Consider the following 72,089-nt stretch of genomic DNA (forward strand, 5'->3'; position numbering starts at 1 on the left):
AGTCTAAAGGCTAGTTACGTAAAGCCAGGGCCAAAATGCTCAAGTGACTAAAACATCACATGGCTTAGGGTGCAGTGCCCCAGAGATAGACTTATTAATCATCTATTCAGGGAGCGGATCCCCAGTGATAGACTTATTAGTCATCTATTTAGGGAGCATATCCCCAGAGATAGACTCATTAGTCATCTATGCAGGGCGCAGAACCCCATAATCATTTATTTAGAATTGCCTCCATGTATGAATAGGGTTATTGCTGCTAGGCATGCTTATTATGATTTAGTGACATGTTATTACCTGTTTATGAGCATGTTGAGTTTTCCTGCCGAGCCTCGGCTCATGGGTGATATGTGGTGCAGGTAAAGGCAAAAGAAAGTTGGACCATCCTTGAGTTGGAGAGCTTAGGTGACAATGTGTACATATGCGGCTGCTCAACCACCATGGTCAAGGGTTTAAAGAGGAACTAGGGTTAAACCCTATTTTTCCCCTTAGGTCGGCTGGTTGTAAATCTTTTACTATAATTAACCTTTAAAATATATTTTGGGATCCCAATGTATATAGTAAACATTTTAGTGAAACGTTGTATCTTTGACAAATTTTTTTAACCCTAAACCGTTAATCACATTTCGTTGCACGATTATGGCCAAATGACTCGTTTAGCGAGTTTAGCACTGTTTAAAATGCACAGCGTAACGACCCCTGGGTAGTAGGGCATTACAACGGTGAAGATAGAAGTGTACTTCACCCCGGGCTTATTCTTCTTGGACCCAGTCAGGTCGCCCTCACAATTCCCCTTTCTTTTGTTATTCCCAGCCTGGTTGTTATGGAACACAGACTGAGTCATAGCTACAACATCCATCACCAATCAAGTGGGCTGAATAGGGGTCTGACTGGTCCCTGTGACTATAGAATCTACTTCCTCTAAGTTGATCCACTCCTGAGCTCGAGCTAAGAACTCGTCCGTACTCTTCACTCCTTTCCTTTGGAGTTCCTTCCACAATTCACACCCGACAATGATTCCTAACCGCATGGCCATGAGCTTGGCACTATCATTAGCGTCCATATCTTAAGCTGTTATGTTTGTGAACTGGTTGATGTACGCCTTAAGGGATTCACCCAGTTGCTACTTTATATTGGCCAGGGAGTTGGCCTCTACTCGAACTTCTTTTGCAGCTCGAAACTGCTTTTTGAACACCGTTGATAGGAAGTGATCGAGTGCCTTTTAAACTTGTTGAGCCATAATTTTGCTGGTCTTGTCAACGTGGCTGGGAACAAGACACATCGCAGGTCGATGTCGATGGGCTCTCATCAAAGTGTTGAAGGTCCCGATGTGGTTTGATGGATCAGTTGTTCTGTCATATGTAGGCATGTTGGGCATTTTGAAGCCCATGGGATAGGGAGCTGTTGTGATATGAGAAGCAAAAGGCTTGAGCTCCTCATCAGAATCACAATCGTCCATGTTTTTCCTAGACATAATTCTCTTCATTTGTTCTTCCATCAAGGCTAGTCGTTCAAGGGTTAGATCCTTCGTCTCTAGGTTATTTGGAAATTAGTTACTTGCTCCCATCCTATCTTGCTCATTATATGGGTTATTGTCCCTCCAAGCCAGAGCTCGGTTAGGCGGAACATTCCCATTATCGTGCACGATTGACGGATCTCCCATCGTCTGAACGTAACTTAGATCATTGTAACAGGCTGACTGTCCTCTTTGCGCATTTAGATGGTCACATAGATCAGACTGAGGATTGGAACACAAGCTTTGGACCGAGCTCAACTGATTTCTTAGGCCTCTCTCGTGTATATGGGAGTGCGTATTGCGTACACTCCTGATTCTACCACCACGATGGCTCTCTGTCCAATAGCTACCATCCACAAAGCTTACTGGTCGCGGATGAGGTTGCGAGGCTTGATTGTTCCTGGGAGATTGCGGGACGTATGTATCTTCTGCAGGTACATAATTTCTCCTTTCATTCCCACGAATTGAAACATTTCTCTGTGGGCGAGGATGTGTCGGATGGCGTATAGGCGATGGACGGTGCCTTATTGGCAATGTAATTCGTCTCCCGTTAGGACACACCAGATTAGCTCGCCCATTGTCTACTCTGATTTCTCGAATTGGTGGTAACACATATTCGTTTCTTTGCACCTGAGCTACTGGTTGAGGTGTTGGTGGATTTATAGAGACCTCCGCCCTTCTCGATGCGGTCTTAACTCGCCTTGTGAGTCGCTTGTTCATTTGGTTGATTAGGCTAATTTCTGGGAGTGTGAGCCGCTTGTTCATTCTTGCGATTATTAGCAGGTGGGTTGTTTTCATGAGTTCGTTTAGAAGGCATGGAGGTCGGGGTTGTTGTTCTGATAGAACGACTCACGTTGGGTCGATTATTCCTGTGGGACTGAGATTGATGGGACCTACTTTGCCTCCTTCTGAAATTCTCGTCGGTTGCAGGGAGAGGTAATCGAGCCATTATCTCGTCTATTTGCATGTTAGCCTGGGCGAGGTGGCTCCTTAGCTGAGCATTCTCCATTTCGATGCCAGTTAGATATCTGAGATTTGGGTTCGGAGGGCGCGAAGCCGAACTTCTAGTATCGTCCTGGTTCACATGTTGTTTTCCAGGACGATGCTACACAAAGGTGCCCTCTCCAGTAGGATCATCCACACAGTAATGTCCATGATCACCAGGTCTCTCTGTTTCATTGACGCACTAGAACGAGTTTTCACCATGTTGATTGTTGTGTGGAAAATTCTCTGACAAATTTCAAGCCTAATTTGCTCTCAATGAAAACACTCATCTGTTGACGCGGTTTTTCGGAAACAGGGGATTAAGAAATTGATTATAGAGATTAAGCTTGTTAAAAAACCATAAATATAAACTCACCAAATTTTAACGTAGTTCAGTGGTTAAAATCCACCTAGTCCACGAGTCGCTCTTATTCGTGTTTAGGAACTTTGGAGGAAATCGTTTATGAAAATTTCAGCAGAGTTTTGGCATAAAAGATGTCAGTCCCTTTTATTGTCAATTTTCCTTGTATTTATAGGGAATTGTGATGGACAATATTGGGTAATTGTATAATAAATGGTAACATACAGAATTGAGTAACTTCCCAAATGAATGGATATGTAAATACCCTAATTAAGCCTATTTTCGTTTACACTGATCAATACATGTATATAACGATTATACACGCTTATTGCGCATATTGGACATTTGAGTCTGTTGGGATTCTTCCATATGCGCGTCCTTGAACCACCTTGAGCTAGATGCCCCTCTCTAACTAGATATGATTGGAGCAGGATGACTTGACTTAGATAATGGTTGGGCTTGATAAGGGCGATATGGACACTGAACACCTCGATATCTGTCATTGGTATTTCAAACGATCTAGGGGATCCTGGGCTGTCGTAGACTCAGTGACATAGCCTCGAGCTGTTTGGTCTGAAATTAGCGAAACATCTTTGAAGTCTTATAACACTTATTTATTACCTGCCACCTGTACCTCGGACAAAAAAATTGAACTCTTATTTTTAGGATACAACAAGAAGGTATTTAAAATACTATGATCTAAAAATAAAGCTTTTTATATATATAAAAAAAGTAATCAGTCAGTATCTTTTCGGTATTGTAAGCAACCAAAATGTAATTTTTTATAACTCAGAAAAACAAAAAACTTCGGGAGGGTGATTTCCTTATTTATTTTTTCAAAATATGGTATAACATGCCGACTTGACACAATATATATGTAAGTAAGTTATTTTTAGAATAAATTTACATTTTGAAGGTATTTATCTAAATTTCCCAATTAATTTTTCAGTCAACGGCAAGGTAAGAAGGACATGAAATTAATAAAGGGGCTCAAAAGTGTTGCTATTTACCAAATGGCCCATATCTGAAGTAAAGCTTCTAAGCTCTGGTCCCCCAATACTTCTCATCGCCCACAACTCAGCTCGCAGCGGCAGGAGTAGCAAAGACTCACTCTTCGTTGTAAATTGGAGTGTTTTCAAGATGTAGGGCGAGAGTTGATTATTTAGTTCTTTTCTTAGCCGAAATTCTATATGGGTTTATGATTTTGATGATAATTTTAATTAATTCGGAAGTGTAGTATATGACATTGAGTCATTGACCAAGAAAACTCATACACATATTGAACTTTACTACCACTCTGCCACTGGCTAACGAAATTTTAAGCTATTCAAAACCTCTAGCTTGGTATCTATTTATCCAAACTTTTCCCCATATACTCGTTGTAGGGAATGAAAGTAGCTGTATTTGATGCATTTGATGCTCAATAACTGTAAAAAAGATGAAGCTTTGGGTTCAAGTTCATGGAATGCGAATTTTTTGCTCTGAAAATGATTGGCCCTTGACCTGTTTTCAAGGGATGTTGTTGCCTATCTTCCACACCCGCATTCCGACTCTTAATTCACCTTCCCTTGTTTGGTTAAAATCTTGGTCCAGTGCTGCACTTAGCCTGATGGAATCCAACACCAGAAATGAATTGGCTAATGAAGCTCGAAGCTCACCGAGTCGGCCTCGTGAAGGGTTAAGCAGAGAACCTGGTAGGTTAACTGGAACAAGGCATAGTTTAGAGAGAATTGAGAAGAAGGTAAGAAAAAGACATGCAAAACTTATTAGCCATGAGAGACTCAGAAGGTTTTCTATGTTGCTGCGCACATGTGCTTCAAAAGGATCTTTGAGTCATGGCAAAGCTATTCATGGGCAGGTGATAAAATGTGGGATGGACCCGGATTCTCATGTGTGGGTTTCGTTGGTTAATGTCTATGCAAAATGTGGGGATATGATGTACGCGCGGCAAGTGCTTGCTGAAATGCCAGAGCGTGATGTTGTGTCTTGGACTGCTTTGATGCAAGGGTTTGTAGCTGAAGGGTATGGAATTGATGGTGTTCTTCTCTTATCCGAGATGAAGAAGGACGGCATAAGACCAAATGAGTTCACTTTGGCCACTTGTTTGAAAGCCTGCTCTCTTTGCTTGGATCTAGATTTCGGGAAACAGTTGCATTCTGAAGCTGTTAAAGCTGGATATGTCTCGGATTTGTTTGTAGGATCCTCACTTGTTGACCTTTACGCAAAATGTGGCGTAATGGAACTTGCAGATAGTGTGTTATTTTGCATGCCCGAGCAGAATGCTATATCGTGGAACGCACTGCTTAGTGGATACGCTGAGAAAGGAGATTCGCAAGAGGTTTTGAAACTGTTCTGCAGAATGAGGCAATTAAAAAATGTGTTGAACAATTACATTTTGTCTGCCGTTCTAAGGGGGTGTACGAAAGCGGGAAACTTAAGACAAGGCCAGGTCTTGCATTCTCTGGTCTTAAAACTTGGGTGTGAACTTGATGAATTTCTGGGTTGCAGCCTTGTTGATATGTATTCGAAATGTGGGCTAGCAACAGATGCCTTAAATGTGTTCATGAGGATTAAAAATCCTGACATAGTAGCCTGTAGTGCAATGATTACTTGCCTTGGTCAGCAAAGGCAGTGGCAAGAAGCTGCTCATCTATTTCGTCTAATGAGATGTATAGGCATCCTGGGAAATCATTTTAGCTTCTCAAGTATTCTTAGTTCTGCCACTGATATGGGAGACCTGCGGTATGGTGAAAGCATCCATGCTTGTGTTTGGAAATCTGCATTTCAATACGATCTAACAGTCAGTAATGCTCTGATCACAATGTATGCTAAAAATGGATGTGTGCAAGATGCCATTCGGATATTTGAAGCTATAAAAGATTGTGACTTAGTTTCATGGAATGCTCTTTTATCCGGATTTCATGATTATGAAAATTGCAATCTTGGACCAATAATTTTCCGCCAGATGCTTGTTGAAGGTTTCAAGCCCAACATGTACACATTTATCAGCATCTTAAGGTCTTGTTCCAGCCTCTTGGATGTAGGTCTAGGGAAACAGATTCATGCCCATTCCATCAAAAACAGTCTTCATGACAATGCTTTCATTGGAACAACTCTCATTGATATGTATGGTAAAACTAGGTGCTTGGAAGATGCAAATTTAGCTTTTAGCAGACTTACTAATAGAGACCTCTTAACTTGGACAACCATTATTACTGGCTATGCACAAACTGGTCAAGCAGAAAATGCTGTTAGTCTCTTCAATCAGATGAGAAGAGAAGGTGTAAGGCCAAATGGATTCACTCTTGCTAGCTGTTTAAGTTCTTGCGCACATATAGCCACCCTGGAACATGGGTGGCAGCTCCACGCTTTGGCATTCAAGGGTGGGCACACAGAAGATTGTTTTGTTAGTAGTGCGCTAGTTGATATGTACGCAAAATGTGGATGCATAGATTATGCTGAGACTGTCTTCGAAGGCCTGGTTTCACGGGATACAGTCTCATGGAACACCATGATATGTGGATATTCCCAACATGGGCAAGGAGGGAGAGGTCTTAAAGCGTATAGGAAAATGCTTGATGAAGGTACCATGCCAGACGAGACCACCTTTATAGGTGTGTTTTCTGCTTGCAGCCACTTAGGTTTGGTTATAGAAGGGCAAGAGCACTTTAACTCCATGATCAAAGATTTTGACATTAATCCTACAATTGAGCATTATGCTTGTATGATTGGTATCCTTGGTCGGGCTGGAAGATTCGAAGAGGTTGAAAGCCTCATCGAGAACATGAAATTAGGTCCACAAGCCATAATTTGGGAGACTGTTCTTGGGGCTTGCAAGTTGCATGGAAATTTGGAGTATGGAAAAAGAGCTGCAGAAAAGCTTTTTGAGCTCAGACCAGAAATGGATTCTACCTATATTTTGCTATCTAATATTTTTGCTACCAAAGGTCTGTGGGATGATGTCAGAAATGTCAGAAAGTTAATGGGCGGTCAGGGGGTAAAGAAGAAACCTGGGAGTAGCTGGGTTGAGGTTAATAGACAAGTTCACGTGTTTACCTCTCAAGATGGTTCCCATCCTAAAATCAAAGAAATCCATTTGAAACTAGAGGAACTGGACAAGAAGATGGAGTCGGTAGGTTATATACCACAAACAGAAAATGTGCTTCATAAGATCACAGAAAAAGAGAAAAGGGAACATCTTCAACATCATAGTGAAAGATTGGCTCTCGCGTTTGCGCTGATATACAGTAAGCCTATAAAAGCAATTCGAATTTTCAAAAATCTACGCATCTGTGGTGACTGCCACGATGTTATGAAGCTTGTCTCTAGTATTACAAATAGAGAAATAGTTGTTCGTGACACTAAGATATTTCATCATTTTAAGTCTGGCTCTTGCTCTTGTAAGGATTTTTGGTAATCCTGCCCCAAGATTGGTAGGCTCATCCGAGGTCTAAATTTTTTTGTAAAATTATATATTTGGATTCAAATTCTTCATGCTAAAGAAACCTGGCACCATTTTTTTAGATGTACCTGTCATTTTTCTCCCTCAAGTGATGCTATGCTTCATGAACAAGCACACCTGTTACTGTGGCAGGCACAGGAGAAAAAGGAGAAGAAAAGAATTCAGCTAAGCAGGTTTAATATGCCTGTTAGGCTCTTTTTTTATTCATTTTGATGCCGAGTATGTTGTCTTTTACTCAGTTCTACACGCTGCTCTTGTTAGGTGGATCTCCTTGTCATGGGCAGCAACCTCTTGATTAACATAGTTCCAAGAGCCATGAAATTGTAATGTCAATGAACTGAAACAAGAGAAAACATAGTTTTGCAGCAAGACTATGGGCTTGCATCATGCTCCATGAAGTTGTTAGCCATATGAGGACCTTTCTAGTTCTGGTACCACTGTGCATGTAGGGACTTGGTAATTGTAAATCATATTAACTATTTTCTGCTTCATAATTTAGCTTGTGGGATTCTTAACAATTCATTCTTTCTAATTTCAAATTCGAAAAGCATAGTACTTATAGCTAGTGCCTCTGTTTATATGTTTCCCCAGCAGTCTAAGACTTGGACGAGGCTGCCCACAAATCATGGAATTTCTCTCTCTCTCTCTCTCTGTTCAGTGCACGCACGCACATATATAAACATACTATATATTTATATAGTGTAAAAAAGATGAAATGAGATTGAGATGCTCTGTTATTTCTATGATTAGATATTTCATTTTTACAGTTTAAATGTCTACCATATATAAGTTTTTAAGCTTCGTTTGAGTTTGTCTTTTTTTTTTATTAATATTTTTTTAAAGTTTTTAAGCTCCAAAACTGCATTTGTAACTAAAAGCAATGTTTGTGCTTATCATGTAGTTGGATAAAGTTAATCCACACTTAGCAGATATTGGTTTGGCAGAACACAAGAGTGATTCAAAACAAAGTTTCTGTTGAGAATTTGAGAGCATCTGGAAAGCCCAGTATTATTAGGACATCAGTTTACAAGACCACTGGTGGTTTCTCTTGGACGGTATGCACCTATTATTCGTTAATCTTGTTCCTATCATTGCTTTTTATTCTATCAGTTTACATTTGTTAAATATTGTCTTTTTTCTACTGGTACAAGAAAACAAGAACTTCAGAAGAATGCTAAGACGAGAAAGCTCATTTGCAATAGCACCCAGCAGTATGCTAAAGAATATTCAGAGCAGGTAGTTAGTTTACTCTTATATTGTGGATTATGAGTCCCAGTAGTTGGAAAGAAAACCAACTTATCTTCTTCAGACATTAAAATACAATAATTAATAGGTATATTATATTATATGTATTTATGTAGAGTAACTTTCATACCTTTAGAAACTGGCATATGCGTTGTATATATAATCATTATATTGACCTAGCATGAGTTTGATCTAGTCTGATTTAATCTGTATATACACATACATGTCCTGAGGCATTCTTGTATATAGGAAAGCTATCCTTGAGTTGACTATGAGTATTTAGAATTTTATCTGTTTTTTATCTCTTTGGTATATATTTATCCTTATGTGGTGGATATTTTGCAGATTACAGGATCTACTAGCCAGTATGATAGTGTGATTCGTGCCCCTTACGAAATAGGAAAGCATGAAGGTTTAAATGGCCTTTACAGGTGACTTCATCTTCTATTTCTGGTGCTATGTATTTTTATAGCCCGATTCTAGTGCAAGGCCTAAACTCATTAGTGCAGCTAGCATTGCTCTGTCCTTCCCCATTGACCATCGAGTTAATTGTCAAGTTTGTTGAACTTGTGTAGTTATTGTCATATTTGGTCTCTGTTTGCACTGATTCTAATTGTGCAGTGCTACATGTCTTAGTAGATACTTTATGATTGTTTTAGTTTCTGTTTCAGCAATTTGCTTTTGTAGTTATAAAATTTGTTGCCATTTTTTAATTGTGATCATGGTCTTCTTTTATCTATGTATTCATCTTTAACTGACTTGGCTGTGCTACTGTTCGCCAATTTGGAGCATATCTGATTGGCATTGTGGCTGTTAAGTTGTCATTTGCAATTTGGTAGAAAAGAATGATGCAATTTGTATTTAACTGTCTATAATGGAATAGATCCTGTTGGCTTGCTTCAGTAGTATGAACCATGCATGAAAGTGCTTTTTTATTATTATTATTATTAATAGTGCTTTAATATTATTATCGCTGTTTCATTTCTGACCCAGACACAGATAGAAGATAGAAGGAATCAAATGGAAGGACATCATACATTTTTTGGGGTCGGCAATAGGCGTTCAAATCAAATGAAAATAATAGAACATCATAATGTTTTTTGATTTTGTTGTTCACTTTTTAAGTGAAACATAGAAGTTTATTCAAATTTTAGCTAAACCTTTTAGCTAGAAGTCTATTATGATGACTTTGATTTTTTAAACATTACTTTTTAACAGTTGTTCACTTCTTAAGCCAAACATGTATTTGCACCGAGTTACCTAATCTATTTTTCTATATTCAAATGTAAGAGGCCACGTTGTAAACACAGTTTCCCATTGGTTATGCGCCTACATGTGAGTTTTGTACCATGATGTTAGTAATGCTTCTTTTCTTTAACAGTCAAGAAATTAAATCTTACAGGGAAATTTTTTAGAGAAAAAGAAAGCTCTAAGGATGATTGGAAACAGAAGATCACCAAAGAGATCATTATGACTGGTGAGACCTTAAAGAAACATGCAAGCAAGGTCTCAAATCACGTACGCCAGTGGGGGTAGAAGAATCAAAAGGCCTAGTCCAAAGAAGAGTTCCAAGGCTAAGAAGCAAGAGCTTTTAGGGGCAACATATCAATTTAGCTGTTAGAGAGTTAAATGTTAAAAAGAAATTGAAGGGTATTTGTGAATTTTGGTTAGAATTTTTCTCATAGAAAACTATTTTCTTTTTCTATTTGTATTGGTGACAGTGGAACAACGAATCATAAGCAAAAGTTCGCTACTACAATTGTTGAAGTTAGACTTCACCACATTCTCTATATATGCCCGGCTGACGTTGCAACCCATGGATCAACTAGTTTTACCTTAATCCATGGTCTTCGGTTAGAGGTTGCAAATTTGTTGTCTAGTTTTCTAGAAATATCCTAATTTACGTTTGTTGGTGGGCGAATATAGTCGCACATGAATTGGTTGTGCATATTCTTAGGATGGACATAAAACTTGCTTGGATAGAAGATATCCCATCTTGTTTTGAGGATATATAAAATTTTAAGATGACATGACATTATGTTTATTATCAATAAAGTTATCATTTTTACAAATAATAATAAAGAGAAATAGCGGCAAAAGTACCAAATATTATAAGAAACTAGTGATTTGATACCAAATTTTTTTTTGTGTGGGAATAGTACTTATTGTCCACTTCTGTTGGTATCCGTGGGTATCCATTCAAATTTCGTCTTATTTTGTCCATGTGTACATTGGAGATTAATTCACCATTTAGTTTTTTAAAAACCAAAAGTTGAAATAAAAAAATATATTTTATTTAAAAACAAAATAAAAACAAACTCTGAAAATTAAAAACAAAACAAAATTTCATCAACGACTAAACTCCATGAACGACTGAAGAAGAACAAACCTAAAAAACACCCAATTTCGAAAACAAAACCCAAATAAATCCCCAAACCCAGCCACCATTTGCTACGAAAACGAAGAACTGGTTTTGCATTCCATTTTCGAAGAGAGGGAAGACGATGATTATGCCCTAAGGAATGTCGTCGTTTCGAAAACCAAACGAGTGTTCGAAAAACTTATACAAGATCTTAATTATTTTCATGTAAATCTTATATTAAACAAGTTAATATAAAACAACCTAGAACATGCTACTATAATTGAATTTAAACAGATATAACGATAAGAACACTTACATTATATGTAGCGAAATGTCTTAGTCCTTTCTTCAGTTTCTCTAACCCTTGAATCCTTTCTGTCGTAGGGTATCACAAAGAAACCGAACCGATCTTCAAATTTATTCACAATCTTCCCAAGTATCCTTACTATTACCTAGACTAGAGTGGGCAATTATCAACACATGGGATAGATACAAAGAGAAGAAGAAGAGAAGAGAATATTGAGGCTTAGAAAATGACTTATGCTGTAGAGAGAATCTAAAACCTAGAGCATCAATAATAGATCTTCTGATTTTCTGTCTGTCAGATAGTCTTTCTAAAATCTAATTTCAACTCTTACTTAACATTCATTTTATAGACTCAATTAGGTCATTTATTTTAATTAAAAAATCAATAAAATAATATATAATATCAGCCATAAGGTCGAAATTATCATGGGCTTTAGGCCCGTGAAGTTTCCCATTTAATTATAAGCCCATTGGACTTAAAATCAAGGCCTGTATTATTTTCTATTGATTAATTAATTAAATAATTATTTAAATTCTTTATCAAATTAATTATTTATAATTTGAACATTGATTTAAACTTATATATTAATTTAGACATCAATTTGTCTTAATTAATAAATCCGCCATAAAATCTCTTTTTTTTCTTCTCTAAATTGTATAATTATGTGAAACTATCCAAAATTGACCTAGTCAACTTTAATAATTCTAATTGACAATTAAATCAATTAATTGAGACTATCGAGATACTTTTATCTAAGGTACAGTAGAGACCATGGGCCTGTGAAATCAAGCTCCAATAAGTTATCATAAATTTTAACAAATAAATTCACTAACTTATTAATTTCTCATGACTCCAATAAAGATTCAAAATTGCACTCTTGAATTCATAGAATGCTCTATAGCACACGCACACACACACACACATATATATAGAGGTTATTAGTTATCATTGTTACAACCATAATTGTAACGCAATCCTTTATAGACGGTCTACAATGAGATGAGACTAAAATACCGTTTTACCCCTCATTGTATTTTATCCTTAAAACACTTAGTTCCTTATAAATGATATTTCAGTAAACTAATATTAATTACTGAAATGAGATATCTATCATTTAGCACCTTGAACCAAACTAAAAGGAAACCATCGTTTTACTTCTCCATCAGAAGTTATAGATGTTCATATCTATGATTAACACTCCCACTCAATTATTGTAATGCCCCAAATTTCCTAATAAGGTTTAGGACCTTGATTAGGAGGCCGGGAGGGCCATAATTGATTTATTATGCTATTAAATGATAATATGCATGTTTAGGTGTATTAAATATGCATGTGAACCCATTTCTGAGTAATTGGGTGATTTTCATATTTTGGCCATTTCGGGCATATTTAGCATATATGTGATATGTGTGTGGTGCTTTATTATTGTTTGGTTAAGCTAGGGTTACTCAACACAAGATGATCCTAGGAGGTAAGCTAGTGGGAAAGTCACAACAGGATTTATTCTTGACTTGGAGTGAGTCAAGAGGTATTTAGAGCATTACCGGGTTATTGGGTAATGAGAATTAATATTTGGTGATAAATTGGGAGTTAGTAAGATCAGGGGGAAATTCTGGAGGTTTTGACTATTTTTCCCCCGGGAGTGTTTTCGGGACCCCGAGCGTTAGGTTTTGTTTGAGGCTACATAAGCTTGAAGTAACCTTTTAAAAGAATAAAAGAACGTTCTGTACGTTCTCTCTCCCTCAAAGTTCTATTTTCGTCTCCCGATCGCGTTTTCGAAGGTAACTTGAGTTCTAGGACTTGGATTCAAGCAAGGATCAAGGCATAGCGATCCTAGAAAATATTAGAAGCTTATTAGCCGGAGGTTTTAGTTGGAAACAACTCAATCGGAGGTAATTCAAGTTTTAAGTTTTTAAAGTTTTTAAGCTTGAATCAGACTTTGTGTTTTGATGAGTTTTTGATTGAATTGAAGCTTGAGTTTTATGGGTTTTGGATCATGGGGATGTTTGGGAACTTTGATTTTTGAGTTTGGAGATGTTTGGATATGTTTTTGGGAGGTTTTAAAAGGTTGAAAATGGAGAAAAATGGCTGGTCCGAGGTCGGGCCACGGCCCAAGCTCGATGAAGTAGGTGGAGTGCTTTGGGAGCTCTGGGGGCCGCGACACTAGGTAAAGGGCGCTGCGGTGCTTGCCCCTGCTGGTTCTGTTTTGGCTGGGGGCCGCGGCTCAGGGAGTTAGGGTCGCGACGCTTGAGGGTATTTAAGGCCGAAATGATGTTTTAAGCTTGGGAACTCAAACCTTAGGCCTCAGGATCATTCCTACTACCCAAATTGGTGGGGTTTGATGTCTCGGAGGCTAGGTTTTGGTTCCGGGATTTTTTTTAGAACTTGAACTCATTGGATCATCATTTGTGGTTGTCACTAGGTTATCACTAGAGGCTTGGAATTGGGATCGTGTTTGTGGCTCATTTATTGGTAACATGTGCTTGGACCAAAGGTAAGAAAACTGCACCCCATATGTGACATGCATGGTTATTCTTGATGCATGTTGGATGTTTAAATGTGAACATTGATAGCATATTAAATGCTTAGCAATCTTGCTCACCTGTATATGGTTATTATTGAGACATGTTGGATGTTTAAGTGTGATGCATGTCATGCACGAGGAACATGTGATTAGGGCATGCCATGAATATTGAATATGAGATTGTTCAGAGCTTGAGCCTCTGTGTTTATGCATGATCTTAATTGTGCTAGTAATTGTTAAGTAAGCATGTTGAAGGCTCTGTATTTGGATATTAGACATATGATATATGTTTGGTAGCATTGCTTACTTGTGCATGGCCCTGATAATCCAGATTTGGCATTGGTCGTGTGTTACCGACCTGGGAGCCAGTAACGGCATAAGCGTCCTGAACGCAGAGCCAATAAAAGATTAGATCTAATCGACATCTGCATTAGATGACTTAACAAGAGCATTAATGCCGGACCGACCTCAAGTTCGATGAAAACTAAAAGTGCTTATGTGACTTACCCATCAGTCACTCATCTGTTTAAGCTAGTGACTACCCGTCAGTCACTCATCTGTTTAAGCTAGTGACTACCCATCAGTAACTCATCTATTTAAGTTAGTGACTACCCATCAGTCACTCATCTGATTAGAACCATTGCAGGAAAGCCCAGGTAACAGTTTCGTTACATGGCTATGGGCACCGAGCCCCATAGTGACTTGCTTGTCAGTCACTCATTATGGTTAACAGAACCTCAAAGTGATATTCACTCATCTGTTCAGGGCTATACGCTCTATATGATCATTCTGATCATCATTTGCATGGCTTTGGGTACTGAGCCCCCTAGTGACTTGCTTGTCGGTCACTCAATATGGTTTACCAGAATCTCAAGTGTTAAATCACTCATCTGATTAGGATTGACTTGATAGTCATCCAATCAGGAGGGTAGGATTTCTTATCCTCGATTCCCCAGCATTATATGAGATTATTTGCATGCTTGAATTAAGCTATGTTTGCTAGGCATGCCAGATATGATTTGATATCATGATATGATTGTTCATGAGCATATTGAGTTTTCTTGCTGGGCTTCGACTCACAGGTGCTATGTGGTGCAGGTAAAGGCAAAATAAAGCTGGACCATTCTTGAGTTGGAGAGCTTAGGTGACGATGTGTACATGTGCAGCTGCTCGACTGCCACAGCCGAGGTTTGAAGGAGAGGAACTAGGGTTAAACCCTGTTTTGCCGCTTAGATCGGCTGGTTGTAAATATTTGTTGTAATAAACCTTTAAATTATATTTTTGGGATCCCAATGTATATAATAAACGTTCTAGTGAAACGTTATATTTTAACCAAAATTTGTAATCCCTAAACCACTAATCATACTTACTTACACGATTTTGGCCAAATGACTCGATTAGCGAGTTTAGCACTGTTTATAAGGCACACCGTAACGGTCCCTGGAGTTTAGGGCGTTACAATTATACTATCGAGTTCCCAAGATGCAAGTATGCGCTAATCCGTAGGGTAAGCTGGTAACGAACAAGTCAAAGAACTCAAATAATACAACCAGTTAGAATACTAACCACTCATAATTGAGATTGAATTGACCTATGGTAACCTATATGATATGACTAGAATAGATAATAACGATATGTTTACTTATCCTATCTACTGTCAATATCGCTCCAGTCCGATGTAATAAATACATCTGATCTTATCTACTTTGCTAATATTTTGGAAAGAACATAACACTGCAATGTGTAAGTAGATCATATCGTAGATTGACAAGTTAGTGTAAATCCTATGCACTGACTAATCTTAGGACTAACTTATTTTGAACATATAATCATATTTATATTCCACTGTGATTACGTCACTATAAATATGATTAGTTATATACTTGAGATTTAATAGAAGTTTATATTAAACAAATAATAAAACATATGAGCAAAGTGATTGACCAAGTCAATTCTATTCTTTTATTGATAATAAAATGAGATTACAAAGAAATTGAGTTTTAATTAGGGCATAAAACCCCAACAATGAGCTAGTTCCAATTTACGGTAAATGTTTTCTTGAGTTTACTCTTTATTTAAGTAAATGGGTTTCTCGTGGCCTTTTCTTGTTTGTTGAAGTTTGGGGTAGGTTTAGTTGAATAATTGGTAAATGGGTATTCAATGTGTATGGTTGTTAATTGAATTGTTTAATGGGTTTTGTTCTGTTTTCCATTATACTTGTATTGTCAACCTTGTTGATTAGTGCCCAAAAATACACATTTATTAATTTTAATAGTCAAAATAAATTAAGTTTTAATTAATATTTTCATCGAATTAATATAATTAAAATTATAAATGAAAATATTTGATTTTAATTTAGTTTGTTTTATTTTGTAGGATTCAATTGGTATTTTTGGCACTTGGAAATAAAGAAACAAAAATTGAAGAAAGAAAGAAAATGGTGTTTGAAAGAAGAAAGTGGCCCAATTGGAAGGAGAAGCCCAGCCTGCCTGGTTTCCTCTCTCTCCAGCGCTAGGTGGTGCGCTTTAGCCAGCGCCACACGTCCTCCTACCAGCCAACCCGAGGCTGCCACGTCGCCAACCAGCTAGCCTGCTCTTCTTCAGCCTTGCGCCACCGGTCAGCCGTGTGCCCAGCAGCTTCACCCCGTGTCCAGACCCAGCCAAAGGCAGCTCCCATCCTAGCGGCCCAACAAGCCCAGCGAGACCCAGCCTCTCCTCCTGCGTTGATCAAGCCAACTTGCATTCCTCCAGCCAATCAAGCGTTGCCACATCAATATTTCAGCTGCCTTTTTGTCCCCTTTCTCACCAGCTGTGCCATGTGTCCTCCTATCATTGGCTACGGATTGGGTCAAACCCAGCTGCCATAAGAGCCACCAGCCCACTCCCCTATGCATATTGGGCCTTGCAAATTTCTATTTTGAGCTTGAAAGCTCATTCTTTTTTGTGTTTTTGAAGAAGATCAAATTGACCATTAACCAAAATAGCTAGGTTAATATTAATAATAAGATTTGATTTTTCAAAATCATATTTTATTATTAATATTTCAGATTTATTGTGTAACCCCCAATTATTGTTTAATGTCTTTTTAGTCCTCTTCTCCCTCTATAAATAGGGACTCTCATTTCACATTTTCTATGTAATTTTAGAGTAAAGAAACTATAGCAAAATTTCTACTCACTTTCTTCTTAGAATTTTGTGAGAATTATGAGCATAATGGCCTAATTTTCCTAGGAAGGTTAGGGATGATTTCATATGTTAGTGATGTTATTTTGCTACTTTGATTTACTATGTTCTTAATGTAAAATATTTGAGTTATTTATGTTCTTTCATCTCCATCTCTATTTTGTTATCTTTATTTACTTATGCTAACGGTATATAGGATTAGTCATGCTCTTTCTATGTACTTCTAATTAGTAAAAGTAATATTGATACATAATTTTATGTCTAATCTTCTATTGCATTATTGCCTTTGGGTATTTTTTCATTTTTAGATTTTTCATAAGATTAACATTATGCTTTCAAAGTAAAGAACTTTATAACTCAAATGGACTTTTGTTAGAAAATAATATGGACTTTAATGTTAGATTTTCCAAGTAAATGTTGGGATGTGAACTATTTACTTGTGTATTTTTGTAAATCAAGTAACCAAGTAACTAAACAAGCATATGGATGATTCTTGAAACCTTTCCATTTCTCAAAATCTTGATTACATCTTACCTTTATTTCACTTATCTCATTTCATCAAAAAGACAACACCAAAATCTCAAACCTCTTTTCATGTCCATCTTTTTATTTATTTCTTGTTACTAATTTTTGTGTTATTTTCTACTAATCTTTTGAGTTTAGGTTACCTCCTTGTGGATCGACCGCCCGACTATACTACAACCACCGCTTAGTGGTTGTCACGATTTGGGCATTAAACACTTGTACTTTTGCCAAATTTCTCTAGTGAAAGTGAAAGGCTTGGACTGTAAAGTAGGGTGTTTTGGCTGACCCACATGGGAATGTTTGTATTGGTTACTCTGTTTTTATTTTGACATATTAAAATAAGGTATTTAATTGATGTGCATGTTTTCCTACAATGCTGTCTCAAATTGGTAGTAGTGGTGATACCAATAAGGTCAATGATGAAGCTCCACCTCCACTTAAGAGATATTGTATTGAGGAGATTCCTAATGATGCCGAAGTGGAGGTAAATGCGAGGGTTTGGGCCAAATCAGATGACTATGTGATGAGCAAAGAAGAGATGATGGAGTTGGAGGCAAATGACTTTCAAATGTCAACTGGTGAAGATGACTCAGAAGGCTCTAAAGAGTTCATTATGCACATGCCAGATGATTGGAATCAAGATACTGAGGCTGATAATTGGAGTGAAGATTATGAGGGTGAGTATGAAAGTGACTCGAGTATAGAAATAGTTGATTTGGTAAATACTGACAGTGAGGAAGAGCAGGCCCAAAATGTCCCAGTTGGTGTGGAAGACATGACCCAAGTCCAACAACCAGCAAGCCACACTGGTCAACCAAGTAATGAGGCCCAACAAGAAATTTATATAGGCCACGTGGATGGTTTTGGGGAAGCCTATTCTGAACCAACAAATAGGCAATGTGCTGGATTTTATGAACCTGAAACTATGCAAAGTCAAGGGGTTGTTCAGTCACAAACAAAAACTTCAATTGGCATTGGTGAAGGGCCTGTTGAGACCCAAACACAAATAGAATTCGACCATAGTGAAGGGTCAAATGAGTTTGAAACAAGAACTTCTTTTGGGCAAACTGGCAAGCCTATTGAGACAGAACCACTACCTGAGTTAGGCCAAAGTGAAGGGCCTAATGAGACACAACCTGATCCAGACTTTATTGAAGAAGAGTGTAAGGCCCTGGTTACTCCAATACCATTACTGTGAACTTTAAACCGTGCTTAACTAGCTAATCGAGTCATTAGTTTATAAACGTGCATCTAGGTGTTATTAATAGGCTAAGGTGAAAAATCTCGATAAAAAGGAAATGATATATTTTATTTAAAACATAAAACTGTACATGAGCCCATAAAAGCGTTTACAAGTTATTTACAATCCAAAATGGTCATTACAGTGTAAAAATTACAACCCGCCGACTTAAGCGGAAAAAATAGGGTTAACCCCTAGTTCCTTTGAGAAACACCTTGGCCGTGGTGGTCAAGCGACTGCATATGTACACATCACCACCTAAGCTCTCCACTCAAGGCTGGGTGAGCTTTTCTTTCCCTTTACCTGCACCACATAGCACCCATGAGCCAATGCTCAGCAAGAAAACTCATTACTGCATGTATACAATATCAATTGATGATTATGATAATCATACTGGGCTTGTAGCCCTAAACAGATAAGTGAATATCACTTCAAGATTCTAGTAACCATGCTGGGGCTTGTAGCCCTAATAAAATGGTATTGAGATTCTAATAATCATGCTGGGGCGTGTAGCCTTAATCAGATAAGTGATTGATGAGTAAGTCACGAACTTAAACCAGATGAGTGACTATGGAGTCACGAACTTGAATCAGATAAGTGACTGATGAGTGAGTCACGAACTTGGGCTCCGCACCCTTAGCCACGTGACGATGCAGTCACTTGGGCCTTCTGGCCCTAGCTCTATGTAACTAGCCTTTAGACTAGACAAGCGCTTTTGTTTTCATCGAACTTAAGGTCGGTCAAGCATTTCATGCTTATGACGATAGTGCTTATGTCAATTAGATCTAATCTTTTCGGCTTGCGTTAAACACGCTAATATCGTTCTTGACTCATAAACCAATACCATACAACCAGTGCCTAGTACTAATGTCGAATTTGACTAATGAGTCACAACTTCCCAGTCAATACTGACACCATTGCCGATTCTGAATAATAAGTCAGTGCCACTCACAAGTAAGCAAGATTGCCAAGCATTTAATATGAAATCAATATCCACATTTAGAACACTCAACATGCCTCATTAATAACCATGCATGTCACATACTAGGTGAAATTTTCTTACCTCTGGTTCGAGCGAGAATCAATAATAGAACGACCCTTGAGAACGATCGATCCTTTGATCCCTTAGCAGTCACCTAGTCATAACCAAATATGGAACTCCATCAATAAAATCAACAATAGAAGGTTCTTGACCTAAACCTCACTCCCGGGACCTTGAATCGTACTCAAACGATTAGTAGATTCAATCCCGAGCCTTAGGAATTGAAACCTCGAGCCAAAAACCCTCAAAAGTGCCCAAAATAGGACCCTGGAAAAATAGGGTAGCGCTGCCCCCTGGTGCCTAGGCGCTACAAGCAGGGCTGACTTGCCCTAGACAGCTCTGTAGCGCCCTCCTTTGGGCGCTGTAGCGCTAGAACCAGGGTGATTCAACCCTGATTTTTCCCTTTTGACTTCTACACTTTCCAAACTTCATGAACTGACTCCAAACCTCAATAAAACTCACAAATGAACCAAAAAAAACCCATTCTACAAGTCCTAGGCATCAAAACCCAATCAATCTTTGCTAAAAACTTCCTTGAATTCTCACTATCAAAATAAAAAATCCCAACTGAAAATCAAATGAAAAACAGAGTATAACCAGAGTTTCCATGGCAGAATTCTTACCTCAAGCTCAATATTAAACCCTCTTCAATGGTAGAACACAATCATAAACCCTCAAGGCTTGATTCCTTAGCTTGAATCCTCAAATGGAGCTTCAAAATTCAAAGAGAAAAGAGAGGAAAAGATGATCAGGAGAAGAAGGAAGAATGCTCTGTTTTTGGTTCAATTTTTCTACAGCCTTCTAGTTGAATATAACAATTGGTCAAATGACCAAAATGCCCCTAGGTTATAATTAACGTCATCCAATTGTCGTTATTCCAAATATTCTCAAATACTAATAAATTATATCCCACTACCCTTTAATTCCCGGTAATGTATTAATCATCAAATTACCCCTGGTCATACCCCGAGCCCGGTAAATAACCCCGTTATGACCAAACCGCTAATTTGCATTCAAAGATTGTCTCATGCCGAATAGCTCGAACAAATCCACATTATAATGTGGCCTTATCCATAAATTACCAACATGCATGAAAATATACAAATATGTCATCAACGGGCCAAATTACCAAAATGCCCTTATAATGAAAAGTGGACCCACATGCATGCATTTATCATCATATAATAATATAATTCACATAAACATGCATATAATCATTTAATGGCATAATAAATCAATTATAGCCCTCCCGGCCTACTAATCTGACCATTAAACCTCATTAGGGATTTTGGGGCATTACAAAGAGTATGCCCTAGATGAGGATGAGGAGAGACATTTTGGGGATAATGTTGCACACCCTAGCAGCTGGTGGAGTTCAGTGACCGATACCTGCAACCATGAAGACATAAGAGGGTCTGATAGTGAAAATGTGTATGATGATCTGAGAAGTTTGAGCAGTGATGAAGAAGTAGGTGGGGTTAAGAGAGGAAAAAAAGAATTCCATCCAAGGACTGACTGGAAGGATTTCAAGTTTACACTTGGGTTGGAGTTTTCTGTAAGTGTCTTACTCTGTCTTGTCTGGAACAAGGTCTAATGATAACTGCTACATGCTGGAAAATACTGAAGTGTGCTCTAGAGTTACATTAGATAAGTCTGACTTATGGCATTATAGACTTGGTCATCTGAACTACAGAGATTTAAGGAGGTTGGTCAAACTTAAAGCAGTGAGAGGAGTTCCTGATTTCAAAGTTAGCAGAGAACGTGTGTGTGGTCCTTGCCAGCAAGGCAAACAAGTGAGATCTTCTCATCCTCCTATTAAGATGCTTCTCACAAATAGAGCTCTTGAGTTGTTACACATTGATTTGATGGGTCCTATGCAGACAGAGAGTCTCAATGGAAAAAGGTATGTGATGGTGTGTGTTGATGACTTCACTAGATATACCTGGGTTCAGTTCATTCGAGAGAAGTCAGATACCTTCGGAGTGTTTTCTGCCTTGTGCTTAAGGCTTCAGAATGAAAAAGTCTTAAAGATAGCTAAAGTGTTTAGACTCAGGAGCGACCATGGCAAAGAATTTGAAAATGCTTTATTCGCTGAATTTTGTGATCACATGGGCATTGCTCATGAATTTTCTGCTCCAAAAACTCCACAGCAAAATGGCGTTGTAGAACGCAAGAACAGAACTCTTCAAGAAATGGCACGAGTTATGCTGAATGCCAAAGGGATTTCTCAAAGATTTTGGGCAGAAGCTGTTAACACTGCATGCTACTTAAGTAATCGTGTGCATCTCAGAACTGGAACTACTCAAACAGCTTATGAATTGTGGAAAGGTAAAACTCCTAATCTGAATTACTTGAAGATTTTTGGCTGTACCTGCTATATTTTGAATGATAGAGACTATCTTGGAAAATTTGACTCCAAGAGTGACAAAGGTATGTTTCTTGGATATTCTCCTAATAGTCGTGCTTATCGTGTGTTTAATAAACGAACTAACACTGTCATGGAGTCTGTCAATGTTCGTTTTGATGACACAGAGGATTTGTCTGATGATCTTGACAATGATGAGGATGGTTCAATGTGATGGTGTGTGTTGTCTGTATTTTGGCAATTTCATGATTCATCTGTTAGTTTCTTAGTTCCATCTGTTTTGTGTATCTTGACAGAATTTTGGTTTATCTTCTGTTTTGCCAGTTGCATCTGGCTGTTGGACATTGTTTTAATTGACTGCTTGCTTACGTGTCTTTGTCTGAATATGACTGTATCATTAGGTTTCGGGTTTTTTCAGTGGTAGCTGAATTAATTAGTTTCTCTAACGATTTTCTGTTTGAGAGCATGGCTGGGTTTTTGAGTTAGTTAGATCTTAGGTCTATAAATATATGGGTTAATTGATTTTCTCAGCTGTGGAATATATGGTATATGTTGTTCGTAGAGTTTGTTTTTGGTTATCTTTCTGTTACAGGTTGAAGAACTGAATCTTGAGTGGTTGTTCATCCATGGCTAGCTGTGATTGTTCATCAAGCTGAGTATTGGAAGAAAGCTGGATCTGCAAGAATTCAAGTGTGAAGATTCAACTAGTTCAAGCTAAGGATGGTTGCAAGAGAGACAAGTATAGATGATTTACTTAGTAGATTGTAAATTGAGAGATACTCTGTAAAACTTGCATTTCATATCTTAGTGGATTTCTTTCTGGACTAGGTCCCAAGGATTAGCCATTACTTTGTGTAGTGGTGAACCTTGTAAAAATTTCCTTGTGTGAATTTTTACTTGTTCTTGGTTATTTCTTTAAATCTTGTTTTTAATTTGTCAAGATTATAGATTCTTAGGTAGTATATCACCATCATTTTCTAGTAAGGAGTAACTTAGGGAGACCCTAACTGAGTACTTCATAAGCATTGATAGGGAGTTCACTTTTGTGACCAATAATTCTGTGAAGATAAGGGCAATTTGTAAAGGGAAAGGTTATGGATGGACATTGTATGCTAGGGTGCAGACAAAAGACTACATAACATTCAGAGTCAATACACTGGTGGATGTACATAATTGTGGCATTATATTTGACATTAAGAAAGTGACTGCTACTTGGTTGGCCAAGCATTTCTTCGAAGACTTTAGAATGAACCCAAATATGACTTACAATAACTTCAACACCTTGACTGCAAAAACAAAGTTCTCGAACACATCCTCTTATGTATTCTACAACACCAGAAACAAGGCCAAAGAAATGTTGGAAGGTTCTGTGAAGGAGCAGTATAGAGTTTTGGATGATTATTGCAAACAACTCCTACACCACAATCCTGGGAGCACAACCATTATCAAAAGTAGCATTGTCAATGACAAGAGGTTGTTTGAGAGAGTTTATATCTGCTTCAAAGCTTGGAAGGAGGGATTCAAGGCTTGCAGACCACTTATTGGCTTGGATGGTTGTTTCCTAAGAGGATACTACAAAGGTATGTTGTTGGCTGTTGTGGGTATTGATGCAAATAATGGCATGTTTCCAATTGCATATGCTATTTGTGAGATTGAAAATACGGACACATGGAACTAGTTTTTAAAATTGTTGAAGGAGGATTTGGAGGTTATTGACACTAGGAGATATACACTGATTAGTGATAGACAAAAGGGGTTAGAAAATGCTTTAGGTTCCCTGTTTAATGGTGATGAGATAAGATGTTGTGTGAGGCATTTACATGCCAACTTTAAAAAGGAGTTTCCAGGTCTTCTTCTAAAACAAAAGTTGTTGGCTTGTGGAAAAGCCACAACACCAGAAGATTTCAAGAGGATGATGGCTGAAATGAAGGAGGTGAATGAGAAGGCATATAATTGGTTAATGAAGAAGGCCCTAACTGAATGGAGCAAGTCACACTTTAGATTGCATGTCAAATGTGACATGCTCTTGAACAATCTGTGTGAGAGTTTCAACTCTGCCATATTGGATGCAAGGGACAAGACAATCATAACTTTGTTGGAGAAAATTCGGTTCTGGTTGATGTCTAGATTATGTAAGAAAATGGAAAGTGCGACAAAGTGGTTGCAACCCGTGGGGAAGAAAATTCTAGATATCATATAGAAGAACAAGCAAGTAATCATGCATTGTTCATGTATTAGAGTAGATGCAAACATGTTTCAGGTTACTTATCTTGGTAGTGAGAGCTTCTCATGTAACCTAGCTACTCGGACATGCACTTGTAGAGCTTTTGAATTGAGTGGGGTACCATGTGGGTATGCATTGGCATGTATATGGAGTTCTAACCTGAATGTTTTTTATTTTATAATTGATGCATACAAAAAAGAAGACTTTCAAGCACAATATGCTACAGTTATTGGACCAATGACAAGTCCTGATAAGTGGCAAGATCCTGGTTTGAATCCAATTTACCCCCCAACTGAATCAAACTTGTCTGGGAGACCAAAGAAGAAAAGGAAAAATGTACCTGATGAAGATGACACCAATACAACCAAAAAAAGAATTTTTGGTCAACCAAACCATTGCAGCAATTGCAAACAAACATGCCATTCAAGAGTCACTTGCAAGAATCCAACAGTGACACAGGTATTCAATCTTCAATTATTTTTAGTTAGTTTGCTTTTCAATTATGATTTTATAAATGTTTTAGTTAATTTGCTTTTTATTTATTGATTTCAACCTGTTGTTGCCAAGAAAAGTGCAGACCACCTATAAAGAATCCACAACTTGACACTGTGAAAAGATAGAAGAGGAGAGCCAAAAAGAATGCAAGAGATGCAGCAGTAGCAACATCAACAACATCAACAACAACAACTTCATCATCTCAACCACCACCCTCTTAACAAGTCATTGCATCTCAATAGCAACACACACCTAGGAGAAGTGGAAGACCCCATGGAAGACAACCAGTAGCTGCAACTTCCTCATCCCAGCCACCACCCTCTCAGCAAGCCACTGCATCTCAAGAATAAAACACACAAAGGAGAAGAGGAAGACAAAGTGAGCCACCACCCTCTCAGCAAGCCACTGCATCTCAAGAACAAAACACACAAAGGAGAAGAGGAAGACAAATTGGACCAACAACAACATTTTCCTCATCTCAACCAACACCATCTTAGAATCTAAGTTATAGTGTGTTTGTCATCTTTTGTTGTTAAGACTATTTTGGGTCATTTATGACCTTTGTTTTCAGGCATCTTTGGCCTAATTTTGTGTACAAATATATATGGCGTGGACCTTGTGATTTGGCCAAGTATTTTGTGTAGCCTGTTCGTTTAGCAAACTGATATGACTTTTTTGTCTATGAATTATGACTTGCATCTGTCTATCAATTTGGGTGCCAATTATATTTTGTATCTGTCATATTGGGTGCCAATTATGACCTTGCATCTTGTATGAATTTTTCACATGATACCATGTAATCAAAATTATTATTTGCATTTGTAAAATTAAGCATAATGAACTTAAACTAACTTGACCAGAATTTAACCAGATGAAGCACAACTGTCAAAATGCATTCATTCATTTTAGACTTGCTGCATTACAGATTCAATGAAACTAGCACTTTGACAACTGAAACAAACTCCATTGCCTTGTATCAGGTACTTTTTTTTAACCAAAATCACAAAATGTCTAATATTTCAAACACCAGACTATTACAATTATAGATACAATGAAAACCAACTTTCCCCAACTTATACCAATCCAATCTTTCTTAAGGAGGTGACCACACTGTAAACATGACCCTCACCCATAATTGGCTTGTTCCCACGGTTTAGACTTGGTATTTCAGACTGGTCACTGATGAACAGGTCCTACCTAGTCGAGGACTAGGAAATCCCCACTAAGGAACATAAGGCAACTTGATATAGGCTTTGTGGTCGGAGGTCCTCCAAGGCACAGAGATGCCCCAGGGCCTAGCGACTGATGCAGACAACAAAGACTACCACCTGTATACCGAGATACTCTGGGACGAAATGAAGGGGATAGTTATTATAGTCGTACATGAACAAGACAGTCTCAATACCTGGATGGATACGAACATGTTGGGCATGTGTAATCTTGCTTAAATTAAGACGAATGTTTGATTGTGATTCTAGGCAAGTTGTGAATTACCCCGCACTTTATTTTGCTTAGAAGGTAAGGAAGTTAGCTAGAATTTTCTATGAAATATGTTATGAAAAGTATGAGATATTATGTTGCAAGAGCTATTGTGTTATGGAAAGTATGAACTATGGTAAGCTAAAGTGTTATGACAAGTATGAGTTACTATGTTATGTTATGAATTGTTGTATGTCTTCTTGTATGTTGTATGAAAAGCAGTAGGTTGTTAACGTGCTGAACGCAACACAACGAATGAGTTACTAAGGATAAGATGTAACTCATAGGGCGGATGCACCGCGATTATTCAAGGACCAGAGTTCCTATTTACATCATAAAGGAGGTCTTACCGGTTTCTGCTTTTGCTGGTTACCTCACGATGTGACATGGACAATAGGGGTGCCATGATCACACAATGTATGATTATGCTTATGATTATGAAGTCTTATGAATATGATATGATTATGAATTGAATATGATATGGTTATGATATGATATGCCGTGAGTTTACGATATGTATGTAGTCTTCCTTGTGTTTTGCTTGAATTGTTGTATTTTTGTTTGTACTTCTTTACTGGGCTTTTAGCTCACCACCTTACTTTACCCCTTTTAGGTAGGCAATAGGATTTCCCTTGGCATGCACAGTGATGTGGGATGTTTCGATGTCTAGGCATGTATGATGCGAGGTGTCTCATGAGTGATTAACGATCTAGATGAGCGCCAAGAAAGTTTATGAATTGATAAGTTCTGGTTTATGTTTTATTTACATCAGTGAGACTTATTATTTTATTTTCAAATACTGCATAAAGACACTATATTTTTATTTTGAACTATTAGGCTCAAATTGCATGTTTTGACAAGGCCCCACTAAACCCTTTTCTTTAAAATGGTATTTTTCCAATAAACATGAGCTGAGCGACGTTTTACAAAGTAAATAGTTAGGACGTTCTTACAATACCTACATGACTTGAGTTTGTACCACTAGCCATTTTTTATTCAATTATATTTGCCACACTTTTCTCTTTCTAAGTTTCCATAGAACCCACAAAATTTCTTGCAATTGTAACAACAGACCACTCCTTCACATTCAAATTACATCGTTTTGGTTCACATACTTAATACATTGAATGTTCCTCTTTATCACATTCAATTACATGGTTGGCATCCATGCAATCTCCCTTGTCACTCATATCATTCACTCCACCATATTTATTTCTAAAACTTCCATTCCTGTCAGAATCCTTCAACAACCGACAACCTTCCTCAATTGTAACATCAAAAAACTTTTCATCCTCAACACGCCTAGCCTCCTTCTCACATAATTGAGTTGCCTCGTCTCACATAGCTGCAACATCATCCTTCAATTCATGAAACTCTTCTGAAAGGCAAATGAATGCCTTAACAACTTCACCTAAACATTTTTTATCCATATAAGTCCACAAATTGATATGGATACCTATATGGAAAATCTTCATTAAAATAAAAAATAAAAAATAATAAATAAACATACAAGTTTTAACAAAATCCAAAAAAAGAAAAAGAAAAATAATTACAGTGTAATAAGAATATCAAAATAAAAATAACTTTGCACGAATAAAAAAAATACACCGAACAACCACATTGCCAACACACTTACTGTCGATCAAACAAAAAAAATATCAATAATAAATGAAGCATCTCTATTAGAATTTAAAAAGGGCAACACCAACATCAACAACTCAAAGCAACACTGTACCACCAATAAATGACAAGCCAACATAAAATCTATGAGAGTGTATGTATCATTACTCGATTCATAAAGCACATTATTAGTTTTTTCTTAAAAAGCGCAATATACCTACATCTAAATACCATACCAAATCAAAGTGTCCTTCTATATACATATATCTTCATCTGTTTTAATTAATTGTATTATCCATTCCAACTGACCTTTTGCAGTCACCAATAATAAAGTATACACTACAAATCAGTCTATAAATCATCAACAGTACATAACACAATTCTCTAATGACCCATAAAGCATATCAATAGATTGTAACAACCCAAATTTACTAATAAGGTTTAAGGGCCTTGATTAGTGTGTCAGGAGGGCATAACTGGATTATATGTGATTTAATGATTAAACGCATGTGATATGACTATTTGAATATCTGTGATGCATGACTATGTGTATTAGTATGTGTGTAGGCCCTGATTAGGTTAAAAGGGCATAATTGTAATTTTGGCCCATTGAGGGCATAATTGTATATGTATGTGATAAATTGATGAGACCACATTATTATGTGGATATATTTATAATATGTCACTCAAGGCGATCCTAGTGAGCGAGTTAGTGAAAAAGTCACGGCGGGGATTTATACCCGGCTCAGGGCGAGCCTGGGGGTATTTCTAGAATTTAGAGAATATATCGGAGTCTATTTTGACATTGAGGAATATAATTGGTGATTAGTTAGGTATCGGGAAGTAAGCGGTAAATATTAGAGGAATTCGAGGAATTAGCGGGAATTGGGTGTAATGACCAAAATGCCCCTAGGTTGATTTAAAGGCTTAGAAATAAAGGGAGGGTATTTTGGTCATTTGAGTTAAAAACTGGGATAAGTATAACTGCTTCTTTATGCCTTAGTGGGATGTGTAGAAAGAAATAGAAGTCTGAAGAAAAGGAAGGAAAGAAGGAAAAAGAAGTGGAAGTCTATTTTTTTTCTCTCTCTCTCGGTTTAGGATTTCTTCACCATTTCTTGGGGTCTTTTGGAGCTGAGGTTCAGAGGAGTGCTAGGTCAAGCTTAGCAATTGGGTTCTTGAGTTAAGCTTGAGGATTAGCAGAGGTTACTCATCCATTTGAGGTAAGATTTTAAGGTTTTCTTCAGTTTCTGGTTTTGCTGTTGAACTAGATTTCTAAGCTAAATTTGATGGGAATTCTAGGGAATTAAAGCTGAGGATTTGTGGAGGAGTGAGTCAAGGAGGTGTAGAGGATAGTTTAAAGCTGAGGATTTGTGGAGGAGTAAGTCAAGGAGGTGTAGAGGTTAGTTTAAGGATTTGAGTTTCTGAGTTTGAGGTCCAGCCATGGTGAATTTTGGGATTTGGAGTGCATGTGCTTAGATTTTATGTGGTTGGGTCATTTGGGATGAGTTAGACATGTTGATAAGCTTGTTTTTAAGTTTGGTTAAAGATTGGAAAAGTTTTGGTAAGGTTTGGCTCGGGAAAATTGAAGGAGGGAAAATTTCAGGGTTGCTGTTCTGTGACTAGCGCTACAGCGCTAGCCTTTGGACGTTGTAGCGCTAGGCCATGTTGTCTGGGACGCTTTTAGGTTCTGTTTGTAGCGTTGTAGCGCCCTCCAAAGAGTGCTACCCTGTTTCCAGAAAAGAGTTTTAGGGTTATTTTCAAGGGTTTTTGCCTGGGGGTTCGGGGTTTGATTCCACCACCCCGTTTGGTGGAATTAGAGGTTCCCGAGGGCTCGGGATTGGTCCCGAGGCTAGGTTTTGGACTTGAGGTTTGGTGATGATTTTGATCTATGGTTGTGACTAGGTGTGCGCTAGGGCTCAGGAGGGATCGTGCTTGAGGATTAAATCGAACAAAGCTAGCAAATCCAAAGGTAAGAAAACTGCACCCGGTTATGTGTTTGTGATGGGACTAAGTGCTCTCGATATCTGTACAATGTTATAAATGGTATTACGCCATGGGACATGTGATAAATGGCGTAAGGGTGCCGTAAATTATACTTGCGCACAGGGCGCGGCTCGGCCACTGGTAGCCGAGGACAGCTTAATATTCACTGAGCTCGGTTTAAGCGGGCCGGAGTCAGTGGGATAAATAGAGGGTGCGGCCTAAGGGAATTAACCCTAGTTATCATATGTGTAGTGATTATTGATATGAATTGATATACTTGGTATGATGAATACTTGATTATCATGAATGCTTAAACTGTTGAGTACAGGCTTATGCGATATGAGTTATCTGCTTGTCCATTGAATGATTGTGCTTAGTTATTGTGTTTTCTTGCTGGGCCTTGGCTCACGGATGCTTTATGGTGCAGGTAAAGGCAAAGACAAGTTGGACCAATCCTGAGATGGAGGGCTGCGGGGCTGAATGTACATAGCCAGTTGTTCGGCTGCCATGGCCGAGGAGTGGAACAGGACGGGATATGCTTAACTGTCTGTTTTGCCTTAGTATGGCTAATCACTGTATTTAAATCTTGAATCTTTTGTAGACAATCTTAAACTTATTACTTTTGGGATCCCATGTAAAAAGAAGATGATTATTTATAAGAAATGCAACTTTTGAGACCAAAATCTTTTAACCCTAGTTCAACTATAGTTTCAGTAACACGTTTTGAATTAAATGACTTGATTAGCAAGTCTTGCATCTTTATAAACACACAGTGTAACAATCTTGGCTATCCAGGGCGTTACATAGATACTAATAAATCATCTTGATAACTATAAAAGAGATAAATTAGCTTGATAATCTTTATCAAGTGCCTTCGTGCATTCTATCACTAATAGAGTGATTTGAGAACTCCAAAACAATGTTCAATCATAATACATAATGCTACTAAGTCATTGTATTATATTGCAAATCCAAATTAAAATATGCAAACAACAAGGATATAACAACATGAAATCATTGGTTAAGACTTTTCAAAGTCCTCGTAAGGAAGTAAAAGACTTATTTACATTATCACATCCTTGACTACTTAATCCACGGTTCATTAAAGTTGCTTTACTGACGTAGTGTTTTGTGTTATAAGATTGGCACATATGGTTTATTTCCTTTGCTGCTTATACAATTTAAAATTAATTTCATATATTCATTTGAGTTATTGCCTTTCACAACGAAAATTCATTAAAAAATGGTTTTACTTTATTTTTATTTTTTGTTTATTTGAAATGATATAGTCTTGCATTACTCAACAAAATAATTCATATAAAAAAATTGACAGCCAACCCACACAATTATCAAGCAACATAAAAGAAATAAACTTTAGTAAAATCACAAATCAAACAAATACAAACAATAAAATGAGTTTTAATTGGATATTAACTCAAAAGATTTTCTAATGTTGTGAAGCAAAGTAGTTATAATAAAATTATGAAGACTAAATTAATTTCACAACACACTCATATTAACATGACTTACTAACATTCAAAATTAATTTGACAACATAAACTATGATAATAATAATAATAATAGAATCTTCCAACTTGAATAATGCTCATGAGAATAATTATCTTCTAACCTATTGGTGTTGTTTGGTAACACTTAAAAAAATAATTTATTTAATTAATTAAAAATTTGACAATTAAACATAAAACAGTGTTTGGTAACTTTATTTTCATTTATTATTTTTAAAAAATTTAATTGAAATTCATTAAATTTTGAAAAGAATTTTTTCACTTTCAATTTTTTTTAAACTGTTTTAAACTTTTTATTTTTTTTCATCTCTTCTTCAAATCAACACCTTATTTTATATTGTTAAACAAAAAATAAAAATAAAAGTTATCAAATACATTTATTATTTTTTGTTTTTAAAAACAAAAAACAAAAATAGTTACCAAACATAGTTTTATTTTTTAAAAATAAAAAAAAATAAAAAAAAAAAAAAATTTCAATTTTTGTATTTAAAAAAATCAAAAACAAAAACTTTACCAAACACAATCAAGCAAAAAAAATTAATCTTAAAATTTATAAAAGGACAAAATTTCATCAAAAACAATGGCTAGATCATTCACATTTCCAATCAATGAGTCATCTGGACGTGTTTGGAGAAGGGAGAGGTATATTTTGCGGCATCGATAGAGGCAGCGAACAAAGGTGGCCTATTAAAGTTTTCTAATCTATGTTTTTATTATGGAGCCTTGGATTATATTTACGTGTCCAAAGGAACCAATCCCTAATAATAATACAAATATTAATATGCTTCATAGTCACCCTATGTCTATACACTTTCTACGTTCAACCAAAAAATCCTATATATATATATTTAAATTTAACTTTCATACAAATTTTTTTTTTCCATGCGCAAGTCTCTTGAACCTCTATATATGTGTAACTACTTAACACAGCACAGCACTAAAACAGTAGTATTTTGCAGCATTTGTATACCACCATATGACTTGACTTTGAATTTATCCCTTATTTACATTCTTATCACACATATATAGAGGTTAGATCATATGCATGAGCCATCCACTCCCAGCAGTGATACATATATATATATATATATATATTTATATCGTGAGAAGAGACTGTTCTATTGATATAACGTCTAAGACGCGTAGATAAAATCAATACAATAACGTGTGATGCTCAAATACTATTGTTGCATCGACTTAGAAAACAACGATGCTATTCTATTAGAAAAAACATTTGCATTACTCCCATTTAATAACACACGCGTTTGGACATAGTCGTACTATCATTCTGTGTACATGGATTGGACACTTGTCTTCTATCATTGAAAATTAGATTTAGTCATACTTATTTCGTGTACAGGTGGTCATAATCGTAAATGCATTTTATCTTTATTTTTATTTTTAAATTTGTAACTATACAGTTTATTTATAAACAATGTTTACAGACTAAATACTATTACAAATTATTGTCAGTATTTTTACAATTTTTGTAAAATTTCATATTTTTAAATTTACAATATTATGTATAATTTTTCCTTTATTATTGTTGTTGTGGTGGTTTTGGGGTTCTTATTAAAAGCCACTTGGGCATTTTAGCAAAGACTTTTCATAATCTCTTATGACTTATGGGGCATCACAATTTTGACTTGCATTTTAGCAAAGATTAGTCATCATTTCGTAACTGCTCACTTGACTAGGTATATGATTATGTAGTATTTTGCTATAAATTGAATTCCCTGAACTCATTTCTGCAGATATCAAATCATATCAACTAAGAATGCCAAAGAAATCTCTCCTTAGATATGGGTTTTCATTCATTCCTTATCTTTCATCAATTTGAAACATTATATATTCTAACTATATTATTTCTCAAGTTTATGGTTTCTAGTGTCGTTTTAGCCAATCTAAACATTAGGACAGACGGAGAAGCTTTGTTGAGTTTCAAGTCAAGTATAAGTTTTGATCCTTCCAGCCCAATCTCCTCATGGGCCGAAACTTCATCGCCATGTAACTGGACAGGAGTTGTTTGTAACAACAAACTGGGCCCAAGAGTAGTGGGCCTTAAGCTTTCTCGATTTGGGCTTTCTGGCTCCATTAGCCCACATTTTGGTAATCTCTCTTTTCTCCGGTACCTTGGCTCCAAAAGAATCAGTTCGTCGGACCGATTCCCGGCGAAATAACCCAGCTTTCCCGGCTAAGGGTTCTCAACCTGAGCTTCAATCAAATTCAAGGTGTTCTCCCATCAAAAATTTTCCAATTGAGGTCATTGGAAACCTTAGATTTGATTTCTAATCGAATCACAGGCAAAGTTCCCGATCAGCGCAGCCACCATCCGAGCAAGCTCAAAATCTTGAATCTTGGTGGAAACAATTTCTATGGCGAAATCCCCAAGTCCTTAGCCAATCTTTCTTCACTCTCCATCTTAAACCTTGGATCCAATTCTTTTAGCGGAGCCATACCCAGTGACTTGGGTCGCCTTCATAATCTCGTGGAACTCGATATCACCAGTAACAACCTCATCGGTCCTATTCCTCCATTGATATACAATCTTAGCTCTCTATCCACGCTAGCCGTAGGAAACAACGAGCTCTCTGGCGAAATCCCCCATGATATTGGCCTTAAGCTTCCGAAGTTATTAGTTTTAATCTTCTGCTTCAACAAGTTCACTGGGAAGATTCCTGACTCTCTGCATAATATTACCAACATACAACAAATTCGTACTGCTCATAATTTTCACGTCGGAACAGTACCTCCGGGGCTTGGAAATTTCCCTTTTCTTAGGACGTATAATATTGCGTTCAATCAAATTCGTAGCTCCGGCGACAATGGTCTTAATTTTGTCTCTTCGTTGACAAACAGTACGAAACTCAAGTACCTTGCAATTGATTCTAATCTCTTTGAGGGTGTTATTCCAGATACCATTGGAAACCTAAGCAAGGTTCTTTCTAAGCTCTACATGGGTGGGAATCGTATTCATGGAAAGATACCCACTTCGATTGGTCGTCTTAGGAGCTTGACTTTGCTAAATTTACGCTCCAACTCGCTCTCTGGTGAAATCCCACCTCAGATTGCTGAGCTCAAAGAACTTCAGAGTCTGAGTTTGGGGAAGAACAAGTTATCAGGTGTTATTCCAAATACTTTAGGTAATCTACGAAAACTAAATTCTGTTGATTTATCAAAAAATTCTTTGGTAGGTTATATACCGTCTAGTTTTGGAGGTTTTGAGAATCTGAATTGGATGGACTTGTCCAACAATAGACTCAATGGAACCATTCCTGGAAAGTCTCTTCTTAATCTTCCTAGCTTGAACATTTTTCTTAATCTCTCTAATAACCTTCTAAGTGGACCTTTGCCTAAAGAAATTGAGCTTTTAGAAAAGGTCACCACTATTGATGTTTCCAACAATCTTTTGTCTGGTGATGTTCCGATCTCAATCATGAGTTGTAAAAGCTTGCAGGCGTTGTTCATGGCTAACAATAGTTTCTCTGGTCCTATTCCAAGTAGTCTAGGAAAACTGAAAGGCCTTGAAGTGCTTGACTTATCTTCAAACCAGCTTTCTGGCTCCATTCCTGCTGAGCTGCAAGATTTAAAGGCACTCAAGTATTTAAACCTATCTTTTAACAACCTAGAAGGGGTAGTTCCTAGAGGAAATGTGATCACGTTATACAACTCTAGTGTCCACTTGGAAGGTAACAAAAATCTTTGCTTACAATTGGGATGCCTAAATAGTAGAGGTACACAAAGAAAAAAGTTGAAAGAAATTTTTATTGTTGCTATCCCATTAATTTTAATGTTGTGCTTAGTCGTTGGATTAATGTTGCTTTATCTTCGCAAAAGGAAAGCAAAAGCTACACAAGTTTATGATAGACCACTGAAAGAAAAACATCAAATGGTTTCGTACGAAGAACTGCGTCACACAACTGAGAATTTCAGCCAGGAGAACTTGATTGGAAGTGGAAGCTTCGGCTCAGTTTACAAAGGTTATCTTGTAGATCAAGATATGTTTATCGCAGTAAAGGTTCTTAAGAATAGCTCGTGGAAGAGTTTTGTTGCAGAATGTGAGGCACTCAGGAATGTGAGACACCGGAATCTTGTTAAATTGGTCACATCATGCTCCAGCATAGACTACAAGAACTATGATTTTCTAGCTCTTGTTTACGAGTATCTTAGTAATGGGAGCTTGGACGACTGGATTAGGGGTAAGAGAAGAAAAGTAGATGGGAGTACATTAAACATTGTTGAAAGATTGAATGTGGCCATTGATGTTGCTTGTGCTTTGGATTATTTGCACCATGATTGTGTAGTTCCAGTGGTACACTGTGACATTAAGCCAAGCAATATTCTTTTGGACGGTGATTTTGTTGCAAAGGTAGGAGATTTTGGTTTGGCTAGGTTGTTGCTGATGGAGAAGAAAGCCTCTGAAACTTCGATTAGCTCCACTCATGTTCTAAAAGGCTCGATCGGATACATACCTCCTGGTAAGTGGTACTTCTTGATATATCTTTTTCATGAGTCAATTGAATTGAACTAAGCTTAGTTACTCGGTAATCTTGATGGTCATCATATTTGTGAGCCTAATAATATCGTTAGTTTGTTCATAGACCAGCAAATGATTAAATTTACATACCATTTATGTCTCATAATATCACAAGATGTACGTTTATAGTTGTAGATACCATGAAATACTTCTTTTTCTTAAACATATGCTTGACTCTGAAATTAAACGGGCAGAGTACGGCCTAGGAGAGAGACCATCCGCAGCTGGAGATGCATACAGCTTTGGAGTAATGTTGTTTGAGCTCTTTACAGGGAAGAGTCCTACCAACGAAAGCTTTACGGAAGATCTAAACCTGCCTCAATGGGTGCAGTCATCTTTTCCACAAAAGTTTATTGAAATAATAGATTCTCAGCTTCTACAACTTGCAGAAAATCTGTATCACCAAGGTCAATATGTCAGTAGAAATTTGCAATATGACTGTCTGACCAGTCATTGAAATTGGACTTTCTTGCACTACAAAGTTTCCTAATGAGAGAATGAACATGAGAAATGCTCTTCAAAACCTCAATTCTGCTAAACACAACCTTCTTCAACGTACAACTCTGGGAACAAGTTGATAGTATCACTGTCGATCAATCTAGTATTGGTTTGTGCTTATATGTGTTTTCCATATGATTAGTACTAAATTGATAGGATTTGTAGTCCAATATCTTGTAAAAATTGTATAATACGTTTTCATGAACTGTAAGAAACTTAGATTGTTTGAGCACTTTGATTCATTTGCTTTTCAAAATCTTATGTACTAATGTTGTTCAATTGTGTCATTATATAGAGTTGAAAAGTATAACTGCATTATGAAATTTATGAAGTTAGAGGAGGAAAACTAGAATCCACTGTTGATGGTTAAAAAGACAATCTCAAACCAATTGTAGCCTTAATATGTTGTCATTAATTAATTAATAGTAAATCAATGAAAACCATGTAAATTGACAAAAAAAATCATGTAAATTTTTTTACTTTTTTTTTTGTTGAGCTATTTGACTATTCTTTCAAAACAGCAAATATAGTACTAAAAATGCACAAAATTAAATCAATCAAATTCTATTTATCTCACTATTATGCTGTCAAGTTAAAGTACTCCACCAAATATGGTGAGGTACTGTAGCAATGACAAAAATAAAAAACAATACTATTTTGCTTTTTTTTATTAGTATTTAATAATAAATATATATGTATATTATTTTATATATAAGATAAAATAATAAAGAATATATTTTTTGTGTAATTTTTGGTGTTATGGTTGGAATGGAAAAAAAATATAGTGTTAAAGATTTTTTAGTTTTAGTGTTGGTGCAACACTATATATACATAGTGTTATGGGTTAGAGATGTCTTTAGACATTTTTATTACTGTGTGAGTCTCTGAGTTCGTACAAGTACCCATTGATATATGACATTGCTTAATCGAGTCCTGATTTCACTAATAATATCCTACAAAGAACTCTAAAAATACACACACCAAGCTCAAGAGAACACAAAAAAAGTCTTCACTTTATTCTTTTAAATTTTCCATTGTAAATTTGTATATACAACACATATACTGCACACAAAAAAAAGTTCAAGCTTCAAAATTTAAAGTCGAGCCTTCTCAGCCAAACGGAGTGAAGCACCATATGAATCATATCAAATGGTTGGGCCGGCCGGTTCAACACAAAATGTCTCTTAACCTTAATCACTCTCTTGTATAATTCTAGGTACTGCTCATTTGGAACAGCTTGTAAGATCTTCTTAATGTCTGGAATCTTTGAGATTGGGATTTTAATTGAAAATTGGCTCCAATCAAGCACATCACTAAATGGCAATGAGTAACCCTCAGAGAGAATCACAGGGATACACCCTGCACTTATAGCCTCCACCACTCTTGGGCTTGCCACTTCATGTCCACTTGGGCACAAGCAATACTTGCTTTGGCCCATTAGTTTGTGATAATTTTGGGCCCCTGTGAGCATCTCTTGGACTTGGACATCATTGTCTTTGTCCTTCCAGTGTTTGAGCAAGATCTTTCTAATACCTCCATGCACCCTGCCTGCAAAGAAGGCTAGAATTGGGCGGTTGTTTGGGCCTTGGCCCGCTTTTGGTGGGCCTAGCTTTCCAACAGGGAGTTTGATTTCAGGGAGTGAGGCATCTCTATTGGGCTTAAATCCTTCTGAGGTGTTGGCATTGCACAGAACTCTGATGAAATTCTTGTAAAGTTCAGGCTTGCCACCTGAAATTTGTGGTCCCTGAATATAGGAATAAAGTAGATAATACATTATTAAGATTGAAATTTCAGTTGAACCATACATTCTTCTATGGGTAAGCACAATGATCCCATTACAAACAAAGAAAAAGGAGGTCCTTTGTTCCTCTTAATTTAATCCCTTAACCACTAATGTTTTTTTTCCCAAATAATTACCCAAAATTCATATCTTCAAATTTTTTAAATAAAATCTACATATAGTACTCCAACTAAAAATGTTTAACAAAATGCCTCCAATAAAAAACATCTCCCTTCAATGACCCTTACCCCAACAATCTCACTACTGAGCTAGCCTGAGTGGTGGTTCAACTGAAGTATATATAATATGCATTTCTCTTAAATAATTGCATGCATAATCATTAATAATTCAAGAATATCCATAGAACTCTCTATAAAGCAAAAAAGGAAATTAGAAAAACTCACCCAATCATGGCAAGAAACCATGAAATGATCAGCACCATTGCTTCTATTCCAGTAAGAATACTTATTGGCCAGAACACCAACGTAATCATTCACCAGTCTATGTAGACGATCTCGTTTGTAGTCATCTTCAGTAATTCTTGGCTTGTAAACGTAGTGAATGATGTTGGCCACACTCAATGGCAGAAAAAATGTATGAGCCTCCTCTGGATGTCTTGCCCAAAATGGGCTCTTCTTACTCTCTATTTCATCTATGAATTGTCCTTCAATCCCATATATGTTGTTCACTGGTCCCATGTGGAATATTGGGTTCTCTCCTTCCTTGTAGCTCCACACTTTGAATCTTTTCACCATCTCTATGTGACTCCTGTTTTTCTTCCATAAAAATTACCACTTTTAATATGGAAAAAAATAGTTTGTTATTAATTTTAACATTAATTTTTGTTCATGGGTAATTTGCAAATAGAAAACTAGAAAGTAGGTTTATCTTCTTTTGATGATTAAATGATTAAGAAAATGAAATAATAAGAAAAAAATGAGTAACAAGGGATTGGTCATCATGTGTATGTAAAAAGTACTATACTTACTGATGAAAAGCATATGGATTCCTGTAAATGGAACCTCTTGGTACAAAGCTCTCTTTCCTATCAGACTTAAAACTTTTAGACACAATAGCTTGATGAATAGCTACTCGAGCCTGAGTCAAATCATACTCAATTCTGTCCAACCTACCCTTCTTCTTCTTCTTCTTCTTGATGATCTGCTCAAAAAGCACACAACAAGATTAAGCGTAAGCCAAGAATTAAACCATAATTGAAACAAAACCCATTCATAAAAAGTTCTCCAATAATGCTTACATTTTTACCACCCAAAATACTATGATTATAAGTAGTACTGTTTGGATGCACAAAATTTGAGTCAATAAAGTCTAAATAAATTTTTGGTGGAGTTGTACGGTTGGTGTTGTAAGTATCATCACTTTGGGTACTGCTAGTACTAGTAGTATTATAAATGTAATAACTATTAGTCAGAGGAGCTGAAAAAGAGTGAATGATTAGCTGGGTTTGGTTTAAGTTATGATTACGAAAAAGAAGAAGAAGAAGAAGAAAAGGTGAAACTAATAGTAACAGAGTTGGGGAGAAGCTTAAGGGTGAGGCTCCCATGGTGTCGGCCGGAGGCACTTGGGAAATGGCTAATCCATTTTCCCTCTTTGTTAAGACTCTTTCTTTAGTGTTAAGATCTCACTATCAAAGAAAGAAAGACTGACAAGAAATTGATCATCACATGGTTTGTTGTGGGGAGCTGCAATAAATGACAATGCTTTAGCCCACATTTTTACTTCTATTTATTTTTAAATAATGTTGGTATTATTTTAATTATAAACTTGTCCATATCTCTACATTTGGGAAGTTATAATGTCATTTTTTTATATTAAATAATCTTTGTTTTATATCTAGGTGTAGCTGTTAGCATATTCTAACCACATTCAAAATTTCTAATTATAATTTCTAAATATGTTAAAAGTTGCCCTAATGTATTGGGGAAAAAATTAGACATAAATTACGTTTTAGTTATAATTTTACCCATGCATGACTAATAACAATATATACCCTCAGAAGTTAGAAATCTATGAAAAAAACATATTATAGATTAGTTATTATGATTTATATTAGGATTAGAGGTTGATAGATATTAGTTACATTTTAACAACCCATTCTCTTAAAATGTATTCTTGGAATGTATCTTAGCTTATATAAGATTCTCTTTGTATAGACTCTTTATTAAGAAATAATAGTAATATTCAAATTGTTTCTTCTAATATAGTATCAACGCTATAACTCTTTCTCGATTGAAGCTCCATGGCTCACCCAAGAACACAAAGCATGACTCAATCAACTAGTACTCAATCACACAACACTCAAACTAGGTCTGCAAACAACAATGGCCACATCAACTTTGCTCCCACTCGAACAAAATATGCTCCAACTTGTGCATAATCTACTCCAACGCGAATAGAGTCAGCCCCAAATCGTTTTGTTTCTCTGGCCCGAATCGATTGACATGCCTATGAAGATGTTACAAACCCCTATTTTTTTGGGCACCAGAGATCATTCGAGAATAATTCTTGCTTCTCTTCCACTTAACGGCCCTAATTTTCAGTCATGGAGGCGTGCCTTTAGTCTTTCAGTTGGCGCTAAGAACAAATCTAGCTTCCTTACTGGTTCTTTTCCTCAGCCTCATCCCACAGACCCTCTATTCTATTCTTGGACTCGATGCAATCAAATGGTCATGTCCTGGTTACTTCATTCTGTTACTAAAGACATTGGAGATAGCATCATGTTTCTTGATTCTGCTGCCCTCATGTGGAAAACCCTCAACCATGTTTTGACCAAGGACACGGGCCTCGTATCTTTAAGATCAACACTTCCCTTATCAGCCTCCGTTAAGGGGACAATATTGTAAGTGCCTACTTTACCAAACTAAATTCTATGTGGGATGAAATTCAACAATTACGCCCAAGACTCCCTGTACTTGTGCGACTTCTCAAACTAATCTTGATGCTTATAACTTAGATCAAGTTTTTCAATTCTCAACTGGTCTAAATGATTCATATTCATCCGTTAGAGCACAAATTCTACTAATAGAACCCATTCCAGATATATCCAAAGTTTTTTCTATGATTTGTCAAGAGGAATGCCAAAGAAAGTTTGGTATTGTCCATGTACCGAGCTGCTGCTACTCCTACCGTTCCTCTCATTCATCCAATCAAACATTCAAGGAATAAGAAGCCTAGACTTTCTTGCTCTAATAGCCACAAACCCGGTCATTAAGTCGAGAAATACTGTTTCCTCCACGGCTTTCCACCAGGGTATGGTGAGCACAAGAAACCCTCTAAAAAGCACCCTTCTACTCAAGCATTTGTTATGCAAGTCACTGGTTCCGCACAAGAAATCTAGCCACAAATTTTCACACCTTAGTTCAATAGTTCATTTCGATGTTTAGTCAACAAATGAAAAAAGGACAGGACATGGACTCATCTACAACCTCTACTTCGATACCCGCTGCTGCTACCCTCTAAATATTGGATTATGGATAGTGGAGCCATTCATCATGTGTGTTATGATATAAAATGTTTTCTTTCTTTTGATACTATTATACCAACAACACATTTTATTGCCTGTTGTCACTGTTGCCATAACCAAATCTGGTACTATTCAAGTCACTCCTAAAATAGTCTTGAAAAATGTCCTCTATGTGCCTCAATTCAATTTCAAATTATTCTCTATTCCTTCATTCATTAACAACGCTTCATATGTTGTAAACTTTTCCAATAATTTCTATTGTATACAGGAACTTATTCCGACTTTGCCGATTGAGATTGCTATAGACATGGCAACCTTTATCTCCTTGAGCAAGATCTGACTGCTACTTGTTTGGAAAAAAATTTCTTCATGTTTGTATTGACATTAATAATTGGCATAATAGACTAGGTCATCTATCTTTTTCTATTACTCGAAAGGTCGATAAAATATTATTTTTTCCACTGTCAAATCTTCTAATATGCATTGTTCTATATGTCATCTTGCAAAGCAAAAACTTCTTCCATTTTCCTCAAATAATCATTTTGCTTTAGCACCTTTTGAAATAATTCATATTGACATTTGGAGACCATTTCATACTATTACCACTGAAGGATATACAATTTTTCTTACTATTGTTGATGATATGTCTCGTTATTCTTGGGTTTACAAGCTTAAAGCCAAATCTGACGCACAAGAAGTCATTCCTAATTTTTTCTCTTATGCTTCTATAGAATATTCTACTAATATCAAATCAATTTGGAGTGACAATGCTAGAGAACTTAATCTTAAATCTTTTCTTGCCTCAAATGGTATCAGTCACTATCATTCATGTGTTGACCGACCACAACAAAACTCATTGGTCAAAAGAAAACACTAACACATATTAAATGTGTCTAGGGCTTTACATTTTCAATCACACTTACCACTGCCTTATTGGAACTATATGGTTCAAACAGTCGTGTACCTTATAAATAGGACTCATTTTTCTATTCTCAATCAAAAGGAACCCCTTTATGATCACTTAAGATCCTTTGGTTGTCTTTCATATGCTTCCACACTTGATAAACATAGGCATAAATTTTCTCCTCGCTCACGTGCTTGTGTTTTTATAGGTTATCCTCCAGGCATAAAGGCTTATTTTCTTCTCGACATTCACACCAATGAAATCCTAATTTCAAGAGACATTTCCTTTCATGAAAGCATATCTTCATTTGCTAATAAAAAAACTTCATTTGAATTTTCTTCCTTCTTTACCTTTGATATTATGCCTAAGTCTAACCATAACTTTTTTGCAAACACTAACCTTCCTACTGCAGGTTCTACTTCAAAAACAACTCCTCAAGACGACATAATTCAACCAAATGTTGGAAACATAAAAACTCTTTCCTCTAGTGATAATCCCATAGCTACAATGAGTGGTCGCTTAATTTCTAAACCACCTCATTTACAAGATTATCTTTGTGCTTCTACTTCTACTAACCATCCTATATCAAGTTCATTATCTTATGATAGGCTATTTTGGACTGCTGTACTTGCTGCCAATACAGTAACTAGGCCACAAACATAATCCCAAGCTTCTAAAGACCCACTTTGGCAACAAGCAATGGATGTAGAATGTTACGGATTTTCTACACGTAAGTATACGTGTTCGTTTAACAAGTAATATAATGTAAGAAAGGTCAACTCACAAGGACTATTACCAAGTACCAATCATTAATCCTAATATTCTATTTGGTTAACAATAATTTGATTATAAGAATTAAGTAGAACTATTGAAATAAGAACGTAATTGCAGGAATAAAAGAATAACAAAAGAAATAAAATTCAACAATTAAATGAACTAGGGAAATTAACTTCATCTACCATCCACTTTATATTTTAGTAACACAAATTATACTATTCAATTCTCTCTCGTGATAGCAGGTCAACAAAAGTAACTTATATTCTTACTAGGATATACAAGTCTCAACCTTATGTAAATTTTCTACATCTCTGTGATAAATGAACATAAGACAAACATTAAGCAAAATAACCCTAAAGCTACACAGACCAAATAGGTACTCTCGTCCTATAATGAAATCTATGTCTATTCAATTACAGCATAATCAATTCTCACTTCTCATATTTCGAAACAAAATCATATAAATCATGTAATAGATGGCCAATCAATCACAAGCATTAAGCATAAATTTGAATAGATCACAAGATAGAATAGAAATCATAAAACTTGCATTAATTCAATATAAAGTTTCAGGAGAATCCATTAACACCCTAGAAAAATAGTTTAGTTTATGACAAAATTCATAATAACCATAGAAGAGTTAAAAAGCATCCAAAATACAGATTTTCAAAGTAGAAAAGAAAAAAATTGTGATGAATTCTTTGATTCCACTTGCAATCCTCCACAATGTGCCTCCAGCCGTCTCCTAGGGTTAATCTTCCTCTTAAAAACGTTATTAAGAAAGCTTTTATAATCCCTAATTAATTATGTGCGAAAGGACAAAATTGCCCTTGAAAAATGCCCTAAATTTGGCTTCCGTACGAAATGGCGTTGCGGCTCCATGTGATAAAGCCGTAGCTCTAGTGCATTTTGCGATCCAGATTCCATCTCTGGATTTTGTAGTGCTGCAGCGCTGTTTGATAGAACCGCAACTCTAATTCTGATTTTAATAGAGCCTCAGCTCTGTCTGATAGAGCTGCAACTCTAATTCTGGCAAATTGTTTTCTTCTTCTTTGAAACTCTTAAGGTTGTGGCTCTACACCATAAAGTTATGGCTCTAATTCCAAATTTTCACCAAATCATCAATTCGACCCCCAGTTTCGCCTAGTTTCCATACCTTAGCCCATTTAACATCGTTTCTTCAATAATTAAGCGCTTTTCCTCCAATTTCAAGTTATTTCCTTAATAACCACACTTAATCCTGAAAACACAATAAACACCGACATAATATCGCACAAAACCAAATAAAAGACTAAAATTGCATCTTAAAATACGCCATAAAAACGTACCAAAACTAGTCCTAACATAGAACTTGTGGCTTTAGAATCCGAGCAAACACTGTCTATTGTTTCTCTTCCAGCCGACTGTCACACAATGGGAAACAAATGGATATACAAAGTCAAATACAAACCTAATGGAGAAGTGGATAGATACAAAGCCCGCCTTGTCACCAAAGGCTATACTCAACAACAAGGCATCAATTACAACGATAATTTTGCTCTTGTTGCTAAATTCAACACCCTCAAATTAATGCTTGCCTTGGCTGCCATTAACAATTGGTCCTTACACCAAATGGATATCAATAACATCTTCCTTCATGGAGACCTTCATGAAGATGTTTACATGAAGATACCCCATGGTTATCATAGTAAGGGGGAGCTGCCTCCTAATGCCGTTTGCAAGTTACAAAAAAGTCACTATGGACTCAAGCAAGCCTCACGACAATGATTTACTAAACTAAGCACTATCCTTCTTCAAGATGGTTTTTTTCAATCTCCATCCGACAATTCTTTATTCATCAAAAACCACAAAGGTGTATTCTTAGCCTTACTAATTTATGTTGATGATATTGTGATAGCTAGTAATAATATAGATGCTGTCAATTCTTTTAAAAAGACTCTTGCTCATAAATTCAAACTTAAAGACCTATGTCTTCTTAGATTTTTCCTAGGCCTAGAAATAAGTAGGTCACTGATAACTCTACAAAATAGAATTATTTTACCACTTTTTATGTGCTAATTGTTGCTTAATCCTTGAGTTTTTAATTGATTTATTAAATTTTTAAGTAATTTTGAATTTATTAGGTTTATTTTAATTATATATATTTTTGTGTGTTTTTATAGTTATTTTGTTGTAAAATGTTGTAGTTAATTATTTGAATTAATATTGTTTAGTTTGAGGTAAAAAAATGTTGTTTTAGTGAAACTAAATGTTCAATTAAATTAAGTTTTAATTAATATTTTCAATGAATTAATATAATTTATTGGATAATTGAAAATATTTAATTTTGATTTAATTTATGTTTATTTTGTTAGGGATTTTGGTGTATTTTTGCTTTTGAAAAGCCAAGAAAAATAAAGAAAAAGTGTGGCATTTTCAAGAAAGAAATGAAGAAAAGTGGCAAATGGCCAATAACACCAATCCTCCATTCAGCCAAGGCCCAATTCGCCAGGTCCGCCTGCTCAAGCAACTCCAGCCCAACAGCCTCCTGCCCCATTTCGGCCCAGCCACCATTTCCTCCTCACCAGCTAGAAACAGGCCCAGCAAGCAAGGCCCAACGCCACCTCCTCCAGCCAACTGCCTGCTTCCCACGCCTCCAGGCCGTACACCACGTTCAGCACATCACACTCCTTGCCTTAACATCTATTTGGTCCTGCCAGCCTCAGCCTTCAACAACCACGCTCCACGCCAATGCCAGGCACAGCCAAGCCTAATTCGGCCCACTGAAGCAAACAGCCAACCAGCAGCCATTTCACCAATTTTTTGAGCCCAACAAAAGCACTTTGTACTATTGTCCCCTATGTCTAAAAATGTCATATTTTTACCCTACTTTCTACACATTTTACCCCAAAACATCATAATTACACCCTATAATTTACCCATATTTTCCATATTATTATTAAGTTAATTAATTTAATCAATTTAATTAATTTAATCAATTTAATTAATTTAAATTGATTATTTTAATTTACTCATTTTGGCTATAAATATGAAGTTTTGAAGACCATTTAGGGAGGGGTTACTATACCATAATTTCTACACATTCAAAACCTCTCAATTCTCTTTATCTTCTTCTTCTTTTTGGTTACTTTCTTTGTATTTTTAGAGGAAAAATTTGGGGGTTCATCCTTTAAATTTTCCTATTTATGTTTGTAATTTTTAGTTTGTATTTGCTATTCTAGTCATGTGTTTCTATTCTTTTTAAGATTATTAAGGTGATGATGAAACAATTTGTAACTAGATAGTATTTATTTTGTATGTTGATTTCCCATTTTGTGCAACAAAGTTTATTGAATTTTCTTCTTCAAATATCTTCTTTCATCTTAAATATCATGTATTTGTGATTGTTAGCACATATTTACACTTTGTTCTTCATTAGTGCAAAAAAACATAATATTCTTTGTGTAAGATGTGTCATTAAATTGTACACATCCATGCTTAGAACAAAAATATTATGTTTTGCCTTATAAATAATGTTCATTGATTTATTTATTATTTCATTAGATTGATTTACACTAAATACTTTGAAATTATAATTTTGAAAAATGAAGAAAAATCCTATCTTTTTAGAAGTAATTTGTGCTTAAAATTATAAATCTATTTGGAAAATGATAGTTTGAATTATTTTAACTATCACTAAAACTTGAGAATCAATATACTAATAAATATTATTAAACTTACATTTTGTGGATTCTAGTATCTTAATAATCTTTTCTTTTAACACTTATTTTCAAATCATTATTGGTTTATTTTTATTATCTTAAATAGCTTTATTTTTCAATCTTTTATTTTACGTTCATAATATTAAAACTCATAAATCTTTGGAGCTAGGTTAAAATTTATTACTTTTGATTTAAAATAGTTTTCTTTTTGATTTTAGACAACTCCTTTGGGTTCGATCTCGTGCTTACACGAACACTATATTCCATATACGATTCGTGCGCTTGCGAGTATAAATTTTTAAAACATACCCGTTTTTGGTCTATCAAGTTTTTGGCGTCGTTGCCGGGGAGTTGCAAAATAAAAGAAACGAAATTTATCTCAAGGTTAGTGAATTCTTCTACTAGTTATTTTAATTTTTTGCACTTAAAAAAAAAACTAAAAAATATATATATCTATAAAAACTAAAAAAAAAAAAAAATTTGGGACGCTTCTACCACCCATAAAAAAAAACTTACTTATATATTTATATTTATATTTATATTTATTGTTTTTTTTAGTTGACGGCACTTGTGCCTCCTATCTATTATTTTAATTTTTATAGTCGATGGCACTTGTGCCTCCTAATTTTGTTATAATTTTGTTGTAATTTTCTTTATTTATCTTGTTGTTATTTTTATTTATTTATTGCAAGTTACTAGTTGATGACAATTTTGCCTCCTAGTCTTCTATCTTATATTTTAGTTGATAGCACTTATGCCTCCTAATTTTTACTTTATTTTTGTTATGGTTGATGGTATGTTATGCCTCCCTACTCTTGCCTAAATTTTAGTCTTATTTTTCTTTGCCTTTTATAATATTTTAGTGTAATATTGTGAAAAATACAAGAAAAAAAAAGAAACTCAAATCTTGCCCTAGCTCTTGTTTGCATTTCTTAATATTGTTTATGTTATCTTTATTTTATTTATTTTATTTTTGTGTTTAGTACTCTTCTTAATTTCTGTTTTAATTGTTTTTCTTTAAAAAAAAAACATCTCTTGAAATGGATCATTTTAATTATAGTTGGAATTTTGAGTACAACTATTATGAGCATTCAAATTTAAATTATGAAGAAACTAATGATATGCATGATTATGGTGAATCTTTTGATATCCATTTTGTCCCCACCTATAATCCAAAATTTTCATGGAGTCATACCCAGTCTCCAATAGGGCATGAATTCAACATGTCTAATCCAAGTCATGCCCAATCCGACCTATCATATTCCATTGAACAAGAAACAGGCTCGTCTTTAGAGGATACCCTACAGCAGTTCATGCAATCAACCTACCAAATCTTGCTAGCCCAGTCTCAGTCAATCTCAAAAATTGAAACAATAGTAGGACAACTTGCAACTGTTATAGAGTCGGAAAAACAAGTTTATCCCAACCAACCCATTCCCAATCCAAATAATCAAATTGAAAATGAAAAGGAGAATGAAGTTGTTGAACTTGTAATATGCATCCAACCCCCTAATAAAACCAAAGAGTTGGATGAGATAATTTTCGAGGCTCATAAGGAAAATGAAAAATATATAATTATATTTCAAGAGCCCATAATTGAACAAATTTGTATATTTACTCAAAATGAAAAGGAGCCTAATATGGATATGCAATTTTCGTATTTTATTGATATTCCATTAAAATTGCATATTTCTAACTTTCTTGTAGGTGTGATGTTATCAATTCTTATTTATGGCATTTGCATCAAAGTCATAACTCACTCTACTAATGAAATTCTACACCATCGATTGGGTGTAGGTTAAAAAAAAAAATTATAGTCGAGCTAAAGATTATAAACTAAAGCGCTTTGTGGGAGGCAACTCATACTTTCATATTTCATTTTCTATTTCACTTTTGTTGTGTGTTATGTTTCATGTTTTTCAATTTCCAAAAAGCTTGAAGGAAACTTCTTGCCCAAAACGAAAAGAAGAGAAAAATACAAAAGAGTCAAATTAAGGAAGCATTCATCAAAGGGAGTAGTTCTTAATTTTTTCCATTTTATTAAACATTGAAGACAATGTTTCATTTAAGTTTGGGGGTAATGTGTATGTATTTTTCATATTTATGTGTTTTTCTTTGTGTTTATGCATGTTTTTCACTTGTTGTAAAATTCAAAAAAAAAAAAATTCTTTATTTGTTTTTATGTGATTTACATTTGAAAAAATATATATATATATATTTTCTTTGTTTTGTTTGAAAAAAAAATATTGGTAATTTTTATTTTCTATTTATAAATTGAAATTGTTCTTAGTTCTTAGAAAATATAAATAATTATTAAGCTTTATTTTTAATTTTAAGTTAGTTTTGTTTAAATATATATTTTTCATAATATGTCACTTTTTTATTCTATTCGAATTTGTGATATTTGGATATAGTTTATTTAAACATTAAATTATTTAAATCTCTTAAAAAAAAAATTGAAAAATCTTAGAATTTGCTTGATAATCTCTTGAGATTTAATTTATTTTTGTTTGCATAAGCTTGTTTAAATGTTCACATAATGAGTTGATGTTTTTGTGTTAAATATCTATTTTTTAAAACAATTTTAACTTTTTAATTAATAACATAAGTTTTACTTTTATTTGTTTGTGATTTTCTTTGAACTATTTCCATTATGTAATTTTTGAGCTAAACAATTGACATCACCAATTAAAAAAAAAATGTATGTTTTTAATTTTTCTTTTGCTCGAGGACTAGCAAAATATTAAGTTTGAGTTTTTAATTGATTTATTAAGTTTTTAAGTAATTTTGAATTTATTAGGTTTATTTTGATTATATATATTTTTGTGTGTTTTTATAGTTATTTTGTTGTAAAATGTTGTAGTTAATTATTTGAATTAATACTGTTTAGTTTGAGGTAAAAAAAATGTTGTTTTAGTGAAACTAAATGTTCAATTAAATTAAGTTTTAATTAATATTTTCAATGAATTAATATGATTTATTGGATAATTGAGAATATTTAATTTTGATTTAATTTATGTTTATTTTGTTAGGGATTTTGGTGTATTTTTGCTCTTGAAAAGCCAAGAAAAATAAAGAAAAAGTGTGGCATTTTCAAGAAAGAAAAGAAGAAAAGTGGCAAATGGCCAATAACACCAATCCTCCATTCAGCCAAGGCCCAATTCGCCAAGCCCGCCTGCTCAAGCAACTCCAGCTCAACAGCCTCCTGCCCCATTTCGGCCCAGCCACCATTTCCTCCTCACCAACTAGAAACGGGCCCAGCAAGCAAGGCCCAACGCCACCTCCTCCAGCCAGCTGCCTGCTTCCCACGCCTCCAGGCCGTACACCACGTTTAGCACATCACACTCCCTGCCTCAACATCTATTTGGTCTTGCCAGCCTCAGCCTTCAACAGTCGCGCTCCACGCCAATGCCAGGCACAGCCAAGCCCAATTCGGCCCACTGAAGCAAACAACCAACCAGCAGCCATTTTACCAATTTTTTGAGCCCAACAAAAGCACTTTGTACTATTGTCCCCTATGTCTAAAAATGTCATATTTTTACCCCACTTTCTACACATTTTACCCCAAAACATCATAATTACACCCTATAATTTATCCATATTTTCCATATTATTATTAAGTTAATTAATTTAATCAATTTAAATTGATTATTTTAATTTACTCATTTTGGCTATAAATAAGAAGTTTTGAAGACCATTTAGGGAGGGGTTACTATACCATAATTTCTACACATTCAAAACCTCTCAATTCTCTTCATCATCTTCTTCTTTTTGGTTACTTTCTATGTATTTTTAGAGGAAAAATTTGGGGGTTCACCCTCCAAATTTTCCTATTTATGTTTGTAATTTTTAGTTTGTATTTGCTATTCTAGTTATGTGTTTCTAATCTTTTTAAGATTATTAAGGTGATGATGAAACAATTTGTAACTAGATAGTATTTATTTTGTATGTTGATTTCCCATTTTGTGCAACAAAGTTTATTGAATTTTCTTCTTCAAATATCTTCTTTCATCTTAAATATCATGTATTTGTGATTGTTAGCACATATTTACACTTTGTTCTTCATTAGTGCAAAAAAACATAATATTCTTTGTGTAAGATGTGTCATTAAATTGTACACATCCATGCTTATAACAAAAATATTATTTTTTGCCTTATAAATAATGTTCATTGATTTATTTGTTATTTCATTAGATTGATTTACACTAAATGCTTTGAAACTATAATTTTGAAAAGTGAAGAAAAATTCTTTTTTTTTAGAAGTAATTTGTGCTTTAAATTATAAATATATTTGGAAAATGATAGTTTGAATTATTTTAACTATCACTAAAACTTGGGAATCAATATACTAATAAATATTATTAAACTTACATTTTGTGGATTCTAGTATCTTAATAATCTTTTCTTTTAACACTTATTTTCAAATCATTATTGGTTTATTTTTATTCTCTTAAATAGTTTTATTTTTCAATCTTTTATTTTACGTTCATAATATTAAAACTCATCAATCTTTGGAGTTAGGTTAAAATTTATTACTTTTGATTTAAAATAGTTTTCTTTTTGATTTTAGACTACTCCTTTGGGTTCGATCTTGTGCTTACACGAACACTATATTCCATATACGATTCGTGCGCTTGCGAGTATAAATTTTTAAAACATACCCGTTTTGGGTCTATCAGTCTCCTAAGGGCATTTCAATATCCCAAAAGCCTTTTACTTTAAATCTTCTTTCTCATGCAGGTTACCTTGGTGCAAAACCAGCCACAACTCTAGTGGAACCCAACATCAAATTAAGCAAAGAAGAAGGCGAACTCCTATCCAATTCGACCACCTATAGAAGCTTAATTGGTAAGCTCATTTATTTAACAATCACTTGACCTGATATAAGTTTTGCTGTCAAAAGGCTCAGCCAATTTCTCACTGAACCTCAACTTCCCCATTTACAAGCCGCTCAAAGGATCATCCAATATCTCAAAGCTACTCCTAGACAAGGGTTGTTCTTCCCATCTCAAGCCAGCTAACAACTCAAAGCTTATGCATAAACAAATTTCACCAAGGATGATCTTCAAATCAAGCTTTTCGCCGATGACGACTGGGGAACATGCGTTGACACAAGGCAGTTAGTTTCGGGCTATTGCATCTTCATTGGACAAAGCTTGATCTCTTGGAAATCTAAGAAACAACCAACTATTTCAAAGTCCTCTGCTGAAGCTGCGTATCGTGCCATGACCAATGCAACTTGTGAAGTCATGTGGGTACTTGCCTTATTGAAGGATTTTAGCGTACAACATCAACAACATGCCCTATTATATTGTGACAATAGTGCAGCCATTCACATTTCAAAGAATCCCGTTTTTCATGAGCGCACAAAACATGTGGAGATTGACTGCCACATTGTGCGAGAAAAAGTCCACAATGGTGTTCTCAACCTAATACATGTTTCATCCAAGAATAACTTAGCTGATGTCCTAACCAAGACACTTTTTCCTTTTCACTTCAATGATCTCATCTCCAAGATGGGTGTCACTAACATTTAGGATTAGAGGTTGTTAGATATTAGTTATACTTTACCCATTCTCTTAAAGGGTATTCTTGGCATGTATCTTAGCCTATATAAGACTCTCTTTGTATAGACTCTTTATTGAGAAATAATAGTAATATTCAGAATATTTCTTCTAATAATTTATAAACCTAATGCTATATAAATTAATTTATAATTGTTTTATTCAAACAAGCTAGAAGGGATAAGTTTGATATGACTTACAAGTTATTGGTAAAGAATGGTATTTTTTGAGAATATAGAATGTTAATTAATCCAATCAAAGATTACACAAACACATAGGGAAAAAACAAAGTAATCAACCTTACCATAAAGTAAGTGTAATAGTGTGTAGAATCTTTACCATGAAATTGATTAGTTTCCCATATATATTAACCTCTAGTGGGGATAAGTTATAGCTTTTGTTTCTTATTTTTGGTTCAAATTAATTATCCAATTAAAATTTCAATAATTCAGGCAAAAAAAAAAGATTTTGACGTTGAAGGCATCTTTTAGATGACACACATCTAGACACTTTAATAATTGTTACTCTTTATAACTATTACTCTTTGATTGAAGTACCAGCAATACAATGCTAAAAGGTCCAAGCAATATTGAAGAACGTGCATGTACCTATCACAAACAAACAAAATTTCACATCCACTTGGAGTGTTGGAGTGATTTTCTTACTTAAAAAGGTGTTTGGGATAACATTAAATATTTATGTCTAAATACCATTTAATTGAGTAATATGGCAGAAATAACTTTATTTAGTATTTTCATGAAAATATATAAATTTTTATTTGTTTTCTTCAAATTTTATATTGTTTCAAAATAACATAGTTTTATTTGAAAAGTCATATTTCCCCACGAAACCAAAATAATAAATGAAATAGTAATATTTTACATTTAAAAGAAAAAAAACTTTAAATTTAAATAATATTTCAATCACATAATTATATATAAAAAAAAGGTTATTTGCGGCAATAATACTTATATAGTTAGATTTGTTGCACTTAAATGCCTATGTAAAATTTTGGCTGCAATAATGCTTTCCGTTACTCATTTGGTGCACACGTTGGTCCCTAGACCATTAAGTCTGACTAGGGAGCTACGTGGCTATACATGATTGGTCTAATTTTATTTAAATATTAAAAGATTATTTAAAAATAATTTTAAATTAAAAAATATAAAAATATATAAAAAAAACCTAAAACTAAAAATTAAAATAAATGTTTAAAATTTTTATATATATATATTTTCTACTCTTCTTCGTCTCCCCGTTCATCTTCTTCTTCCCCTAATCTTAGACCTCATATTCTTCTTTTCTTCGCCTAATCTCAATACAACTCAAATACTAGACCATCATCATCATATTCTTCTTCTTCTTCATCTTTGCTATTCAGCCCAAACCCAAACCCCACATTTCACTGATATTCTCAAAACCCAGATCCAGCGACCCCATGGACGGAGCACCCAGTTTCGTCTGCAGGTGGTCTCCATGTCGGACTCTCTTCTCTAGGCGGTCTCGATCTTCTTCTTCTTCTTAGTAGCATTTAGCTCCGTCCTTAATCGACGACTTCGATCTCAACCTAGATCCAGTCAACCCCATGGACGGAGCACCCAGTCTCGTCTCCAGGTGGTGTAGACTTCGAACTCTCCTCTTGGCAGTCCCGATCTTCTTCTTCTTTTTCGAACCCAGTAGCGTTTGGCTCCGTCCTCAGTCGACGACTTCAGCCTCAACCCACAGATCTGTTCCTAATCCATCGACCCAGATTTGTTTGATATTAATTCCACTGACTTGTTTGTGGTTTGAAAAAATTGATTGATTTTTTTTTTAATAAATCTTGGATTTAACAAAGAAAGAACACAATATATATTTATATGTTATTGGGTTTGGTCTAGTATTTGGGTAATTTGAACACATTAATATAGCTTTGTTTGGTCTGACGATGGACTTTGATTTTTTTTTTTTCAATATTTTTTTTCTTTTGCTATAATCTGGGATTGATTTATATTAGACAACATGAAAAAGATATAAAGAAATTTTCATTCATAAAGATATAAAAGGTTGGATTAATTGTTTTTGTTCATGAGTAATTGGATTTTTGGGTTTAGTTTAATTGATATTTTTTTAATTAAGTTTTATGATAATAAAAATATTAAGTTAGTTTAAATTTATTTTTCTAAATGTGTGAAAGAAAATTTAATTATTTTTAAATATTTTTGGATTTTTAATTTTAAATAATTTTTTAATATTTAAATAAAATTAGACCAATCAGGTATAGCCACGTAGGTCTCTGGTCAGACTTAACGGTCCAGGGATCAACGTCTGCACTAAATGAGTAACGGTAGGCATTATTGCCGCCAAATTTTTTACATAGGCATTTAAGTGCAACAAATCTAACTACATAAGTATTATTGTCGCAAATAACCCTAAAAAAATTATATACCATTTTGAACCATATGTTTTGGTCCACTACTAGTTTGGACCCTACATTTTTTTAAATTTCATTTTGGACCTCATGTTTTGTAAAAAGTTACAACAAGGACCCTAAAGTCAAAATATTTTCAAATATGATTAAGATACCTTTAGTTATAATAGGAGTTATACCATTTTGGACCATATGTTCTGTTCTATTACTTGTGTAGACCCTATATTTTTAGAAATTCTATTGTGGACTCTAAAACCGATTTTAGTTTATAAAAAAATATTTTAAAGAAATAAAATAAAAATTAAATATCATTTAATTAAATTTTAACTTAAAATCTTCACTAATTAAAAAAATAAATAAAAAATTAAACGAAATTTAGGGTTTTTGATCATTTTAGTTTTGTTTTGTTTGGTGTTAAAATTACTAAGATTTTATTAATTAAAATTTATTTTTAATTTTACTCTAAATTTTTATTTAGTTTTTTAATTAGTGAAGATTTTAAGTTAAAGTTTAATTATATCATATTTAAATTTTATTTTTCTTTAAAATATTTTTTTATAATTTTTATTAATTTAAATGTATGTTTTAATTCATTTTTTTTATTTTCGAAATATAATTTTCATAATTAGATTCATTTATTTTAGTTTTAATTTGAGCATTAATTGTTTAAATTTTAATTAATTAATAAATGCATTGGTATTTTGGTCAAATTTGAAAATATATTGATCAAAATCGATTTTAGAGTTGTAATTTTAAACTTTTACAAAAAAAAAAAGGTCAAAAATTAAATTTTTAAAGGAGGAAATTACACAAATAGGATATTTTTTTTAAACTTTAAAAAAATATGGCAATATGACTGTTTTTTTTTCTTAAGTTTCTAATGGCATATTTTTTTTGTTTACATTTTTTACAGGATTTTTTTCCCATATATTTGTAATATTTTATTTGTATACTATATTTTATTTTTTATAAAGTTTTAGCAGGTAGTTTTAATATGTTTTGAGGTTATTTTTATAATTTTAATCTATTTGTATTATTTTTATCATTCATATTTTATAAAACTTTTTTTTACATTATTTAAAAAAATTTTGATACATTCATCACCATGCTTTTTATTTTTCTTCTTCTTTTCTTCCATTTTTTTTTATCTTCTTCAATCAACATTTTCTTCGCAGTAACTGGTTACCACTATCAAAATAATTTTGATTTTTTTTGTGTGGTTGTAATCGTATGTCACTGTGAGCTATTTTTAGTGATGTATGGTAACTATATACAACTATAAGAATCAGTTTTATTTTTTAAGTGGTGTTGTAGTAATTGGTTACAATTGTAAAAATAATTTGATTTTTTTTGTAATGTACCATTATCAAGATACCAATTGAATTGTAATTAGTTACATAGTGAGATTTGAAAAAAAAAACTAATATAAAAAAATAAACTAAATAGATTGTGAAGGTAGCTGGTTACAACTTGGTCTAAAAAAAATAGACATGAAAGAAAAAAAAATGAATCAGTTGCGATGGTAACCGGTTACTTGGCCAGACTTGAAAAAAAATAAGATCAAAACAGAAAAATCTAAACTGATCATAATCGTAACTGGTTACAGCTAGGTTTGAAGAAAAAATCAAATCTAAACAAAAATACCAATTGCCATTGTACCTAGCTACTTAGTGAGGTGTGAAAACAAAATCAGATCTAAAAAAAATCTAAATTAATCGTTATTGTAACTGGTTACAACTAGGTCTAAAATAAATAAGATATTAATATAAAGAATCAGACGCCATTGTACCTGGTTACTTAAACACATATGAAATAAAAAAAAATCGTGATAGTAACTAGTGACAATTAAGTTTGAAAGAAAAAAAAAATCAAATATGAAGTGCAAAATCAGATTTGAAATGGTAAAATCAATTGTGAAAAAAGAAGAAGAACAATAAGAAAAATAAGAATAAAACCAGATTTGAAGAGAGAATACGAAACAAGAAGAAGATGAAGAAGAAGAACCAAGGGGCAGAGGTGCGTCCCTGTCAGAAGCGGGGAGGAGGGCGGATGTAGCATCGCTGGCGGAGGGCTGAGATGAGGGAACCAAATGGGGGAGGAGAGATGAAGAAAGGAGAAAAGAGAGACATATCGTGTGGGAGAAAGGAAAGAGTGAGAAAGATTTTTGTGTATTTATAATTATGGTAATCTATTTTTTTATATTTTATGGAATTACCATATTTTAAACTACTATTTTTTTCTTCAAAACTTACCATATCTTGTATAATTATTTTTTTCCTACAAATATAGAAAACTATGTTTATTTTTCCAATATTTATGTAAACTTCTCTTTTTAAAAATATAGGGTTCAAATGAGTAGTGGACCAAAACACGAGTCCAAAATTGTATAATTCTTATTATAACTAAAGGTATTTTGATCATATTTTAAAATATTTGGACCTTAGGGTCTAATTGTAAATTTTACAAAATACTAGATTCAAAATAGAATTACTATTGTTTTTTGTTTGGATTTTATGTTTTGCTTTTGGAATTTTCTGCGGGGGCTTTGGTGGTAAGTATATTCTTGGTGTTAATCATTTCCTGGTACTATTTTGGATAATATGAATTTCGTTGTTTTTAATGGCTTTGTCGCACATATACAGCATGTTATGCTAGGGCCATCGGCCTTTATAGTCGTTATTGCTTATATTTTGGGTATTGAGATTTTTCGTTGTGGATTCTCGAAGCTGATGTATTGGACTATCTCTGATTCTATATGAATAATGGTCTTACTCTGAAAAAAATGGATTAATTACATCTCCCAAGTAATTTTAAAAAAAAATTGTTTTATACGGTATACTAAATAAATTATAACGATTTTTTTTTTATGATAATTCAGACATATCAAAAAATATAATAATAAAAGTAACAATATTTATAATTATTACCTACAATAAAGTAGATTAATTTATTTTTATTTAAAATAAATGTATTTATTAATATTAAAATTAATATTTATACCATTATTTAAAAAATAAATAAATATTTATACAAGTTACAATATGCACTTAATTAAAATTAATATTAATAACTATATATTACAATATACAATTAAAGATAATCACAATATTATTATTTTTTATAAAAATATTATATATATATTTTTTAAATCATAGTTAGTCAAATCTCAACACTAGATGTTAAACCAAAATCATAATCTAGTCCAAGTTTCAAACTTTGTTACAAAAATATATTTAAAGTTAAAAAATTAGTTTTGTAAATCTTTGTAATAATCATGTTAAATAAATTTATAAATATTTATGTAAATGTGAGTTACAAAAATAACTTTTTTAGTTGTGAAATTAGTTTCGTAAATTGTTATTACAAAAATGTAAAATTTGTTTTAAAAAAAATATTGTATTTCACTACTCTGCAACCGCATTTTTCATATAAATATATATTCAATAAAGTATTTTATAAATAATGAATATCTTAAATTTATATTTTTAAGTTGTATAGCATAAATATGATGGTTCATGTAATTTTTTGGTACAATATTGTAACAATGTAGAAATGTATAATATTTTTATGTATATTTTGTTTATGATTTCTTAACTATAAAATATTTTCATAAATGTTAGTTAAAAAAATATCTTAGTTGTAAAACTAGATTTGTAAACTATTGTTACAAAAATAAAAAATTTAGTTACGAATTTGTTTGTAAGTTTTATCTTAAAATAAAAAAAATCTACAATTCTATAACTGATTTTGTAAATATTATTTACAAACATGTGACATATATTTATTAGTTTATAATCGTTGATTATAAAAAATTGTATTTTACAACTTTTATTTACAATTTTGCCACTCTGTATTTACATTTTTGTTATTCTGTAATTTTATTCAAAAATTCCGTATTTTTGTAATGCACTATATTTTTCATATTTTTTTAACTTTTAGTATATTTTTATAGATTTTCCAAATTTTTCTAGGGCAAATGATGTCAATGTAGTGGGGGTTGATAAGTTATAAGATTTATAGTCAACAATAAAAGTGTGTGTGGTGCGATTCAATCTCATTATTTTCTAACAAACTTTTCCAACAATTTGAAAAGAAAAAAAAAAAAAGACATAAACACAGAAATTTTTTAGACTCAAATGAGACCCCCAAAAAAGAAATCTCAATAATAATTTATTAAAACTCATCCTAAAAATGAAAAAACACATATTCAATCACAAATTTATTCTCCAAACTTCCAATCTCAATGCATACAATATAATAATATAGCAGAAAAACTTATTGCGTTTTTACGGTTTTACGGAAATATTATCATTTATATGGTTTCTCTATTAATGCTCATGTAATGTCCAATTATGTACATATACCAGTCAACAAGTTTTTTTATTATTTTTTATATGAGCTATGGTCTTTCCTCTGTTTCAGAAGAAAGAAACAAAGGAGTTGTAGCTGAGTTTTGGTATTTCAAACTGAACTTTTAGTAGCTGAATGGAAAATCTCTTAAACTTACGTTTTCGAAGTCTACTGAAGACTAGAGTCTTTGTTACTGTGAGTGATAATATAGAAGAACTGATTACTTGAGTCTTCTCTCAACACAAACGTGCTTATATTCTTAATTGATACGTAAGTAAAAGAGAAATCCCAATAATGATAAATTAATATTGGGTTGGCATTGTCATTACCTTATTATAGTTACATATACAACCACTGACCCATGATGTGTATTCACTTTTCAGTCGGCTTAAAATGAAGATAGCAACTCAATAGTTTTGTAAAGTGACCGAAATACCCTCAACAAGCATATTATAAAGTTTTTCACAAATTATAGCTAAGTGATAACTCTTAATGGGTGATTTCTTTTTTATTTTTATGCAAATAATAATATACTAGATTTGATTGGTTGGTTGATTTTTAGTAATTTTAGTTTATTTTGTGTATATATTTAGTTTATTTTTAGATATATTTTGGGTTGATATCTAGTTAATTTCTAATGAATTATATTTTTAGTTTTTTTTTTATCTTTACCTATTAGAGAATATATATATATATCAATAAAAATATGGAAAAATAAAATACAACTCTATACAAAAATACAATAGACAAATGTGTTGATTAAAATAATGTTACAACTCAATTACACAAAATACAAGCAAATAGAAATATGTAGAAGAGGAAGATCACAAATTCAAAATAATAATAATACAAGTAAAATAAGAAAAAAAAAAAAGAGTGAAAAGAACAATAATAATTAAGAACACAAACTCTCACATAATAAAAGTGTAAAGTAGTATGGATCACCAACTTGAACAATGTTCAAGATCTTTGTCCAAAAACTTATTTCTCCTATTATCTAAGTACTAAGGCCTTGTTTGGAGTTAGAATTTTGGTAAGGAAAAAAAAGCTAAGGAAATAGTGAGGAAAAAAAATGTGTGGAAAATGAAATAAAATATTTCCTTATGTTGGTAAGGAAAGAAAAATGGTTTTCTTATGATTTTTTTTTTCTGTTGCTTGGTTTTTTTTTTTTGATAAAAGTAGAGGGAAAGAAAACAATTTTTTTAAAAAATGAAATATTTTGAAATCACATATTTTTCTATTTAATTTTTTTTCTAAAGCAACTTATTTATCAATTAGTAATTACTTTTTCCACTTAAAAAAAATCTTAAATTGAGTTTTAAAAAAATAAAAAGATGATCTCTTATAATTTTTTCAACTTTCAATTTAATATTAAATTTAAAAAAAAAAACTAACCAACTTGTTAATATGTCATTAAATAAAATTAAAAGATAATATATTTAATATATGTGAATAATGTTTGATATATATATATAATAACTACTCTATTAAAAAAAAAACTAAACATCAAATAATTCGCCACCGAACTCCACCATCAACCAAAGACGAAGTCGATCTTCCGGAAGAGCAAAAAATGCTTGTGCAGACTTCTCATTTTTTGCGAGAGTGGAGTAAACTTTCATATGAGACAACTCACTCATATTTTCAAGATTTCTTCATATAGCTGTTTTTTTGCTTCAAGGTTTGAAATGCCTCCACTCAAAGCTGTAGCTACTATTTCCATACCATATCTAACATTTTTTTAACTCCTTAGCCACAATATCACTTAGTGTTGTTTTCTTCTTTTTACCACTTTTTTATTTTTTATTTTTTTATGAAGTAGCAGACTGTGGAGCAGATGATTTTTCTCCAAGTCCGTATCCTTGTTCAGAATTATTATTGCCGACTCCATATCTACTCGATTCGAATGGAGACGTATCGTCATTCAAATATGGCTCCTCTATACTCCAATGATGCAACCTTTCCCTTGGACCTGCAGCAAGTTCTCCCATAGCGCGATCTCTTCCCACAAGTTTGTCAAGCTTTTTATATTTCCTAATGGGCTTGTGCCAAAATTGAGATGCTTTTGTGTGTGCCTATTTTGACCAAGAAAAACAAATATAAGAACACATTATACTATTATATGAAATTTATCAACCAAATATTATTTAATAATTTTACCTTAATATAAGTTTTCCAAACACTGACAATTGCTTCAATCATTTGTGTAGAATAGTTAAAACCAAATCCACTAGTGTTCAGTAATTCTTTGGTTACAACGAAATTCTTCTTCAAAGTCTTCATTCTATTCTTGACATGATCAGGATGACAAGATTGCTCAAACTGTTCGCTAATTAGATGAGCAACAGTTGCTAAAGCCGTCTTTGTAAAAACTCCTATTTTTTGGCCTTTGTGCATTTGTTCTGTTAATGAATCGATCAAAATATCATCCATATCATCAGTCCATGTAAGGTGTTATTTAGTGCGAACGACAAGTTGATTTGTGTCTCTTCAATATTTTCCATCTACATAGGGAACATTTACACCAAGAAATTTTAATATATAACTTCCAATATTATTTTGAAAACAAGCTAGCAAGCAACATTATACACAACATTCACAGTAATCAAATCACATAATCTAACTTTGCAATCATAGGTGCCTAGATAAAAAAAAAATCAGCCAAGGTAGAGATGCAAAATTTGACAAAGTATGTGAGAAATAGAGCAATTTCACTTCCATCATATTTTTGCAAAATTGAAAACAACCAAAATCATAAGAAGAAATTTTATAATCTATTGATATTATGGTTTAACTCTCTTATTCCATAATTTGTTGAAGCAGCTAGTAAACAAGTGCCACAAAAAACTAAACAAGGGTCTATTAAAGTTTCAAAGCCAAGAAGACATATAAGAGGAAAGCATATATATATATATATATAAGTTTCAGTACTAAAAGTTTTTGTGTCCCATTTTATTATCTCTTATGTGCACGCTTAGTGTCCTACTTTATTAGGGTATTCTAGTTTATTTATCCTACTAGTTGTATAAAAGAAATCAGCCTTGCACACTTTTCATTCGAGCAAGGTAATGATAATACAGGTCTCAATATATTCATTCTATATCAGTTACTTATATTTTTAAGCACAACATACTATCAAAAGTGGCCCTGTTTGGGCCACACATTAAATTGTACAATAACTTTGACTAAGCTAAGCTAACAAAAGAAATTTGTTGTCTAAATTCATCATTCCTATTTACTGTACAAAGAAATTTGAACATGGGATTAACAGCTTCAGTAGTAGCAAAAAGGAAGAATATTTATGAGATATAGTGAAATAAAAATAAAAATGATATAAAAATTGATCTGCAATACTAAAAAAAGAAGTAGCATGTAGAAGGCCAAAACAATTGCAGACTATTTATGAACCGAAAATGAGACTTTACTGGCTAAATTTTTGTATCCAGTGAATTGGGTCATGAAAAGAGAATGAGAGAGAAAATAGGAAAACTTAGGGCCTGTTTTGTATTGTTTTTTATTTTTTGTTTTCAAAGTTGTGTTCTCATAAATGAGAACAGAAAACAGTTTTTTGTAGTTTTCAAAAAATAAGAGGTGTTTGGTTAATATTTTTAAAAAATAATTTTTTAGTTTTATTTTCTAAAATCTTAAATAAAAAATTAACAAATATATTTACAAAGAGAAAAATCTTTTAAAGTTTGTAATAAATAATGAGATAAAATAATTTCAAAGAAAAATGATGAAAAATAAAGAGTGAGAAAGGTTTGAGAGAAAATTTGAAAAAAAATAGAAATTGATGGATGCAAAAAAAAATGAGAGAGAAGGTAATAAGAAAGAAAGTGAAGAGAGAGAAGTGAGTATAGAGAAAGTGATGAGAGAGAATATGACGAGAGAGAGAAAATGATGATATATTAAGTGATGAGAGAGAAAGTGATGATATATTAAGTGATGAAAGAGAAAGTTATGACGTAATAAATGATGCAAGAGAAAGTAAGGAGATAGAAAATGATGAAAGAGAAAATGATAACATAGAAAGTGAGAAGACAAAAAGTACCGAGAAAGAAAGTGAAGAGATAAAATGTAAGGAGTGAGAAAGTGATAAGAGAGAAAATAAGGAGATAGAAAGTGATGAGAGAAAGTGATGTGAGAGAAAGTGAAGAGAGATAAACTAATGAAAGAGAAAATGATGTGACAATAAATGATTTGAGATAATAATAATTAAAAAAATGATGTGAGAAAAAAAAGATAGAATTTTTTTTTTTGAGAACAATATAAAACAACTTTTTGTTGTTCTAAAAATTTTATTTTTTTTGTAATTTTGTTTTTAAAAATTATTTTCTGAAAACAACGCCAAACACCTAAATTTGTTTTAAAAAAAATAGATTTTAACTTTTAAAAACAAAAAAACAATTTTTTGTTGAAATTGAATGAGCATCCAACAATAATCAACGATTGATCAAACATATTTATGCTCAACATTGCACAATGAAATCATCTTATTTAAGGCATCAACCATAATATGAATAAAAAGAAACTTTACTTACCTTTGTGATAAAGTCTATGAACCATCATTCTCCATAATTATGCTCATTACAATTCAGCCACCAACACATCAAAGATCAAAGGGGTGCTTGGGGTGTAGATGAACACTACTCTCTTTCTCTCTCTCTCTTTCTCTCATTTTTCCTCTAAAACACCCATTGTCTACACACACTTAATAAAAGGGTGTAACCCTTTTTATAAACCATAATGGGCTTATTGGGCCTAGATACCCAATGAGATGATTAGTTGTCTTGGCCCAATGGGCTGGCCTAAAGACATTGAGAGTGTGTCCATGGGCCCCAAGCGTGTCAGTACATTATGTCCATCCCATTATGGCCCGATGGTAATAGCATGCAATATCGATTATATAGTTATCCTTACATGCTAATCACTACACTACGTGAGCAACGTATAATTATGTCAGTCTATATAAAATATTCTAACATTCTCCCACTTGGACTACATAATTACACCAACAAGTGCTCATTGAACAATAGTGTCTATACACAAGAATCTCAAGAAACACAAATGTCTATAAAACCAAATATGCATCATATCGTATCGATAGGATACAAATATGATACATAACGAGACATTGGAGATTCACAAAGCATGGCGATAACTCCCATTATGGATCCACTCATATATGATATCTAGACTAAGCCATTGGCTCGCATCATTATATCATTACCAAACGAGTGTGCACTCATAATGCCAAAGAGTGATCCACAATATGTATATATTCAACAATAAATAACAATCCTTAACATGTCTATCATATATAAAAACGGTAACTCCCACTGATTAAATACATCTCTGGCACCTAACAATCCACATAAGAAGTATGTTCTTGGTACACACGGTTAGGTAAGCCTTGTCAGTGTAGTTATTGACATGTTATCTATAAGTGCGTGTCATGATGAAAATAAAGGACTCCACAACTTTCTCACTACAAATGGAACGTCATAATCATTAATGGAGTAACAAGACTCCGCAAGTTCCGAGAGAAAGATATGACTGCGACATTTATCACATAAGTTTAGTAAATTCACAATAGAGTCAACTACTCTTGACACTGAAACGAAATATCACAGTTGTACTGTATAAACCATGTTCTCATAACACGTCACTCACTACATCTATGAGTGAGGATGTTGTAAGTGTCCACCTAACACCTAATTACAAGATAATTCCTCTTACCATTATACCTGCATGTATGAGAGAGGAAATTGTAGGTGTTTATTTGATTAGACACTTAATCACAAAATAGCTCCTCCTACCATTATAAATGCTTAGAAGAGGATTTTGTCATCCATGCAACTTGTCTAATCGATATCACTAAAACCAACTATTGAGTGACATAATGTTGATTTTTCGATTGCAAACACATCCTTGATACCATAAGGATGATTACTTAAGTATCAATCCAGCATGCACATGAAAAATATCACAATAGGGAATGCGTATACTTTAGTAAACTCCAGGCTACCTTCAATAAGCATGTATGGAACAATCTCAAAATTGATCTCTCATCATTATTAATACACATGGACTATAGGCCTTTCACAATACATCACACTTTAGACTATTCCAAAGTTCTCAAAATTGAAACATTACTCACATCAAAATTTAGTCAACATAAACTATGAGACAATTCAGCTTTTCGTTGATCTCATCATGAAGAATCTAAATACTTAGACCATGCAAGGCTTCTCTAAAATTATTCATCCGACAGAGACTATCAAATAATGGTTTTACTTGTCTCCATATTAGATCAATATCATAAAATATGAGCAATGTACTATATCATGTAATAATATAAACATATCATTGTTCCCACTGATCTCTCACATAATATTGACTAACGATAATGTTTCGAATTGTCCATTCTGAGAATAACAATAGTCATTGTCTTGATGCCTTTCCAAAACGAATTTAATCCATTGAATTCGGGTGTCCTTGTCAGTTGCCTTCTCAAGGCTTGATTGAGCCAAATGAAATTCTAAAATAAGAATTTAGTTCTCACATCCTTATATATTGATTTCCAAATAGTCACCACTTTACCATCCAATAATAACGCATTTTAAACAGTTCATTCCATGATAATGGTAACTAGCTATAGGCTTTAATCAACCTCTATTTGTTCCTCAAATAGTCTGTTCTCAACAATAACTGCCATCAAGAAAAATCTCCCAATTATCATGTGATTAAGCCTAAACTTCCATGCTTGATCATATCTTGGAAATCGTGATATTAACATATCAACTCTCCAAATAAGGATTAAGAACTACTAATGGCTCTCGATTAACAATTTTGAGGTATATGTCGTCAACCTTATTTCTTGCTTGAAATTGTAGGTCTGTAAAACTATTTCAATCCTATATCTTTGCTTGTTCACATATGGAGTTTCTTATCATATTCTGGTCGATTGTAGGGTCGACAATAATAACAACAGAAGCAAAACAAGTGATAAGTCCAGTTATTCCCTAAATAATCTTTTGACCCTTGACTAATCCCAACTTGAAACTCCAACATGGAAAACTTTATTTATTTATCATCAATAGTGGATAGAAGAGACAATTATATGAACCATAATACTCTAAAAAAAATAACCATTGAGATATTCATATTCTCTTTAACAATTAAACTTTGAGATTGTGATTGCCCAAAAACAAGGTCTGCAAATTAAATCCTTATTCAGTCTCAACCTATATATTCGAAATGAAACGGTACAAAATATCAAATCTAAATCCTTTTGAGAGTCATAGCAAAATACTTAACTCATATTGTCTCTTTAAACACCTAACATGGTTGTGAATATGGAATTATGTTTGTGATTATATTAGTCTATACAAAAATTCAAATATCTCTCCCACTTGGACCAATATAATAAACACACACCATATTAAACTTCATTATTTAATAGGCAGTCAAATAAATCATGTATAATATAATACCGATAGGATATATATATTAAACATGATTTGGCCTGGAAGATATTCAAATATAATAACAACCATTAAAACAGCATGCATGCAGTACAACCATTGAGACTACATATATACGTCCCGTTTTGTACTTGTCACTTTGTCAAACAATGCATATAAGAAGTGACTACACAACATTATGCATGTTTGGATTAATCATTTAGGTGTTTTCCACTTTGAAGCTTTCTAAAACACAAAAAATGTTTAAAACTTTGATGAATCAAAGCTTGAGAAGACTGTGCTCAAGATAATGATCATGTGAGAGAGATTTTAACAAAATAGTAATAAATACTCGATATCTCTCAACTCTTATACATGATATTATAGATCATAAAAATTATATGGACAAAAGAATTAATATGATTAACATGTGTACTATGCTTAAATAAGTTAAAACCTAACTTCCCCTTATTCTTTCCATTGGTTATTCAAAAAAGAATATTAAGTCATCAATATCACTATATGGCAAGCTTTGTTTCATTGACTTCAATCAAACCAAAATTGTTGCCTAAATATAACTTAGCTATCCTCAAATTTAGTAGCAACAACGACATGATATTGAGTACACATGCGTTATTTCATTTAATTTGGATTCATCGTGTTTACGAACATCTCCAAGTAATACGATTATCACCTCGAAATAGATAATGATCACAAATCCATTGTCGTATTCATCCAAAATTTGTCCACTTAGGATCTATGTCATATCTTGAGCCTTAATTATAAGAAAATCACAATAGACGATTCACTAGTTCCACTGAAACTATCTTAGGGCATAAAATCAATGCAATAGTCTCCTGAACTCATCATTATCGAAAAACGTAAGAGTTTCACTTCAATAACTCAAGAGATTCCTAAGCGATCTCATCCTCATAAAGTTGTCATAGAAGGATCGATTAACACATATATACCTCACTACAACCAACTGACACCCATCTCAATATTCTCAATCTCCCACTGATCATGGAGTAACTTGGCATCTATTTAAACAACGCGACTTCAAGATTTATCAATTTTAGGCCTAGTCCGTCTTTACAATGAGATATCGTTATGTAAATACATATTATTGTCCCATCCGATAACTAAACGGTAGAGATTTTAGGATTTCTTGAAGCTAAGAGAAAATATCAATGAGCAGTGCCACTATGCATGTGAAAACAAGGATCGCGCTATCTGCTCGCTTTCTCAGCTTTCCAAATGATCTATCAATAGAAACGATCATGTCATGCTAGAGTCATTCTAACAAAACATATGAATCTTACGCAGGTAAGGACAACCACTTCAAATATCACAACCAAATTCATTCATCCACTACCAATAGGGTAGAAATGATTGTGCGGTTCATGACATCCAATGTGTTTCCTTCACCATCTAAGCATCTTACCCAACAATAAAATCATTGATAGGATGACTAAATTGCATGTATGGATCTTAGTATTAATTGTGATTAGAACAAATGTGAATTTAATCAGCGGTAATCACAATTATGATATGAATATCCATAGAACATTCAATTACATATTCGTCATAGATTATAATCTCATAATCATCAAATAATCCCAACTAAGCATCCATAAATGTCAAAGAATCTATTAACGAGAGCATAAATGAAATATGTAATAATTTTGTAAATAAATCAAATATATGCCAACAATAATCCATTCATAATCATGAATCCTCAAAAAAAAAAAAAAAATTATAAGGCATATGTACAAAAATTTGGTATGACATATTGCTCGATTATTGGGTCTTATGTGAGATTATAATTTTAAACTCCACAATTTGACATGTTTAGACTCACGATAGGCAAGCACATAAACATTCAAATTGTATTAATCTCAAAATTATTATGAATGACAAATTGGCATGCTTAAACTCACGATAGGTGAGTACATAAGCACTCAATTAACATCACAACAACATAATCATATTTGCACATAATGCCAAGTATTTTAAAACAAAACATAAGGCATAAATTTTAAATAAATATAATCATGTTTACAATTAATAAATGATATAAGATAAATTGTGAGATAATAATTTTAATTTAATTTAATTGTGTGATTATGTGTCAATTAATCATTAACATTGACCAAACCCAAAATATAATTACACAATTAAGTGGGAAAATAAAAAAAATAGTCCAAATGGTGAAAAATTGGTCCCAAAAGGACCCTGCACGCGCCCCCACGTGCCATAAAATGTTCAGTTTTTTTTTTGTTGAAAAATAGGCCTAAAAACGACATGTTGTTTTTCTCATGGCTGAGGAAAAACAACGTGTCATTTTCTCTTTGTTACTCGCGACTTCTTTGCATAAAAAACGACATGTCGTTTTCTCAGTAATGAGAAAAACGACGTGTTGTTTGGAGCATAAGAAAATGCCTATTAACTCTAAAAAACGAGATGTCATTTTTCCAGTGGCTGGGGTTGAACGACATGTTGTATGGGGTCATCCCTGACCTCTGAACCGGGTTAACTCGTCCCAATTCGGACCCACGACTCCGACCCTGTCGGATTTTGGCCTCCGGTACTCCACTTTTGATGTCGTTTAAGGGGTTTTCATGCCCAATCTATTCCCAACGTTTCCCAAGCTCCAAAACAGCCAATAAAAGCCCAGAGAATTCCATTTTAGATCAAAATATGCAAGCCATTTTCATGCTTTAAAAACCAGATTTCTCCCATCCTTGCTTGTAATAATGCAACAAAATATTTTTACCCAATTTGTTTCAACAACCCAAGATCAATAAATCCGAAAACTGTCCGGAAAAAGAAAATTAAAATTAAATTTTTTGCATATGGGTCTCTAACAAAATCGTGGGTATGGAAAAAATTCGGAGAAAAATGGGAAAAATAAAATTAAATAGATTTTAGCCTTAAAATCAGATGACCTAGCTCTTGATACCAATTGTTGAAACTGATTGAGCATCAAACAATAATCAAGGATTGATCAAACATATTCATGCTCAACATTGCACAATGAAATCATCTTATTTAAGGCATCAAACATAATATGAATAAAAGGAAGCTTTACTTACCTTTGTGATCAAGTCTATGAACCATCATTCTCCATAATTATGCTCATCACAATTCAGCCATCTACACATCAAAGATCAAAGAGGTGCTTGGGGTGTAGATGAACACTACTCTCTCTCTCTCATTTTTCCTCTAAAACACCCATTGTCCACACACACTTAATAAAAGGGTGTAACCCTTTTTATAAACCATAATGGGCTTATTGGGCCTAGATACCCAATGAGAGGATTAGTTGTCTTGGCCCAATGGGCTGGCCTAAAGACATTGAGAGCGTGTCCATGGGCCCCAAGCGTGTTAGTATATTATGTCTATCCCATTATGGCCCGATAGTAATAGCATGCAATACCAATTATATAGTTATCCTTACATGCTAATCACGACACTACGTGAGCAACGTATAATTATGTCAGTCCATATAAAATATTCTAACATTTTTTAGTTAAGGAGCCAAACAACTTCTTATTATTTTGATTGAGCTGGGATTCACTATCATCTCACTTATACAAACATGGCAGAGTTAATATATAGTTTGTTATTATTCCATTATTTTCCTTTTTATGTATAGTAGAGCACCAGAGGGTTCTTATTACTTCTGATTTATCTTGGTTGGTATAATCAATAAGAAACCATTAAGATTGTTATCAATAAAGACGAACAACACTCTATATAAAATTTACACACACTCTTATTTTCTATCATCAATATCAGACATGATCAATTCTTATATGAATCCCATTTTTCAATCAACAGAATATATATATATATATATCACAGAATCCAAAACATCAAAGAAAGATTCCCAATATTATAAACACAATAATAAATAAGAGTAAAATAATATCAACCATGAAAATTATGTATTCTAACTTTCTAAGAATCATTTTATCAAACACAATATAACTAGTTATTAAAAAATAAGTAAGAGAAAAATATTAACATACCAGTTTTGTAGATTGCGACTCTGATGTCTCAAATATTTCAAAACATTCCATAGTTCCCATAGCTCTTCGTTTCAATGGTGGTTGTGATGGTAGAGATGGCCCCATTTTCTTTGGTGGACCCGATTGATGGTGTCTTGAATGGTTTGGTGGAGCTGACGATGGAGGAGGTGGACACAGATGTGGTCGTGGGGGTGGAAGAGGTGGTGGTCGCGTTGGTGGTGGAAATGGTGGTCTCGTGGTGGTCTCATGGTGGAGCTCAGAGATTGAAACCATGGAGGAGAAAGCTAGAACAAGGTCAGAGGTAGTGGTTGCAGGGCTGGAGAAGGCAATGGTTGCTGCACCAGAGAATATGGTGGTTATGGTGGTGGAGAAGTCGTGGTCTCATCTCATTGTGGAGGAGGAGAACTATGATAGGTGGATACTTTTTCCCCTTTTCACTTAGTTTTCCTCAACAAAAAAAGAGGAAAATGAAATCTTACTTTTAATTAAAAAATTCCCCCAATTTTCTCTTATTAAATATTTCCCCACACTTTTTTAAAACTCCAAACAGAAAAAGCCATTTTCCCTAAACTTTTCTTTTCTTTTCCCTACCAAATTCCAAGGTCCAAACAGACCCTAAGAGATCTCTCAAGAAAATAGCTCTCTGGAATTATCGAGCTTCTATGGTGTATTTTTCTAGTGAAGTGCTTTGTGGATATAAAATAGTGTGTCTTACTAGTGAACATTAGACTCATATTTATAGAGTTTTGAGATACCATTTGAATTTAAAATTTCACCAATATCCATGGTTGTTACCAATGTTTAATTGGATATTTATGTAATTAAAATGAAGATTTAGGAGTGACTTGGGGATTTTAGAATCGTTCAAATTAGAAAAAAAAAACTGAAATTGGAATTGGCTGTTAGCACCCATGGCTGTAACCATGAGTATCAGTGGCCGCGGCCATTGATCGCTGTCCCCCAGGTCGCGGCCAGTGATGATAGTGGTTGCGGCCATAGTTCATTTTCAGCCTCCAAATTTCAGTTTTCCAAAAAAACGTCTCATTCTCTTCCCACATGATTTTGTAACCTCCATACACGTAATGAGAGTTCAGAACATGTCTTCAACAGCCATGATACATAATGGCTCTATGAAATCCAAACAC

The 72,089-nt window shown here is 33.9% G+C and overlaps 2 protein-coding genes and 1 pseudogene across 10 annotated transcripts; 2 read left to right on the forward strand and 1 right to left on the reverse strand.

Annotated features, from left to right (window-relative positions):
• Positions 1–3,899: 3,899 nt before the first annotated feature.
• On the forward strand, positions 3,900–9,854 carry LOC133782780 (pentatricopeptide repeat-containing protein At4g39530-like). 7 transcript variants are annotated; one of them, XR_009870715.1, is made up of 5 exons: positions 3,927–4,000; positions 8,222–8,375; positions 8,472–8,556; positions 8,911–8,996; positions 9,559–9,854. XR_009870715.1 is itself a non-coding variant. In XM_062222160.1 (3 exons), the coding sequence occupies exons 1-2, from the start codon at positions 4,297–4,299 to the stop codon at positions 7,487–7,489; spliced, it is 2,916 nt and encodes a 971-aa protein (XP_062078144.1). In that variant the 5' UTR covers positions 3,900–4,296; the 3' UTR covers positions 7,490–7,493; positions 7,582–8,375. The 7 variants fall into 7 exon arrangements, 1 of the variants encoding a protein (XP_062078144.1); XR_009870714.1 differs by lacking the exons at positions 8,472–8,556; positions 8,911–8,996; positions 9,559–9,854 and adding exons at positions 7,383–7,493; positions 7,582–7,776 and having other exon boundaries at positions 3,900–7,105; XR_009870710.1 differs by lacking the exons at positions 8,472–8,556; positions 8,911–8,996; positions 9,559–9,854 and adding an exon at positions 7,383–7,493 and having other exon boundaries at positions 3,900–7,291; positions 7,582–8,375.
• A 23,302-nt stretch (positions 9,855–33,156) lies between these two features.
• Positions 33,157–36,709, forward strand: LOC133782781 (probable LRR receptor-like serine/threonine-protein kinase At3g47570; annotated as a pseudogene).
• Positions 36,710–37,467: 758 nt separating this feature from the next.
• LOC133782782 (probable glycosyltransferase At3g42180) lies at positions 37,468–39,923 on the reverse strand. 3 transcript variants are annotated; one of them, XM_062222161.1, is made up of 4 exons: positions 39,513–39,923; positions 39,243–39,415; positions 38,659–39,022; positions 37,468–38,218 (listed from the first exon to the last, which is right to left on the reverse strand). In XM_062222161.1, exons 1-4 carry the CDS (start codon positions 39,816–39,818, stop codon positions 37,562–37,564), a joined length of 1,500 nt encoding a protein of 499 aa, XP_062078145.1. In that variant the 5' UTR covers positions 39,819–39,923; the 3' UTR covers positions 37,468–37,561. The 3 variants fall into 3 exon arrangements, with proteins under 3 accessions (XP_062078145.1, XP_062078146.1, XP_062078147.1); XM_062222162.1 differs by lacking the exon at positions 39,513–39,923 and having other exon boundaries at positions 38,659–39,030; positions 39,243–39,396; XM_062222163.1 differs by lacking the exon at positions 39,513–39,923 and having other exon boundaries at positions 38,659–39,048; positions 39,243–39,380.
• Between the last annotated feature and the right edge of the window lie 32,166 nt (positions 39,924–72,089).

The sequence above is a fragment of the Humulus lupulus genome, chromosome 6 (genome assembly GCF_963169125.1).
Source record: "Humulus lupulus chromosome 6, drHumLupu1.1, whole genome shotgun sequence".
Taxonomy (NCBI): domain Eukaryota; kingdom Viridiplantae; phylum Streptophyta; class Magnoliopsida; order Rosales; family Cannabaceae; genus Humulus; species Humulus lupulus.

What these genes read in the sequence shown, in the direction of transcription:
- LOC133782780 (XM_062222160.1), top strand. Translation starts at nt 4,297, where the DNA reads ATGAAGCTTTGGGTTCAAGTTCATGGAATGCGAATTTTTTGCTCTGAA. An exon ending in CGCGTTTGCGCTGATATACA is followed by an intron (nt 7,106 to 7,382) that starts GTAAGCCTATAA and finishes CCATTTTTTTAG; the next exon opens with ATGTACCTGTCATTTTTCTC.
- LOC133782782 (XM_062222161.1), bottom strand. Translation starts at nt 39,818, where the DNA reads ATGGGAGCCTCACCCTTAAGCTTCTCCCCAACTCTGTTACTATTAGTT. An exon ending in GTATTTTGGGTGGTAAAAAT is followed by an intron (nt 39,416 to 39,512) that starts GTAAGCATTATT and finishes CTTTTTGAGCAG; the next exon opens with ATCATCAAGAAGAAGAAGAA. An exon ending in AATCCATATGCTTTTCATCA is followed by an intron (nt 39,023 to 39,242) that starts GTAAGTATAGTA and finishes GAAGAAAAACAG; the next exon opens with GAGTCACATAGAGATGGTGA.